The sequence below is a fragment of the Cyanistes caeruleus genome, chromosome 6, assembly GCF_971803275.1.
Source record: "Cyanistes caeruleus chromosome 6, bCyaCae1.hap1.1, whole genome shotgun sequence".
Lineage (NCBI taxonomy): Eukaryota > Metazoa > Chordata > Aves > Passeriformes > Paridae > Cyanistes > Cyanistes caeruleus.
Window position 1 is genome coordinate 68,465,840 of NC_141706.1, and position 71,401 is coordinate 68,537,240.

The 71,401-nt window shown below is 53.4% G+C and overlaps 1 protein-coding gene across 5 annotated transcripts; it reads right to left on the bottom strand.

Moving 5' to 3' along the window:
* Positions 1-10,743: 10,743 nt before the first annotated feature.
* LRFN5 (leucine rich repeat and fibronectin type III domain containing 5) lies at positions 10,744-52,883 on the bottom strand. 5 transcript variants are annotated; one of them, XM_086892396.1, is made up of 4 exons: positions 52,783-52,868; positions 18,904-20,311; positions 17,167-17,879; positions 10,744-11,160 (listed from the first exon to the last, which is right to left on the bottom strand). In XM_086892396.1, exons 2-4 carry the CDS (start codon positions 20,289-20,291, stop codon positions 11,051-11,053), a joined length of 2,211 nt encoding a protein of 736 aa, XP_086748522.1. In that variant the 5' UTR covers positions 20,292-20,311; positions 52,783-52,868; the 3' UTR covers positions 10,744-11,050. The 5 variants fall into 5 exon arrangements, with proteins under 5 accessions (XP_086748522.1, XP_086748523.1, XP_086748520.1 ...); XM_086892397.1 differs by lacking the exon at positions 52,783-52,868 and adding an exon at positions 52,461-52,597; XM_086892394.1 differs by lacking the exon at positions 10,744-11,160 and having other exon boundaries at positions 16,360-17,879; positions 52,795-52,883.
* Between the last annotated feature and the right edge of the window lie 18,518 nt (positions 52,884-71,401).

The window sequence follows — 71,401 nt, forward strand, 5'->3', positions numbered from 1 at the left end:
GAGGTGATTTGTTTTCTTAACACATTTAGATGGGAAAAATATATTTGAAATTACTTTGGTATTGGCAAGAGCAACAGAGGGAAATGTATGAGAATTTAAGAAGTTCCAGCCTGAAAGGGGACAGGAGAAAAAGCAAGTTCTTTAAAAAAACCTAAAGCAAAATAAACAAAAAGCCCACACAACAACAACAAAAACCCAAAGCAAAGTAAAATCAAAACTCCCCCCAAAAAACCAAACCAAAACCAAACCAACCAAAAGACACTTTAGCACTGCTAAAGTACACATTCTTTCACATGCAAATCTTCCTTTTTCACCTTCATTCATTCTGAATAGGGGTAAAGACAAATGACAGGAAGATTAAATTTAAAGCAAAGGCAGAGATACTAGATAGTGAAAAGTAAACAAACTTCTGTTTTTTTGAGGGAGGGAAAACCAACAACATAGAGATGAGATTAAACGGGTGAAAAGGAGCCCTTAAAGACAATTTCTGCGTTCATGTCAAATCCTTACGCTCCTGTACGCTATACTAAAGACAATTTGGGAAAGCAGAAGGAAACACCGGCTCTCACGGTATTATTGCTCCGGACACAGACTCCCGGCCGGGGGGAAGGGAAAGGGCTCCATGAGAAGGGCTGCAGCCGCTTCAGGGCAGCTGTTGGTGAGCAGGGGGCGGGGAGAGGCTGCTCGTGGCCCGGGTGCACAGCTGGGCACAGCTGGGCACAGCTGGGCACAGCTGGGCAGCTCGGCGCTCAGTCCCAGAGGGGTGGCTGCTGTCCCCACCGCGAGCCCGGAGATGCTCCAGGGCATGATCCAGCTCTGCGGGGCCTCGTCCTTCCCCGGCCACCCTGCACTGCTGGGGCTGCACCTCGGCAGGGACCGAGACCCCCCAACCCCTCCCACCCTCCGCCCGACACTGCCCGCCCAGCCCCGGGGCCCTGCTGTGCTCCAGAGCGTCCAGCTGTGCACAGCTGGCAAATGGAGTCATAGCACACACAGCCAGTGGCATAAAGATAATGAAGATTGAATGTAAAACCATGTTAAATGTGTTGTGGATTCCCTTCCCCTCCCCTTTCTTTCCTCCTTCAAAGCATGTTTAGGAACTGGAAGGGTTTGCCTGGATAAGGGCAGGGCTGGGTTTTATTATTTCACCATGGAAAGATGAAATCCAACAGAAAAAAAAATCCAAAAACAAACCACAAACAAAAATCCAAAACCATTTCTTACTGCATCCTTAGTTCTTCTAAATAAAAAAAAAAAAATACCAACATAGAAACCTCTGCTCAGCTCTGTTCCATTCCTTTCTTAAATTACATTGTGGTTTTCGATTTTGTTTAAGGAATTGTGGGGGGTGGGTTTTCCAAAGGCCCCCTCCATCCCAGCCAGGTGAGGAGGGGAAGGGCAGAAGAAGGCACAGTTCTGGTGCTGGGGACTGCACTTCCCACGGGCTGGAGATGAGACAAGCCTGAGACTCTTCTTAAGGCCAAGGGGACAGAAGGAGGGAGCTTGTAAAAGAGAAATCCTGGGCAGCTCCACTGTGAAGTCTGTTGAGTGAAAGCAAACCCTCGTGCTGGAGCATCCACTCAGCACCCACCACGGGGCTGGATCCATCCACCACAGCCAGTGCTGCAGTGAATGGCAGCCTTTCATGATAAAGTGGTTTAATGATAAAATGACCATTTTAATATTTTATATAAAATGACCATTTTATCCTAAGTCACTGGTCCTTGCTCCATGCTACAAATGCACTTTATGTGGAGCAGAGGGGAAGTGTCTGGAAAACCACAAATGCCTTTTGACAGATTCCCACACGACCCTGTTAAAGACAGTTGTTTGGCTCTGCAGTTGTTTTTGACACCAGAACCAAGTGGAAAGAGAGACTGAGGCAGGAAGGCCCTCCCCAGTGGATTGGGCCCATCCCAGCCTGGCAGCCACGAGGGACACACAGCACGGTCAGCAGAGGTGGCTTCCTGGACAAGGTTTGTGTGGAGCCACCACACCAGCACAGTCCAGTGCAGTTCAGCCAGTCTGGAAAACAAACCCATCTCCATTCAGAGGGCCAAACCCCAGAGCCCAGGAGCCATCAGTCTGGAGAAGTCCAGCAGCTGGGAGCCAGCAGTGCAGTGACAAGTCCAACAGCAGAATGTCACAGGCTCTTGCACAACTGTAACTGAGATTTTATTGTGTTGTAAAAGGGGCTCCAGGACCCACATCCAGCCCTTGAAGGGTTTCCTGGGATGATTTCCTTATGCTTGTAGCCACTGTCAGCATCTTCTAAACTAGCCCAAGGTGACATATTGCAACTGGAAGAATGAAAGGTGAAGGAAAGAGGGTAGTGTGAGGCAGGTACACAGGATGATGCAAGGGTTTGCATTGGAGACCTCTGAGAATGCCTGGGCAAGGGGGTCCTGTTGTACTGTTCCGTAAGCATCTGTCTGCACATCTGTCTTACACAGAGAAACTCCCATTCCCTGAGCAGCTGAACTTCCCTCTTCCACACAATTCCACAAAAAGACTTGCTAGGGTGATTTAGGACTCTTTTCCCCTAAATCCCCCTCAAGGAAGATTTGCAGGTGGTACACTGGGACAAGAGGCTTCATCCACCAACTTCCTCCTTCTTCTGTGTGCTGGGCAAAAGGGCTGCTTAGAAGGAGCAAAGGCAAGTGGAACGGACTATGAATATGAGCGAGGACCCCCCAGCTCACTTGGTTTCCTCCCGAAATTAGAAGACTTCTATTTAGAGGGAAGCACTCACTTTTATGACAGAATCACAGGAAATGTCCTTGGAGCCCCTCATGTAAAAAAGCTCTGTGCAATTCCCAGCAATCTGCCCTGAGAGAGTTTTCCTGAGTATACAGCAGAGCCCAGGAGTGAGCAGCCCCAGCTCCCCACCTCGGCAGTTCCCAGGCTCTCCTTCAGGCCACCTGCCCTGCAAACCCTCCGTGTTTCCCCATCCATCACAGACACCAGGAGGATGGATCCTTTCCTCTTCAGTCACACCCCACGTACACACCCTCTTCCTTCAGAACACATCTGAGGACTATCAGCATATTTGCTACCACTCCCTCCTGAAATCTTATTTATGGTTTCTATTTACTGCAAATATTAAATGGCTTGCTCCCTGCCGAGGGTCCGTCCTTCAGACCCCCCGGCTGGCAGACACAGAGCTCCAGCCATGCGCCCATCCTTCCCCACAGCGGAGCCAGGACAATGCCGGTGCAGCTCACAGCCAGGGGATTTGTGCCCGCTGGGGCCCACAGCAGCTCAGGACTGCTGGGGGTCACGTTTTGAGGCCAGGAGCAGAAATGTCGCTCTCCAGCGCTGCCGCAGCAGCGGGACCCAGAGCGCAGCAGCGGCCGAGCATCCCGCAGACAAACCGCGGCCGAAGGTCCCCCGAGCCGGGTGCGCTCTGCCAGCCGTGCTGCCGGCTCTCCGGGAGCCCCCGCGTTCCTGCGGCACACAAACACCCGTGCGGGGCCCGAGCCGCACCATCGCTCCTCCCGCGCAGCATCCGCCGCGGAGCCGGCCCGACCCCGCTGCCCCTGCCCGGCCGAGGCTCCCGTCTGAGCGGCATGGGCACGGCAGGGGCCAAGGGGCTGAGCCAGCTCTGCGAGCCAGGACTCCTGCACCCACCCTGCCCGGCATCCTGCACCCTACCCGGCATCCTGCACCCACCCTGCCCGGCATCCTGCACCCACCCTGCCCGGCATCCTGCACCCTGCCCGGCATCCTGCACCCTGCCTGGCATCCTGCACCCTGCCCGGCATCCTGCACCCTACCCGGCATCCTGCATCCTGCCCGGCATCCTGCATCCATCCTGCCCGGCATCCTGCACCCTGCCCGGCATCCTGCACCCACCCTGCCCGGCATCCTGCACCCACCCTGCCCGGCATCCTGCACCCACCCTGCCCGGCATCCTGCACCCACCCTGCCCGGCATCCTGCATCCATCCTGCCCGGCATCCTGCACCCTACCCGGCATCCTGCACCCTGCCCGGCATCCTGCACCCTGCCCGGCATCCTGCACCCTGCCTGGCATCCTGCACCCTGCCCGGCATCCTGCACCCTGCCTGGCATCCTGCATCCTGCCCGGCATCCTGCATCCATCCTGCCCGGCATCCTGCATCCATCCTGCCTGGCATCCTGCACCCTACCCGGCATCCTGCACCCTGCCCGGCATCCTGCATCCATCCTGCCCGGCATCCTGCACCCACCCTGCCCGGCATCCTGCATCCATCCTGCCCGGCATCCTGCACCCTGCCCGGCATCCTGCACCCACCCTGCCCGGCATCCTGCATCCATCCTGCCCGGCATCCTGCACCCTGCCCGGCATCCTGCACCCACCCTGCCCGGCATCCTGCATCCATCCTGCCCGGCATCCTGCACCCTGCCCGGCATCCTGCATCCATCCTGCCCGGCACATCTGCTTCCAGGGCAGCAAGCCACAACCGGCAGGAGCAGAGCCTCCTCTCTCCACTGGCATCATGTTCTAGATCTTATTTGAGCATCTACATTCAATTCTCTGATCAGCAAAGGCTGGAAAGAAACGTATGATCTACCATTAACTACAGCAAGAGGAATTAGAGATAAGGTTTTTATAATGAAGGTGGAGATGCTTTGGCACAGATTGCCCAGAGAAGCTGTGGGCTCCCCATCCCTGGCAGTGCCCAAGGCCAGGCTGGACACTGGGGCTTGGAGCAGCCTGGGACAGTGGAAGGTGTCCCTTCCCAGGGCAGGGGGTGCGATGAGATGAGCTTTAAGGTCTCTTCCAACCCAAACCATTCTGTGATTCTATGAACCTTTGCTATCAGCTGCAGTCCATGATGAATTTCTGAACACCAGCACCCTCCTCCCTGCACTATTCAGGACAGCCTTTGCCTTAGGGAGAGGAGAACAAGTCCCAGGCTGCTGGGAATTTGGATACAGGGCAGGTACTTCCATCACCACGAACCAGGCAAGCCATGTGCCTCTGGCAGTGTCAGTGCAGGATTAATAAGCTGTCTCTGTGTCCAAATGAGAAACAGAATCCCAGCTCTCCTATATTGCAGGGATTTTTTTAAGCTCAGTTTATTGCAACCTGTCAAGATGCTCTTTGCAATTTGTACCCCGCTGCATCACTCCAAAGCACAACTAGCAGCCTCTCAGCCAAGCTCAACCAGCTATTTGTTCAGTTAATGTGAGGGAGTAATGGGGACAGAAAGGACACTTGTGCACCACATTTATCTACTACATCAGCCAAAATACACAAACAGATCTCAACCCTTTTTAAGAAGCAGTACTGAGACTCCACAGAGCTCCAGACAAGTTTATCCAGCACAAGTAACCATGCAGCATGTTTTCAAATAGCAGTGCTCCCCACCGTGCTTCTGCAGCACCATTTTTCACCAGAGACATCTCTCACTGTAGTGTCAGATACAGTCACTGCACTCAAAATCCCCCAGCACGCTGCTGGCCAAGCACTGTGGAGCATCCAGCCAGGACTGGCATCACCCCAGGAGCCACACTGTTCCCCAGCTGCCCGCCCTCCTCCGCTGAGCCCCGACCTTCAGGTCAGCTGAGCCCAGGTTTGGATGGGTTACAGCGAGAAGCCTTCTGGGAAAGTTACAACTGACTCCTTTTTCTTTCAAGAATTACTTTTATTGTAACTACAAAATAAATGTTCTCTAAGAGTTTGCCTTCCACCTTCTCACCTCCTCTAAGGGGCTTCAACTCTACAAAAACACTAAGCAAATATATTTGCCTTTAAATTTTCTCTGGTTTCAGTGGACTGCACTGAAACAACACACTTGCAGGGAAGATGTTCCCTTGGAAGCTGTTCACACGTGCCCACCTCCCTGTGCAAGCCCCCCTGCACATGGCAGAGCCACCCTCCAACAAAACTGCTGCAAGACCCTCAACATCTACCCCAAAGGAGAGGCCATCCTAGCCAGGCTCTAGCATGGCAACTTTTCCTTCTTCCAACCTGTCCTTTCATCCCAGCAACGCAGGCAAATGCCTCTCACCAGTGTGGGTTCATCCTGCTGCCACTCCTGGACCAGCTTCACCCAGAAAACCGGGTGCAGCCCCTCCTCCCTTCCCAGCTCCCCATCCCCTGCCCAGCCCCAGCTGGGGCAGCTCCACACCAGCAGCTGCTGGGCTCTCCTGTGCTGCTTCCCAGCACCCTCATCTCCCCTGCTGCACTGGCACTGCTCCTTGACTGGCACCAGGCTCCACCGCCTGGGCATGGCACAGGCAGCGGCAAACACTTGGAGAGAAAAGAGAGACCTGTTTGTTGTCTGCACATAACTGCAGTGCCACTTCAGCTTGCCCTCCTGGCAGGGGCAGTGCCATCCCCTCCTCTGCAGGGGTTTGGGTGAACCCCCATTCCCTGCTCCGTGCTGAATCCCAGGAACATGGAACTGACAGGTGGGGCCCGCAGGGGGGTTCTGCCCTGCTCCCTGCTCAGAGCAGGGCCAGCCCTGGGCTCAGGCCAGGTCACTCAGGGCTTTACCCCCTTGGCTCTCACAAACCTCCATGGACAGAGGTGCCACACGCTGTCCTCCCTTCTCCACTGCCTGGGGGTGAGGCTTCTCCCAACATCCAGCCTGAACCACTTGGCCAGCAGTGGGACAAGCAGCAGAACCAGAGTCCTACTTCTCCCCTGCCTCTGCAGCAGCCCCAGCACAAAATGCTGCGGCACAAAAAGCCCCTAACGCTCAGGGAAGGTTCCAGGCCAACAGTGAATTACCCACATTGTCCTCCGAGACAGTGGCATCAGCCCAGGTACAGATTAGATTCCATCTATTTCAAATATCAGTAGGGTTTTAGGATTTAAAGGGTCAGAACATTTTTTGGGAATGAACACTCCTAAATAATGAAGATGAATATTAGGCCACTTCGAATGGATGAGTGTTTATGAGCAGTGTAATTACTGTCCTTCAGCAGCATGAGCACAGATGTGGTGGTGCATACCACAACCTCAAATAATTCTGGAGGACTACACTATTTCCAGTATAACTGGGAAATGGGATTTCCCTTTCATCAGGCAGACAGCAGTAGTGACATCCTCCTTATCTCACCCATCTTTTCCTGCCTGGTAACCAGGGAAAGTCTCTTTTAGGAAGGAGACTGAAAAAGTTATTATATGGCATGTGCCAACGTCGAACCAGTCCTGTTCTGATCCTGTGTACACAAGAGAATTTATGGAGAAAAATTATAGGAAACCCTGATCCCTTAAAGGGTGACCCACCATCAAATGTTTTTCCTCACTGGCCTCAAAACTCCTCACATGTCTCTGCCAGGGACAGCTGGGGGTTCCTCACTTGCCTCTGTGCCTGTCCTTGGCAGCCCCAGGGACTCCGAGGGCAGAGCTCCCACCCCAGCCCCAGCCCTGTGGTCTCACAGTGACTGCTCCAAGGAAGGCTCTTCCAGGCTGTCACCAGCTTCCCTGTGCCATTAGGAAGGTCGGTGCTGTTTCTCCCAGAGTGTGCTGCTGCCCACTGAGCAGGATGTGTCCAACTGAGGATCTTTCCCAGCCCCTGAGTCCCCCTTTAGTGCTCTGCAATGAGTTTTCCCTTGGCTGCCACCTCTGTTTGTCAGATTTCTATGGAAATGCCTCTGGAAGTCCTGGATTGCTGCAAACACAGCTCCCACATGACCACATCCCCTGCCCAGCTGGCAACACACCAGAGGAGCCCCCTCTGTGCTGCCCCAAGACACAGACACCCTGAACAACTGGGATGTGCTGCCCAGAACTGCTTCCATGGCTTCGTAACGTTTCCATGGGATTATAAGCAAACAATAAAACAAATTAAAAAGACCAAGCAGCATCTGCTAATTTTGAGTGTTGTTTGCATCAGATAAGGAAAAGGAGATTTACAGCCTCCACTGCAAATCCAGCCCCATCTGAAGCTTCTGCTTCCCAGAGTGATGCTCCTCAGTCTGCTCTGAGGTGTCATTTGTCTCTGAACAGAAAGGTTTTCTTCAATTCATTTTCCCCTACTTAATAAAGAAGAAAACAGAACCGGTAAAACCAGAACTAGACCATGATAAATCTATGTATTTCTGTGAAAACAAGGTTTAATCTGAAAATTCCCATTAGCTCTCTCTGGGCCTTGCAGGACTGCAAGAGCCAAGCACGTTCTGCAGTGAGAATGTTGGTGGGCTGGAACGTCCAGGCTTTTCCGACTGAGGGTGCCCTGGAACAGCACAAGACATAACTCATCACACCACCATCATCTAGTCACCCCACAGAGCCTGTGAGCAGAGTGACAGGCTGGCTGAGATCCCAGGAGCCTGCTGGGACAGGGTGTTCTGCCTCCCCTGGACCAGCCTCAGTGCCTATGGACACATTTCCTGGCCTGTGGTAACCTTCTAGGATAAGCAATTCCCATAATAATCCAGGGAGTCCTTGTGATGAGCACAGCAGTGAACCAGGGACTCGTGAGGAAGCCCCTGAAGCATCACAGCACCTGCCTGGCAAGGAGCCCACCGTGGCCACTGCTGGCATGGGACACTGCTGCAGACCCACTGGGAGACAAGGAAATGCTGTTCCTGGGCCACAGTTCCCTTCAGCAATAGAAACTGAGATGATTTGCATGATTCTTCAGTAAGTTTCCAAGTTCTGGATGTCAATAATAGGTCACTTTTGCTTGTTGAGGTTCCTCTAAACCCTTTATGGATGAAAAGCCATCTTGGGCAGAGCAGCCCTACTTCTTGCCCAACAAGAGGATCACTCACAGCACCATAGAAGCAAGAACACTCTACTCCACAGATTTCCAAGAGTTTTTTTCCCAATCTGACTCACAACTGCAGTGAATTTTGCCCCATGAAAGCTGTATTTCCAGTTAACATCAAATGGACATGTGGAACTTATCTTGACAATTAATTGAAAGGATACAGAAAGGAATCAGCAAGGGGAAAGTAGCTCTGTTCTGTGCATGGAAGCCTGAAATTTGAGCCACTGAATGAGGGGAATAACATGATAGCAACGTGGAATGGAATTCTAAGCATGGATGTGGTCTGTGCAGTTGGAACTTGGAGCACATTGGTGTAAGAAGGGTTCCGGCAGCTGCACTGAATGCAGGATGCTAGAAGGAAGCAGCAGCCTCTGCTATTCCTGTACCTCACACACCTGGGTCATGTATTTGCTCTGCCCAGCTGCTTTGCAGACCTCAGTGTCACCTGCTTGCTCCAAGGAAGGTCAGCTGTCCTGAACTTCACCAGGGGAGTCACCCCAGTCAGCAGAGAGAGAGGGGATGGGTCTGTGACTCAACATCCAGTGAACATTTTATTGAAGAGTACTTTATCTGGGGCTCAGTCTCTTGCAGAATTTAAACCCCATTTGCACTGCACAGCAAGGAAAGGGAAGAGCAATACCTGCTGTTACTACAACCCACATGAAATCCTGCTGTATGCAGTGCCAGAAGCATCACAGCTCAGGCTTCGTGAGGAAAAGAGTGATGATCCAATTCCTGATCAAAGCCTTGGCTTTTCCCCTTGCAGTCCCCACTCAGCATGGCATTCTGTGCACTGCATCAATCATGGAGCATCTTCCCCAGGGTCTGTGGGGCCAGCCAGACCAGTACTGAATTTTTCACACAGGCACAAGCCTGGGCTGCCAGGCTTGGGGTCTCCTTGCCAATGTCATGGGGTGAATCCTGTCTCTGCAGCATCAGAGGAGGAAGCATAGGAGGGGATCTGATGGGTGAGACTCCTGGATCAGCTTAGCCTCTCCTCCATGGGCTGCTGGGACTGTATCCTGGGAGATGCTGATGTCTCTGCCAGCACAGACAAGCCACAGGCAAGTCACTTAGCCAGCTGCCCCAGCTGAGGTCCATCATCAGCACAGCAGAACAGGGCCAGCAGTGGGACCAGCCTGCACAAGGAGTGACAGCCCCAGCAGAGCCCCACCTGGGCAGCCCCAGTCCTGCTGACAAGACACACCAGAGCTGTGATCTGTTCTCCTGAAGTTATGTTAAGGATTCACCGTGGTTCTGAGGAAGCTCTAATTGTATCTATGAGCAAGATGGAATGCTGATAAGGGAGAAAAGAAAAAAAAATCCATAAAACTCCTTTGGTCTTGTTAGAGGAGCAGGGCAAGGCTGTGTGGGCCAAGGGACTGGGGCAGCATGAGAGAGTCCCAGGCCAGTCCCCAGCAGTCCCCCCAGCCTAGGCTGTCCTGTTAGGACTGACTGTGCTCCAGAGCTCCTGGCACACTGTGGTCAGCTTTGCCTGTCCCATGGCACTCCTGGCACACGGTGCTGGAGCAGCCTGCAGTGCTGTCACCCACTGCAGCCCAGGCTGCCCTCCTGGCACAGGGAGGGGGGCTCTGTGAGGTTCTGTGGGCCCCAGTGCCCCAGGGCTTTCCCCCCAGGCAGATGTGGCTCCCTCTGCCCAAAGGCTGTGCTGCTGCCCAGCACCAAGGGACAAAGCTGAGCAGCTCCCTGGTGGCACAGCTTCCTGACCCAGCTGGTCACCCTGGGCCAGTGGCACCAGTGGCCACGAGCTGGGGCTGCAGCCAGGCACAGCTCACTGCTCCCACTCTGAGACACAGGAATCACCCACCATCGTTGGGCAGTGCCCAGCCTGACCTCACACAGCTTGGCTAAGCACATGGACCCCAGGCAGCACAGGGTCCCTCTGTGGGCACAGACCCCAGGCAGCACAGGGTCCCTCTGTGGGCACAGACCCCAGGCAGCACAGGGCCTCTCTGGATCAACCAACCTGCCAGGCACAAACCCCTGGATCAACCAACATGCCCATGCCATTGTAGTAAAACATTTATTTGTTCAGGTGATTGAAGCTACCATGTTTACAGCTCGTGACCTCACCACTGGCCACATGGAACATGACCTGGGACTGCAGCTGTTGCCACCAGATTTTTCATCATAATTTTTAGTTATAAAAACCTTGGACACCAGAAAAAACAGGTATTTGAGACTTTAAGTGGCAGATGGGAGATGGGAAAGCTGTGAGGGGGGAAGACAGTTTATCAAGGCAGCCGACCTTGACGGCCAGGTGGCCTCGGCTGCAGCTTCAAGTAAAGGTTTCGGTGGGGTGAGTGCGGTGACACGTCAGTCCTCGGAGAGTTGGAACCGTATTGTTTTCTGCCGAGTAAGAACATCGGTGGCAACGTTTTCGGGGAGTGCAGAAGGGCTGGTGTCCTGCAGAGAGGCCCCGGCTTCTGCACAAAGAGACAGAACAGAGACAGTGAGGGGACGAGGAGCAGCATCAGCCCTTCCCCTTGGCCAAAGCCACGCTGATGTGGGACCACACCAAGAGCCCCAGGAGCTGCCACGGGGCCAGCCTGGCCATGGCACCCACAGATGGTCCCAGAACTGCTGCACAGCCAGCTGGGCACAGCACCAAGGGTCCCAGGAGCTGCCACAGAGCCAGCCCAGGCAGGACACGGCAGCAGCCCCTGCCCTCAGCCCTGGCACCCTCTGTCTTGGTGCCATGTGCACTGCAGGGGCAGCAAAGCAGGGCAGCTGACAGGAGACTGGGCTAACGGGAGACTGGGCTAACAGTATCCAATGTCCCCACCCACACCGCTGCCACAAGTCTTGTCACCATCAGGGACTGCAGGCACAGCACTGCTGCTGCTGCTGCTTCAGGGAAAATCTAACTGACAAACCCCAAAACCCCCAACACAACCAGAAAAGCTCATTGTTCCAGAACCAGAAATTTCTCCATTTTCTAGATTTGCTTCAGCCCTTGCACAGGCCAAGCCTTTGCCCACGGCAGGGACTCCAACGCCGCACACTGCCGGGGTTCACGCAGAGCTGGGGACACAGAGCAGAGCAACGGGCGGGCACAGACACAGCACTCACCTTCCTGAGGTTTGCAGACACGAGGAAAGCTCATTGCAATGAGGATGTGCCATGTGTCACTGGCCTGCCCCACAACAACCCCACGGCACAGGGACAGCCATGGGGCAGATGTTCCACCATCTCGCCTGGTCCCTGAGCAGCAGCCTCACCTGCCACCCAGGTGCCACCCTGAGCACAGCCCCAGTCACCCCGGGGAGTGCAGATGTGCCACTGCCATACTCAAATACCAATCAGGCACCACTTTAAACTCATCTTTGCCGTGGGTTACAGCCCCCAGACTGCAGACTGGCCACGGGGACCCCAGGCTTAGGCCAGGTGGGGGTCCCTGTGTGTCCCCCAAGGGGGCTGGGCTCCAACCCTGCCTGGTTTTCCTCATTCCCTCTCCAAGTGGGAATTTCCCCTGCAGAGGAGATGGCACAGCTTGCACACAGCACTGTGGGTGCTTCCAGAGCAGCATCCTGGCCGTGTAGGAGGTAAACCAGCTCACACCAAGCCAGGCACACCAGCCTGGGCTCACTTTGCAGATTCCTGACCCAGATGCTTCTAAAGTGCAGCTCTTGTAACGACCTGAGGTGACACAGCACCACAAAACCTGGAGCTTATTCTGTTCATTTTAATACAAACACAGTCCCTCATGTGGGGTCTGCAGCCAGCCATGTGCCACATTTGCTCTTCCCCTTTCAAGTTTCCTTCCTTCCAAGCCAAGCTTCCCTTTCTCTCCAGCAGGAGCCCTCACACTGGCTCTTGTGAATGAATCACTGCATTAGAAGTCCACAGTCAACAAATGCAGTAGGATTCACCTTTTACTGGGCTGGCAGGGTGTGGGTGCTGTCCCGGGCACCACACCCGACACAGGCCTGTTCCCTGGGGTCTGTGCCACTGTGCCAGACCTCAGCCCCTCTCCAGGCCTTGGCACACGTGTCACAGACAGGGCACAGGGGTTCCTGTTCACAGCTGGTTTTCCTGGCACTCCACGTGCGCCTGCCCGCAGCCGGCAGGGAAGGATGGAGAAGCTGCTGCTAAGCAGGTGGGCTGGCACCAGCCAGACCCCTCTGCCGTGCCTGATGTCCCCAGGGACAATTCCACAGGCACAGGGGGTGCAGCACCACAGAACCAGTGGCCGAGGATTTGGTGCTTGGCCTGCGGGGAGCCCCAGCTGGGCTGAGGCTGGTGACGACCCCAGCACAGCGTGGTCTGGCAGCACAGGCTCTGCCCCAGGCCCAACACACAGCCAGGCACACAGGGACATGATTGCAAAAGGGAAATGGGAGAACCATGTTATTTGCAAGCAGGACCCTATGGACCGGCCACAGTTTGCTGTTTTTAAGAACTCTGACCAACATTAAAACTATTGCCAGGAGAAGGCACCGGGCAGCTGGGTGGCTGCTGTTAGTGCAGCTTTTGGGCAGCGATGGTGCACCCTGAGTGGGCAGCAGCAGCATGGAATAGGGAGGTGAATGTTCCTGAGCAATCACAGCACTGCCAGCTGTGAACATTCTGCCAGTGGCAGCACTCAGGTCCCAGCACCACCAAAGCTCCGGCGTCGCTGGGGCTCTGCTTCCCCTTGGTCGATGGGAAGAGAAGTGATCCTGGTAGCAGCTGTAGCCATTACTCCTGGTTTGAAGCCGTTCCCAAGGAAGCAGCATGCCCCCTCTCTGTGCTGGGTGCCCACCATGGCTTCAGGCAGTCTTGCCATGGCACACAAGGGGCCCTACTGCACCTTCTCGAGCACACACAGCTGCACAGGACTGTCCACCCACCACAGCTCCGTGTCACTCCACTGGTCTGGGATGCTCCCAGGGCAATGCCCAGCAGGGCTGCCATGGTCCCCAGGAGGCAGGAGCATCCCCAGGCTGCTGGCACCAAGCCCCCAGCAGCTCCTCTGCCAGCAGGGCTGAGCGCAGCTCCTGCCAGTGCCCCTGCAGGAGCTCCTGGGCAGGCAGCGTGCCCCAGCCAGGGCAGAGGGTGCCCAGGAGCTGTGTCCCCTCTCCCATGCACAGGACACCTGGCCGTGCCATGGCTGCAGACGTGGCACGTGGGCACAAGGGGAGGGCTGGTGAACGCTCGGGGATGTGCTGCAGAAATGAAGCCACGCCGGCAGCAGAGCGAAGCAGCACCGTGCATTCACAGTAAGGACGAGCCTGGACACAGCGGGAAGGCAGCAGACACGAGAGACAAAACACAACACCCTGGACAGGCCATTCCATGGGGTCTGTGCCCCTGTGACAGCCAGACCCTCCTCTGTCCAGGCACAGCCACACCAGCCCCGCACAGAGCCCCACCTCCAGAGAAGGCCTGGGCACAGCCGTGTGTTCCAGGCATTGCAGCAAGAGCTGAGAACTTTCTGAAGCAGTTTCTCATCCAGCAGTGCCTGTGAGCAGAGACCCTCTCAGGGCTCATATCTCAGACAATCTGTGGCAGAGCAGGAGCACACTGAGCCCAGCTGCAGGCAGGAGATGCCTGAGGGGCAGGGAGGCACCTTGGGCTCATGTCCCTGCAGAGCCCTCTGCAGCTGGGGGTGACGCTGGGGCCACAGCACATCACACCCCCCATCCCATCACCTCCTACGGGGAGGAGCTATCCAGTCTGGGGGAAATAACCTTGAACCTATTCTGACCCAGGAGCATCTTAGCACTTTTTCTGTCTCACACAGTTGGCAACCTATGGTTTTTGCAGAACAGAAAGGACAGAGAATTTCCTCCTCCATGAGGCTTCCCAACCTTTGAATCAAGCTTGAATAAAACTAAATGTCCCACTGCACAGTTATGCCAGTGGGAACAGATGATTCCATGTCCAGCGCATTCCCAAGGGATGATCCTCTCAGCCAGGGAGAGAAGCAGGCACAAGAGGAACCCCCAGATCCCCTTTCTTGCACTGTCAACAGAGAATCAAACCAAACACAGGGCCATATGGTCCCTGTACACTGCTTAACACAGAGGCACCATGGACAGAACATCAGCTGCAGTGCTTAGAAAATTATTCCTTTGAGTGAAAAATTAAAAATATAAAAATAAATTTCCTTAAACCACAAGACACCGTTAGTATTTTAGCACTTTCACAAAACATCACACAGATTTAGGTCCAGTTTTAGACAACATGTAAAAGCATTTTCATTTGACGTTTTCAAAATGCATGATTAAACCCAACCACTCCACAGCAAACCTCTGACAATCTCCCTCTACCCCAGTGTGGTGGGGAAGGTGACTCTGCCATCACAGTCCCTCACTGGGGCTCAGACCTTCACATCTGACCCACACTGGGCACAGCCCTTGCCATCAGACTGCTAGAGCCTGGGCAGACCTCCCCTGTCCTTGACAGCACGTTATTTAATACCTCCCCTCTGTTCGTGCAGTGCTCATAGGTTACCAGAGCAATCCAAGGAGGGATTTATTGTACTTTTTTTTTTAATTTTTCCAGCAGGTTTTCTCATTTTGAGGCTTTCCTATTTGGTCTCTGCATTTCCTGTGGGAAGCAAGAAGTGTTTCTAAAAAAGAAGCAGCCTCTTCCTTTTAGGACCTTTACACCACTGTCATTGACTTTGTTCCTCCATGGCAGGCAATAAAATCACCCAGAGCAACCCACAATGGCCAAGAGCACCAGCCCTGTGCTGCAGAGTCCCAGCGGTAGGGACGGGGTGCCAGGGGCAGTTCCCACTCTGAGAAGTTCCCCCACAGCTGCCCTGGGGCCTCCTGCTGCCCTGGCTGGAGCCAGGCTGGCCTCAGGCACCTGCCTTAGTTATGGTGCCCCCAGGAACAAACATACAGGGTATAAAATTTAACTATTCTCTCACTTTAATGGCCACAAAGCCCATCTTGAACCTATTATTTGGCATCTGAGAATGCACAATGCTCAAATATTCAGAGTTAAGCGGTCTCTAATTTGAATATGATGACCATATGAGTTTAATTAATATTAACTCACTTTACAGTGAGCAGAGCAGCTGCCATCCCCACAACAAAATTTGCACCCGCTGTCCCCTACTGCTGTGGGGTTCTGTCCCTACAGAGTGGCCCTAAATCACTCTATCCCACAGGCACCGCAATTAAGAGCAGCTTAAAGGAGAGACCATCATCTCCCAGGCCCTTCAACGCACCCAGGGACTGAAAAGAACTGGATCAAACCATAAAGTTCAGAGGAAATACATCCCCAAAGTCCAGGACAGCAGGAGATGGCCATCATCACCCGGCCAGCCACCGCCGAGGTGCTGAACGGCCGCGTCCCTGCCGGCTGCAGCCCTGCTGCCCACCTGGCCTGCCAGCCCCGCTCACCGCCCTGCCCTGCACCCCGAGCCCCCAGCCCCGCTCCCTCCCCAGGGGCTGCAGGACAGGTGCCTGCACCGCGGGCTGTGGCTGCTCTGGGACCGTGGGTCAGGCACCTTTCCAGGGAGAAGCGGTGTGCGATCCCACTGCTCCAGCAGCGCCCAGCCCCGGCCAGCCAGACCCGGCACAAGGGAACGGACCCCGCTCCTCATCCTCCTCCCGGCCCCACGGCGGGAGCTGTGGAGCACCGGGGCCCCGGCCCGGCTCCGGCAGGGCAGTCACCGCAAGGCTGGCTGGCGTACCGAGTGAATATTTTATTTTACACAACATAACAACACAGCGTTGTTGCTCCTGTACAGCATCTGCCTAAAAACAAAGGCAACACCATTGTCACGAAAAAGAAATATACAGTCTGACCGGTTTAAAAAATATCATTTTACTAATTGATCCAGAAGTGATTATTTGTTAGCTTGGAGGAAATTGCATTTCCTTTATAAAAGGCTTTTTCTGTGAAAACTCTCTCTTTTGTTTTCTGCTACCGCAGAACCAGGAAGCCAGTCCTAGAGCAGGGAAGGCACTGGTGCTGTTTCGTGCTTTTTTTCGCCCCTTAATCTTTTTTTCCTTTTTTTTTTTTTTTTTTAAATCTCTGAATGTTGCCTTCGGTTTTGATATTAAATAAAACCAAACGAAAACTAAATAACCCCCCCGTGTGCACTGGGTGGCTTATACAGAACCCCGCATGAACAAGCCATTAATCAGCGAGACAGCAGTGGACATCCAAATCCAATTCCCTGGGAAAGGGAGTTTCACACAATGTTTGGTGTTTTGTTTTTAGTTAAAATAAAAAATTAAAAAAAAAAAAAAAGAAAAAAGAAAAAAAAAAAGCAGGTCACACAGTGCTTTCCAATATCCACTCAGAACTGGAGAAAGTTGCTTTTCCGCTATCGGCACCGGCGCAGTCTGCCTGGACTAGCATCCCGTTCATGGACATGCTCCGCTTGGAGCGCAGTCCGCCGGAGCCGCGGGGCTCCAGCAGCTCACCGCCCAGCGAGCGCCGGCGCTTGGCTCGGGACGCGTCCGCCGGCAGAGTGAGGAACTTACTTGGCTTTGATTGTGCTCTTTTGTACGTGTGGGCCGCGGAGGCCGCGTCTGGGGGGCGGCTTGCTAACTGCAGGGCCGTGGAGTTATTTCTGTTCGAGTTCTGGGGCTCGGCGCTGCCGCCAGCCTCGCCCTGCAGATCGCTGCCGGGCTTTGGCCCCGACTTTCGCTTCTGCTTCTGCGAGAGGGAAGTGCTGGAAGTCCAGGCGGGAGGCAAAGCGGAGGTAGTGGTGGCTGAGTCCTGGCTGGAGCCGGTGTCCGGTGACTGCGTCACACCATCGCCGGCAGCCTTGCAGCACTGGATGCCCTCCTCGTGCCCGAGAGCCTGCTTGGACATGGACTGGGACAGCACCCCACTGCAGCCCTGCATCTGAGCCCCGTTCGTCTGCGAGTACACGTTGCTGACCTTGGTGGCCTTTTGCTGCCCGTTGTTGTTACACACCTTGTAGCGGATCATGAGGATGATGATGAACACGAGAACAGATGCCACAATGATCCCACCAATGATGATAATCATGGTCCCACCCAGGAACTGGGACTGCATGAAGTGGCAGCGCACGTAATCCTGCTCGGTGGTGAACTGTGTGCAGCCCACGACTCTGGTGGCCGTCAGCGAGGTGATGCCATCATCGTAGATGGCCAGCACGCACAGGTCGTACATCGTCCCCGCAGCCAGGTTGTTGACCAGGAAGGTTTTGCTCGTGGGAGGTATCATTCTGGGGGAGAAGGAAACCAGTGTGAATGAAGCTGGCAGACACACCGGCACCTTCCCACCCTGTGGGGCAGCCCAGGCCATGCTGGGCACCACCATGGCTTGTCCGTCCTGCTTCTGCCGCAGACCCCAGTGGGCTGATCTCCAATCCCCCCAGCAGCTCCTGCCTGGCCTTTGATGTAGCAGCAGCCACTGCCAAGCCCCCTGGCATGGCTCAGCATGGCAGGACCCCCCATTAGAACAGCCACATCAAAAATATGGAATCACAGGATCACAGAATGCCTTGGGTTGGAAGCAACATTTAAAAACCATTGAGTCCACCCTCCTGCCATAGACAGGAACACCTGTCATTAGACAAGGTTGCTCCAAGCCCTGTCCAGCCTGGCCTTGGACACTTCATGGATAGGGTACCCACAACTTCTCTGAGGAACCTGTGCCAGGGTCTCACTGTCCTCATAGGGAAGAATTTTTTTCAGTTATCTGATCGACATCTGCCCTTTTTCAGTTTAAAGCCAGCACCCCTTGTCCTAGTAATGGACGAAGGAATTCACAGAAGAGATGACAAAGCAAAGCTGGTGCTGAAGGGTGCAACAGCTACACCAGGCAGCACAGAGCCCCCCTGCACTTCACAGCACAGGCACCACCTGACCGTGCTGTGAGGAAACATGGTCCCAGACACTGTCTTCCCTGTGCTTCCATAAAGCTGAGCACATTAGGATCCATTTAATCCATACACTTTCACAACCTTTCTCAGATCAGTTCAGAGGATTAAAGGTCCAGTTGGATTATCTAAAAATAATACTGTTCTAAGTAATAATTAGTTAATTAAATTATAATTTTCCCATTTGTGAGCAGAAATGGCACAAGTCCTTCCTGAGGCTCGCACCATGAGCTGCTGGGGCTGGGCTCCGCTCGTCTGGCACAGCATGGCACAGGAACTCCGGCAGAGGGGCTGCCCAGGCCAGGGGCCACACGCCTGCACCAAGCACCCAGCACGGTCCCACATGCGCAGGCTGGGGCTGCCTTACCTGTAAACAAGCGAGTCATCGTAAGTACCATTGTACTGGATCTGAAACATACGTATCCCAGGTATATTCCTCTGAAAATTGAATTTCAGCAGAGCCGTGGAAGATGTCGCTTCCGCAACAACCACCTTCTTATCCTGGCTGACTTTAGTATCCCCGTTGCTACTGCTCGCATTGGAGCCCGACTTGGTGGATGTGGAGATATCCGAGGAGCCTGGGTCAGGCTCGTGGATGTGGTTTGTGCTGTTCAGCAAGTGGGGGAGTTTGATGATGTGCAGGTCCACTGTCTGTGTGGCCTCCCCTGCTGGGTTGGAAGCAATGCAGGTGAAGGAGCCCGTGTCCTTCACCGTCGTGATAAGGATGTCGAGCGTCCCGTTGTCGTACACCGTGGACCTGGTCGCGTTGGAAATCAGTTTGCCCTCAGGTGAAATCCAATGGATTGCTGGCTCAGGGTCACCCCGGGCCTTGCAGCGCAGGGCTGCCCGCTGCCCCTCCAGCACCCGCAGCTCGTGGGTGTGCCGGGTGATGAGCGGGGGCTCGCAGAGGAACTCCTCCTCAGGGATCGACCAGAAGTACCGGCCAGACAGGAGTGTAGGTGAGGCACAGGTCTCCAGGTCATCCTCCCTGGAAAGGCGCCTCAGCCACAAAAGCTCACAGTTGCAATGCAAGGGGTTCCCACCAAAGCTCAGCGCAAATGTTGAGGGGCTGATAATTCCTGAGGTTGCCAGCACCTGAGCACGCTGGAAGAGCGGATCAGGTGGTAGCTTCTGCAGTTTGTTGGATGTGACGTCCAGCCTGGTCATCTTGTGGAGGTGGGAGAAGGTCCCCTTAGGAATATGGTCAATCATGTTGTGGTCAAGACTGAGAGTGTGCAAACTGACCATTTTCTCCACGGCATCCCAAGGGATGGTTTCCAGATTGTTGTAAGACAAATCCAATTCCTCCAGAGCTAAAACATCATCAAAAGCTGTGGAAGAAATTAAGGTCAGCTGATTATTGTTCAGTATCAAGTGGTGGAGATTGGAGAGCCCACTGAACATGTCATTAGTGATCTTAGTCAATCGGTTGCTGTTCAAATGCAGAGCCCGCAAATTGCGCAGGTCGGCAAATGCATGAGGTGTGATAAAACTGATTGTATTCCGGGACAGCGTCAGGTCCACCAGGCTGGTCATGTTGGCAAAGTCTTTCCTTTTAATGTTTGTAACAAAGTTGTCTGCCAGCCGCAGCTCCACGGTCCTCCTGTCAATATTGGGAGGAACAAACAAGAGCCCTTTCTTGGCACAGAGGGTGGCGAGGTTCGGAGACAAGATCTGACAGACGCAGCGCTTGGGGCAGATCTGAGCTCGCACCGCTACGCCAATCAACAGCAGAAACAAAAGCAGTTTTTCCATTGTAGAACAGATTCAAGAGCCTGCAAGACAGAGCAAACAGCGGTTAGTATCTGTGAGATAAGACAGACATAATGAAAAAGCCAACACAGGTAGTCTGTGGTTAAACCATGGAACTGAAGCTCAGGTAGCAGTGGGTCACCCTCACCATGTTACCTGGTTCTTCTTCATTCCCCATCCTGACACAAAAGTGCCTGTACTGCCTGCCAGGAGTACAGCTGAGAATCTGGATGTTTGCAGGTGCACATATGCCCACCCTGACACTCACATACAAATGACAAAGGGATTGAGAAGCCACTTGCCGCCCTTCGGGCCCGTCCTCCTGCCCAGCACACCTCCACATCCCAGCAGAGCCCCGACCTCCCAGGCTGTTGGCCGCAGTGACAAATATCCAGGTATAGAAAATGGGGAGTGGTACATGTGTGATTCACTTGCTGAGCTGAAACTCTCAGCAGCGTTGAAGTCACAGCAGGTCAATGGGTTTACAGCCATCTCCACTGAACATTTAAGCTCTTAATGCTATTTTCAGAATAAACTCAAAAGGAGCTAATTTTATGTCATTCAAACCCCAAAAATGCAAACAAAACAAAACAAAACAAAACAAACAAACAAACAAAAAAAAACCCCAACCAACCAGACAAACAAACAAAAAAAAAAACAAACAAAAAAAAAAAACCCAAAAAAACCCCCACAAAGTCCAAGAAAAGCCCCCACAACAAAGATCTAAATAAAAATGGATCTTGGGCTAATTTTAGCAGATCTCAGTTTTCCGGCTCCCCCAGAAAGCCCAGCAGTTCAATCAGCTTTAGCACTTCCACTGCCAGGCCCAGCTCCTCGTGACAAGTGGGAACAGGGCCGACAGCAGCAGTGCCCACTCCAGCTCAGTGAGATCATCCATCAGTGGCTGTGCCAAGGCTTCGTGGCACGGGCGGGTGGGAGGGCTGGGGGATGCTCCTCTGTGGAGCAGGTGGGAGCACGGTCGCGTGCAGAAGCACCCACGTGTCTGGGAGGGAACCTGTGCCACTGTGAGCAGTGGTGCTCAGAGGGGCTCCGTGCTGCAGCTGAGGCACTCAGCTCCCTTTGGGACCAGAACAATTTTACATGGTCAGATCTGATTACTCAGACCCATTACCATCCCAGAGATCCATTAATGAAGCTCAGCTAAAATACAGTTTCACAGCTAGACAGAACCAGTGGTCTTGAATCGTCACTGATACTTAAAGACATTTAATGTTAGAACAACAATTATTGCTCCTGTTGTCTGGTCCATCCGAAACACAAACCAAATCTGTGGTGCTGTTCAAGCAGAGGCAACAAAAAGATTAGTGAAAATACCAGCCTAAAACCCTGCTTTTCAGCACAATCAGTGTGCTTTTTCCTGATACTTCTGCGGACTGCAAGTATTCAGGACTACTCCAACTCCCGAGTTCCCACTGGAAAAATAAAAGACTGCTACTGTGGTCCAAAGCAGAGTCTGCTACTGTGGGCAGTGCTGGGAGCTGCTCCCATAAGCAGTATAACCATCACCATTCTTGCTGTCGTGACTTGTGGCAGAAAGCAAAGTGCCATGGCAGTATTCAGGTATGTTCTATGGACTCACTTTCATGACAGCACTGCAAATCAGGGTGGCCCTGCAGGTGATAAGGACCTGGAGGGGAATGGCAATGTCAAGCAGCAGAGGAAACTGCCTCCTGCAGCCTCCAAACACTACTGGTGTCATCCACCAGCCACCTCCCAACCCAGCAAGTGCACTTCATGGCCAGGGACTAGCACTTGTCCTTTCCAGGTGGGACTTTGCTCCTTCAATGTACACCTGGTAAGCACTAGACTGGAATCAGGGTATCTGCAACACAGCCACTGCAGGGGTCCCTGGCCAGACTTGGCTGGGGACACCACACTCATTTAAATTTGCAAACTTAAATTCAGATTCATTTTAGATTCATTGCTATGATTGAAGTCATGTGCCTGGATTCAGCCGAGTCCATTGCTAGAGCTACCCAAGACTAACACAAGCTTGAATCCAAATCAGCAAGCTCACGAGTTTGGAAATGCCATTACAAGATGAATCGACTTAACAGCTGGAATGACAAGGTTACCATAAAGTTACCTACCAGCAGAGGTGGGTTTTTTGGATGTTAAGAGAGTTTTGGATATTATCTCTGCCAATATCTCCAGTCAAATGCCCAGCATATGGCCAGAGCTGGACGCAATGCCTTCAGTGAACACCAGGCTCAAAGGCCTGCAGTAAATGGGGCAAGACCAGCCAGTGGCCAGTCGCCAGCACTGTCCCCATGACTTGGGTTTAGGGACAGTCCCCTCCCGTGTCTCTTTCAGTGACCTGAGCAGGGAGAAGAGTGCACCCCACATACATCTGCCAGTGACACTGAATTAGGAGGAGGGACTGAGGCCTTGAGAGCATGGGGTCTTTATGGAGAGGTTCTGGTGCTGAGCACCCACCAGCCCTGAGCGCAACAAAGACCAGTGAGGATTTGGCATCTGGACGCCTCAACTGATGGAAACAGCAAAGCCACACCTGGATCTACATGAGGAAGCTGGTACCCCAGGCTGTGCAGGGATGGGGATAGCCCATCCTCCCCAGCCTGGGCACCATCCCTTGCTGCAGGGGTAGCATAAACACTTCATCTCCTTGCTGAAAAAATGCAGAGTGTTTCTTCCCAGAGTGCTCAGTGCAGCAGTCTTGTGGCAGAGCTCCACCACTGAGACATCCTAGATGACAACACAAACTGCAGGACCTGCTGGCTCAGGAGGAGAGCCATCAAAAATCACATCTGCTGAAAGTCAGCCTGGACATGTGTGCCCTCCTCCCCCAGCACACCTCATCCTCCACACAGGTAATCTGCAGAGATAGCAGTTCTGGCATGGCTTAGAGCTCACACCTTTTTGACTAACGAAAGCAGTATGTGATTCTTATTACTTGCTTAAAAGATAGAAAAACAGAAAGGAAGCTGCATTCACACATAAAACAAATGCCAGCTTCCTGGGAAGGTAAGCACTGCCCATTTACTGCTCAGTGCCTGCAATAGGACAAGGGTAGTCAAGCTCTTCACGTGACATCTGTGATACACAAAAAAAGCCTCTCACACATACTCTTTACATCCATTCTGTTGCTACATTTGATCATTTTGAGTCATTCACCTGTCTATAAAGCCTAAGTTCGAGTTGCTCTGGGCTGCATGGCTTATGGTCACACAGAGTGGGAACTGTGTCTCCAAAGAGCTGGGAACCTGCAAGCCCCAGCACACTGCCAGGGGCTGGGAGCCCCTCCACTGCTCCCCCATCGGCTGGAGGTGACTGACTGGAGGCCCTAGACTGCTGCTCCTGTCCCTGAGCAGAAGAAGTCTTTTCCTACCCCCATTTCTCAGGTATAGAGCAGGTCTGACAGTGGTTGGGCAGGACTGGGGCTCAAGGGGACAGGGACCCCTCCAGCACTGTCACCCCCTGCCCACCTTCCCCTGGCCACTCTCAGGTGGGATGTGCCCACACAGTGGGTGACACTCCCACAGTCCCTCCCCTGCCAAGTGTCTTCTGGCCTTCATGCCACCTCCAGCCCAGCTCTGGAACACGGACCTTCACTCCACCCCAGCACTGGCTGTCCTCCAGCGTGGACAGCAGGCACCCGCCAGCCCCAGCCCTGGCAGCTGCAGTACAGCCATCCCTGCACAGAGGAGGAACCTTGAGCTCACAGGGGACCACATGCAGGCAGGATGTAGGGGCAGCTGGGGCACACTCCAGCTCCAGCACCACACTTGGCTCTGTGAGACCCACTGGAGGATTTCCACTGCTCCCAGAGGAGCCACCTGCTCCTGTCAGGGGGTGACAGCCCCAACAGCCCCTGGTGCATCCTGGGGCACACACAGGCCCTCTGGCCATCACTTCCAGAGGGCAGACTCCCACCACAAACCTCTGCAGGGTCTGAGAGGTGCTGGGGAATGGCCAGAGTAACTCCAACCCGTTCTGAGCCCCTCACCTGGGTGAGCGGCAGGCACAGCGCGGTACCCAGCCAGCAGCAGGCCGTGGGAATAACTACCCACCTGTTCTAGCAACAGAGAGAGGTCAGGTGAAGTGCTAATGAATTTGAAATTCCTGCCTGGAATGGATCCAAGGAACCCATGACTGAAATGTTATGTACTGTGATGGATCCTTGTGCCCAGCATACTGCATGCTGGGGGTTTTGACTCTTCCTTTTTGGGATATGAAGTGCAGCATCTGCCAGTGAGCCCAGTGCTCCAAAGGGCCATTTACATGTTGTGGATCACACAAAACATGGGAGCAGCAGAATCCATAAGACAGCCATTAATTAGCAAACAAGTTCCACTACATCCAATTGCTGTTTGGATGGTCAGTGTTGCACATGGTCAGCATGCCAGGGATGCCCAGTGTGCACACCGGAGCTGCTGGAGCCAGCTGCCAACTCAGGGCCTGGCTCAGACATCATCTGTCATTGCTGAGGTCATAACTACTGACTGCCCTCCCCACCCATCCAAAAGTTAGGATTTTCAGGATGTTTGCAAATGCAGTTTCATGATGGGGAAAAACAGTCTGGAAGCTGATGATGTTCATCTGCTGGGGATGGAGGAAGGGAAATCATGGCATCAGCCATCACAGGCATCCCAGAGCCAGGACAGAATGAGGTATGTAAAAGGAGATTCTGGGATCTGTGGCATTCCAGCTGCTGGGACCAGTGAAGTGGAGAACAAGTAGATTCAGTACCATGAAGATCAGTGGTCTGTAATCTGTTGGAGGATTTTTCTGAATTGTAAACAAAGTACCTGAAAAAAAAAAACCATTTTAATCAAAGAAACTCATCCAGAGGTTTGCTTTGGGGGCTGTGATAGCCACCCAGTGCTAATCTGGCCAGGATCACCATCCAGGAACACCAGCCAGGACCACAAGGCCACCATGTTTGACACTTGCTATAGGACTGGACAGGTGCATCCCCATGGGGAGCCATGAGACTGGGACACCCTGTATCCTGGTCCTAGTTAAAGGGCTTCAAACAGCCATGAATCCCTCACACCTCTGGGAATCTTAGAAGCAGAAGCAAGGGGAGACCCAGGCCCAAAGTGAAGGCCAAGGGCAATGCTGCCAACTCATACAGGGATGTTGCCTTTCCTGACACAATGTATGTTCCTTCCTCAAAAGCTCAATTTCTGGATTTTTGCTGGGTTTCCCCCGTCTTCTACACAACAAACAGCTTCAGCACTTGTCCTTGCAATACACAGCTTAAAAACATGCCCATAAAGTTCAGAAATTGAAGAGAAAAATAGAACATCCTTTTTTGAAAGCACTTTATTTTATAATTACTTCACATTGTCTGGAGCAGACAACACTCAACAATGCCAAGTGCTCAGAAAGGTAAAAGACCCATGGGGTTCCTGCAGCAGTCCACAGCTGGAGCGTTTCCAGCAGAAGCAGGGACATGGGCACATTCTAGGCATCGTCCCTTCGCTCCTGCTGACACAGCATCCTGAGTCCTGCATTTTCACAAGAATGCTGGAGCCTTCCCAGGAGACATGGGCAGGCTCAGGGTGACTGCACTCAGGGGAATGCCCAACATTCACCAACCTGGCCCTGCTCCTCACCTCCAGCACCACTGGCTGCTGGCTGCTGGCAGCTCCGCCGGGACAGTGACCCTGGGGTCAGCACAGCCAGGGCAGCAGACACACGGCACTGCCAGGGATTTCATTTCTTTCCCTCCTGGCCCTGCTCCCTGCCATGCCCCACGCTGTCTCCACGGCACAAGTGTCCCCGTGAGGCGCTGAGCACACGGGACAGCGCTCCCAGCACTGCGGCCTGCCACGCACAGACAGCGGCAGACAAGGTGGGATGTCTCCCCATGTGCCTCCTGCACGCTTCCAGCACTCCTCCTGCACACCTGCTGCTGGCACAGCCCCAGCCCCACGGGCACACGTGAGAGCCCCGCACAGGGCTGGGCTGCTCTGCCAGGGCCGGCTGAACTCGCCGCACCGTGCCAGCCCAGGATTACAGGCTGAGCGAGGCCTAGCACGAGGGGGGCTCCCACACGACGCGGGGCTGCGGTGGAGGCAGCCCATGGAGGCTGTGGTACCACAGAGAGCCCGGAGTGATCCACGGCATGAGTCAACGCGGCAGTGCAGAGCACGACTGCAGCTCGGGAAGGTATTAATAGCTGTGCCGTGAGGAAACGCGCCCGATGATGCCTCGGCCCCGGGCTGGGGGCACCTCCTGCCGCCCCACCGTGGAGCGGGGAGAGGGGCAAGCACAAAACAGAGCGGTGCCTGAGAAATATCCTGTGATATAAACACACCTGGAGACAGCATCTCCCGTTTCTGAGGGACAAATCCGCACTCCCGTCTCGCCCACCGTCAAACCCGGCAAGCTGTTTAAGCTGTGTGACTACCTGGGGCTTTGCAGGCACAGCCGAGAGCCTATCTGTACCCTTTCTGTTGTATCCTCCCCCTCCCTGGGGCAGAAGGTCTCAGCAATGCATCTCTCAGCCCAAGAGCAGCGAGTACCAGCTTCCCAAGGCACCCCTAACCCCTGTGTAAGCAGCACATACTGCTGGCACCATCTGTCACTATGCACAAGGCTGTCCCTGTGCCCTGATGACCACCAAACCAAACCAAAATGCATGGAGCCTCTGGGTCAGTCACAAGAGGGGCTTTCTCCCACTCATTTCCAGTCAGGCTCACATCAGCTGACCAGGGCTGCTGGTCCATGTGCTGGCCAGCCAGGCTCTGTGGACACCACAGGAACAGACAGAAGGACAGGCTGCTCTGCTTCTCTGGCCCCCTCTACAAAAATCTGCATTAGGAATTCCAGCTGGGAAATCCTTTTCCTTTCCTCCAGCCCTCAGGAATCATCCCTGCAGTGGTATGTAACACAGGGAAAGCAGCACAGCCCCACTGCCTGCACTCAAGAGCTCCCAGCCTGGCTGCAGCCCCCTCCCAATCCCCAGCCCAGGGCTGCCAGTGCTGCCTGAAACAGCTTCCAACCTCATCCCCCTGAACTCATCTACCCTGCAGCCCACAGCCCCCGGGCACTGCAGGAGTCAGGGCCACAGCTCCTGGGGGGAGATGTCACCGAAAAGCATCTCAGGTATAGTGGTACACACACATTGTGTTTTAAGGTCAGAACACCAAGACATTTAAGGTCCCTCCAACCCAAACCATTCTTTGATTCTATACAAAGCTTTCCAGTTCCTGAGGAGCTCCTGTACCAAATATTACGCAGATATGCCAAACACTGACATCAACATCAGCATCAGCCATGCGGCTTCCAAACAGGAGCAGGCCACAGCCTGTAACTTGCCAAAACATTTTTATTGAATTGGGGTATTGTGGCATCTTAAAAACTGTTTCTGCAATATCAAAACACAACACAAGCGAAGGAATGTGAAGGGATTTTCTCTGCTGCTCCTCTATCCCTCTGTTCCTCAGCCATCCATTCCCAGGTGGTACGGGAAGGTGAGGCAGTCATGGTGGCCCTGCACGACCCGCCCCACAGCCTCCAGCCATAGGTCTCGCTCAGAGGGACATGTGGCAAGCACTTGTGTGGGGGAAGAGGCTCCTCAGGGTCACCACCACCCCAGCCCAGCCCCTGGCGTGCAGCCTGGCCAGGCAGAGGCACCCAGGGCACGGGGGTGGCAGGGCGCCAGCCGTGTCCTCACACGAGCAGAGGGTGCACACGAGTTCAGGGGGCACACCCGGACTGCTGGCTGCCTGCTGCAGGACACCAGCAGTGCCAGCTGTGCCAGCTGTGCCAGCTGTGCCCGTCATGCCAGCCCACTCCTGTCCTGGCTCGGGCTCGTTCTCAGCTGCACGCTCTCCCTGCAGTTCCTCCTGCCCCAGCACTCCACAGCAGCGCTCCACGTGCTGGCAAGTCACACAGTGAGGAAATCTGGGATTTTCATCTTATTTTCAAATGCACCCAGGGAGTGCCAGCTGCCAGGGCTGCCCACACCAGGCACCACTGTGGGGGAAGGGCAGCAGGTGCTCCAGGGCCCAGCAAAGCCAAACCATTCCCTGGCCACATCCTAGTTGTGACTTTACACCCTCACGTAGCACTGACCTGTGCTCGAGGCCTCACCACCGTGAGGCTGCGTGGTGCTGAGCTTCACCCACGCCCACCTCTCCAGCCTGTTCAAGTGCATTGGGATGCACCTTCCCTCCAGGTGCCGACCACACCACGTGGCTGTGCCAAAGGTGCCGGGGGCAGCAAGGAGGGCACAGGAGAGCCACTCCAGAAATGGTAAGCAGGACAGACCCCAGGACACACAGGTGGATATAAAACCTCCCACACACCCCAAACTCCCTGGAACTCTCCATCCCTGACACCACCCTACAGCAGTACAGGATACCCAGCTTTGGCCATTTCTAACTTATTGCTGTAACAAATATGTAATAATGGGAAAATGAGGTAATCGATGCCCCATCCCCAGAAATGCTCACGGCGAGGCTGGGCAGGACTTGGATCAACCCGATCTAGTGGAAAGTGTCCCTGACCCTGATTAACTTTAAGGGCTCCTTCCCAACCAAACCACTCTGGGATTCTATGAGTCTGTGAATAAAGTTATTCTTAAGGTTTCCTTTGCCAACAAATGCCGTTTTTAATGAACCAACACTCTCGTTCCCCAACGGGCACTGGAAGAGGGATGAGGGTGAAGGCAGTCCTAGGTTCTGGCCAGGGCTGTGGCCAAACCCAATGTGCCCGCCAAGCACACACAGTTTAATTGGGGAAAACCAGAGGAAACAGCAGTGTGAAGGGTGACACTGTCAGTACGACACACCAGAGCAAAATAGGGGATTAACCATAAACAGATTTCCAAGCCTGAACAGTTTGCAGGTTTTATCAAGCACTGTAAAAATAACTTACTTCTTCCATGGCCTTGCCTCTGCAGAGTCCACCAAATTAAATGAAAAGTAAATTAACCATGATTTACTCCAGATGGACATTTATTATCTGCAAAATAATATCTTGCAATTGTCGCAGCATTAACTGAGGCCAATTCTTTTCTTAGTCACTGTACTCTTACATAAACATATAGTAAATTAAACAATCTAAAACCAGGCATTTATTAGGGTTGTCTCTACACTTGCCTGAACATCACTTGAGGATGTGAGTCATAAAACAAGCTGGATTTTGAGTTCTAAAGTTTAATTTAATGTCAAGGAGTACTGGGTACAAACCGTAGATCACTCTCATGGAAGAACACCTATTTAGTGTTTAGGTCTGGCTTGTTAAGTGGTAAATCAAACAGATGTGGCCAAATTAGCTACTGAGATGATCTAAGATGTGGCATGTCTACAGCAGCCCTGACACTTCAAAGGCAAACCCAGGGAATCTCAAGGAGATAAAACATTTCCATCACAATAACGGGTGACACGCGCCGGCAGGATACATGTAATAAAGGAAGGACAACAAGAGATGAAATGGAAATTTGTTTTGCAGAAGCCAAGAATAGAATGTGATTTATATGCACTTATTTTAATTTATTTCAGGCTGAATGCAATTTATCTAAAGTCATCAAAAATTAATAGGCCATACAGAAAGTAGTAGTAATAAATCCAAACTTGGGGCACACAGCAAGCACATCTCTTTTCAATTGCTATTAGCACTTCACTATCTAATTAATCCACTGTGTTATCTCGTCTGGAAAGCCAGGCAAGCCCGCCTGGCAGGACAGGCACTGACTGCATGGCCCCTGGCACAGCCCCTGGCATACTGTCAAACATTAGGAAGACCAAGGCCAAAGCTGAGACCACCCCAGAGAGGGAGCCCAGCAGAACGCACTGCCCTGGGACAGGGCTCCCCAAAGCTGCTGCTCCAGCCCCCAGTGTCCCACGCTGCGGTGCCACAGCCGGAGCACCCGTGTCCCCAGGAGGGAGCTGCCCAAGGCGAGGCCTGAGGTGACACTGCCCTCACAGTTGAGGCCCTGGCAGAAGCTCTCACCCAACCGGGAGGAAATTCCAAGCACTTCCATCACCACACACAGCTTGAGACCGGCACCAACAGCACCGAGAGGAGAGGAAACGCAGGGCCAGGGCAGTGCCAGGCCAGCCCCTGGCCCCAGCCCGGTTCCCATGTGCTGGCAATGCAGCTGAGGCAGGAGGAGCAGCACATGTCCTGTCCCTGCACCCTGCTCCCTGGGGCTCTGCAGACACAGGTGAGGCAGGAGGAGCAGCACATGTCCTGTCCCTGCTCCCTGGGGCTCTGCAGACACAGGTGAGGCAGGAGGAGCAGCACATGTCCTGTCCCTGCTCCCTGGGGCTCTGCAGACACAGGTGAGGCAGGAGGAGCAGCACATGTCCTGTCCCTGCTCCCTGGGGCTCTGCAGACACAGGGTGAGGCAGGGAGCAGCAGTTGCCTCCTCTCAGCTCCAGGTTGTGAAGTGGGGGTCATGCAGTCCCCAAGAAAGGGTGAGCAGGGAGCAGAACCCCTGTCCCTCTCCCTGCACGTTCTGTGTGTCCATGCTGAGGGGCTCAGGCCCCAGCACAGGCAGCTGCTGTCCAGGACCTGCCAGGGGACTGGGCTCTAGGCAGCCCCTCCAGCTGCCACAGGAACCCAGGGCAGTCTGACCACAGAGCCAGCCTGGAACAGCTGCTCAACACACAGGCAGAGCTCACTGACCACACAGCTGCAGCAGGAACCCGACACACCTCAGTCTGCATTTAGATCCAAAGGAAATCAATGGGCATACCAAAAGGAATATTTTCCTTTACCAAGAATGACAGTTTAAGTGAAATACAGGGACTCATATTTTTTAAAACTTCAGATACATCTGTCAGGGTTGGGCAATTTCGCCTAAAAGGGAAACTTTCAATGTGCCATAAGGGAGAAACTATTTTTGCAATCTTCCCTTTGGCTCAAAATCTGCTGCTGGGATTTTTCAGGAGGCAGCACTCCACACGCTCAACAAAACTGACGGCTCTAAAATACATATTTATGGTTTCCTGATATAGGGAATAAGAACAGAAGAAAGTAATGATAAGCTGCAGGAAATGTTACAGAGCTCTGGCAACAGGACAGACAGCAAACTGGGATCAGTGGCAGAGTCGGGGGAGGACAGCAGTAAAAGAAGGTGGCAGCGAACCCCAGGCACTGCCCCAGGGATTCTGGCCCAGGACAGGATGGGCTCAGACACAGGGATGTGCTCAGACACAGGGATGATCCAGCACAGGGGTGCCTGGATGCAGGGATGTTTGGGCACAAAGATGCTCAGTTGCAGGGGTGCTCAGGTGGGTCTGTCAGGATCCTCAGCACTGCACTGTGCACCAGCTCTGGCTCACGGGCTGCCATGACCCACAGCCCCACCAGGCGGGACCCTCGGGGGAGGCACAACGTAACTCACTGCATCTCCGCTGGGTCCCACACACGGGGACTTGACCCTCCCAGAAAGAGGGAAAAGCACATGTGCAGAGTGCACGGTAACACACAGCAGAAAGTCATCTGGCCAATCCCTGTCGCAGTCAGGAAATCACACGTGAGCCTGTGCTCACCTTGGCTCTGTCCGTAACTGCCGCCTGACTGCTCAAACACAGTACATGCCAAAGGGCTTAAAGACCTGCTCTGGAGATGTTTGAGGCCCCTGTGTACAAGGAAACATGTAAGGAAAGCTGTGTTGGGCAGGGTGGAGACAGGAGAAGCTCAGAAGCCTGTGAAATGCACAGCCTGGCTCTGGAATGACGGTTGGTCGAGTCAGGATCAGGAACTGATGAGGAATTGATCAGGAACTGATGAGGAACTGATGAGCCTGGCCTCCGGTGCACCCACGCTCAGGGACTGAGACTGGTCATTTGCTGGGTCAGCACCTGTCACTGCATCATCACATGGTCACATCCCACAGGTGGCACCTCCCAGGCTGGGGACACCAGAGGTTGGCGCAGGTGGCAGACACCATGGGACACTGACCCTGGGGTCAGCACAGCCAGGGCAGCAGAGACACGGCATTGCCAGGGATTTCATTTCTTTCCCTTCTCATCCTGCTCCCTGCCATGCCCCACGCTGTCTCCATCACACACGTGTCCCTGTGAGCTGCTCTGAGCACTCCCAGCACTGGAGTCCCAGTTGTGGGACTGCCATGGAACCAGTGTCCAGGATCAACATCTGTCACACAGCCTCTGATGGCATCAGCCAAACCACTGTCCAGCCATCAAATGTGCCAGGACAGGGTGGGAGAGAGGCCAAGCATGGCCAGGCCAGCAGCAGCAGGAAGGACAGATCTCACTGCTTTCTATGTCCAGGTCTGCAGGAAGAGGCTGTGGTGGAAACAATGAGGGATGTGAGTGGGAGGAGAGCAGAGCCAGTGGGAGAGGGATCCAGCCTGGACGAGCGGATGGCACAATTCCCCCTAGACCAAATCATATTTAATTTTTCTATCAATTTTCATTAGCCTTTTCCCATGCCTCTGGTTCATCTTCAGCATTTCAGGATTTGTTAAAAATAAAGCATTACTGTCTCGGGGAGCTCCTTGGCCAATTATTTTAATACTCCTGGGTACCAGTTATCCAGCTATGCCACTATTAAACTGCCTTACTTAAACCGTCACTTTTTAACCTTTTTCTTAGCTCCTGTAGCAATAGAAAACAGCTGCCATGAGGTTGCATTTTGCTTCTTCTTTGCAAATGGCAAAAATAAATAATCACAGAAAACCTCTATATCACCCCTATGTATTTCCTGCTTTGCCTTGTGAGGTCCAGCCCTGTAACAGGCTTATGTTTGTATCTCAAATGTAGTCCTCCTCCTGCACCTGGTACCTGACCCAAGGATATTGAACATTTTAATCAGAAAACTTCCACCAATCTCAGAAGACAGATATTTAGGCACAAAAAAGACCCTCAGGTCCAAAATATGTGCAGACATATTTTTGGAGCAAAGAATTAAACTCCTTGGACACTGGAAGAATTCCTTCATGGAGAGGGCTGCCAGTCACTGAAATGGGTGGCCCAGAGAGGTTTGGAGTCCCCAAGCCTGGAGGTGTCCACAGAATGAGTGGATCTGGCACTCTGCTCTGGGCTGGGGACAAGGTAGGGAATGGGCTTGGACTTGAGGCTCTTGGAAAGCTCTTCCAGCCCTGATGGTCCTGTAATTCAGTGGTCTGGCAGAAATGTGGGTCATGAGAGGGTGGTGAGATGGGCAGCTGCAGCAGAAACTCCAGCCCTTACAGCACCAGTGCTGCTGGCTCACCTGCAGCTGCTTCAGACCCACAGCTTTAAACAAGTTGCCACCAAGTAAGTGCATCATTATTTTATCTGTTAATTAGAAACCTCTCCATCCCCTATCACCTCACGTTAACAAGCCCTGCTGTCAGGGCCACTAAGGTGGCAGCAACACTGGTGTTTGCTGGTTGTAAGGATGGAAGCTTTGGCTAGAAAGCAGAGTGGAGCAGAGTGGAGCTACTCCCATGAATGAGCCCAGCTCCCAAACTCGCAGGCCATGGATCAGCAGAGGACAGCATCACTGACACCAGGAGAAGCTGAACCATGACTGTGACCTCACCTACATCAGAATGACAATACTGGGAAGTTTGTGAACATGATGACCTGAGATGGTGTGAACTGCTCAGGCAAGGGCTGACAGAGTGGCACTGTGTCCTTTCCTCTACTTCCAAAACAGATCAAACATTCTGTAGGACAAAATAGTAATATAAGCAAATAAAACGGATTTCTCTTCAGCTGGACAAGATCAAAACTACTTTACACAGATTTCTGGAAAAAGAAAAGACAGACACTTCCAAAAGTTCTAGCCCAGAGAAATTATTCTGAAAGGTCATTTTCCTCCTTTACATCTCAGTGCATGAAGCAGATACCATCAGATCTCCCATCAGTTTGCAGGACTTATCTCCTTCGTCTGTGCCAGAAAATTTAATGGGTCTCTTGGTCCTAACATTCTTCACTCAGCAGAGTCTGAGAGTTTCAGATAAGAGACATACTTAAGGCTCTGGCAAAGAAATTTAGATTTTAATTGCTGCTTCAAAATTTGATCAACCGTGCTGCTATGGCAAGGTTTTCACAGAACTCAAGAAACAGATGCCAAAAGACGCCACACACACCCCAAATGCAGCTGTAGAGCTGAGACTGATCCTGCCCCGAGGCCGCAGCAATGCCTCACAAGGACTGCACACCTGCAGCCGCTCTGCCCACACCACAATCCAGCTGTGTGCCAGCTGTGCAGGAGCTGTACATCAGTGGCTCAGGACCACACCAGGCTCTGCCCATCACATTACATGACTGCAACTGTGCTGTAGAAGTCCTCATCTTTCATTCCAGCCATGGCCTGGAGAAGGCAGGGATCATGACATGTCCTGATGACCTTTTCCCACATCAACACACCCAAACCACCTCAATGTGGCTCGCAGGTGGTTTGGCTGTGCTCTGAACCAATTTAAGAGACAGCTCTTGAGTCCCAACAGGAGTAAGCAGCACTGGCTGGGACTGTACAGCAACCTGCAGGGTGCCAGCTCAGAATAACACAATCCTTCACTCTTTAGCAAAAGGGAATTCATGTTCATTGGCAATGTGGAGCTCATGCTTGGGCACTGCCAGCTCCAACACACCACAGCTCTGGCACACAGCTCTGTGCACAGCTCCTGCACACAGCTCTGGGCACAGCTCTGGGCACACAGCTCCTGCACACAGCTCTGGGCACACAGCTCTGGGCACACAGCTCTGGCACACAGCTCTGGCACACAGCTCCTGCACACAGCTCTGGGCACACAGCTCTGGCACACAGCTCCTGCACACAGCTCTGGCACACAGCTCTGGGCACACAGCTCCTGCACACAGCTCTGGGCACACAGCTCTGGCACACAGCTCCTGCACACAGCTCTGGCACACAGCTCTGGGCACACAGCTCTGGGCACACAGCTCTGGGCACACAGCTCCTGCACACAGCTCCTGCACACAGCTCTGGCACACAGCTCTGGCACACAGCTCCTGCACACAGCTCTGGGCACACAGCTCCTGCACACAGCTCCTGCACACAGCTCTGGCACACAGCTCTGGGCACACAGCTCCTGCACACAGCTCTGGCACACAGCTCTGGCACACAGCTCCTGCACACAGCTCTGGGCACACAGCTCCTGCACACAGCTCTGGCACACAGCTCCTGCACACAGCTCCTGCACACAGCTCTGGGCACACAGCTCTGGGCACACAGCTCTGGGCACACAGCTCCTGCACACAGCTCTGGGCACACAGCTCTGGGCACACAGCTCTGGGCACACAGCTCTGGCACACAGCTCCTGCACACAGCTCCTGCACACAGCTCTGGCACACAGCTCTGGGCACACAGCTCCTGCACACAGCTCTGGCACACAGCTCTGGGCACACAGCTCCTGCACACAGCTCCTGCACACAGCTCTGGGCACACAGCTCTGGGCACACAGCTCTGGGCACACAGCTCTGGGCACACAGCTCCTGCACACAGCTCTGGCACACAGCTCTGGGCACACAGCTCCTGCACACAGCTCCTGCACACAGCTCTGGGCACACAGCTCTGGGCACACAGCTCCTGCACACAGCTCCTGCACACAGCTCCTGCACACAGCTCTGGGCACACAGCTCTGGGCACACAGCTCTGGGCACACAGCTCTGGCACACTGCTCTGGGCACACAGCTCCTGCACACAGCTCTGGGCACACAGCTCTGGGCACACAGCTCTGGGCACACAGCTCCTGCACACAGCTCTGGCACACAGCTCTGGCACACAGCTCCTGCACACAGCTCTGGCACACAGCTCTGGGCACACAGCTCCTGCACACAGCTCCTGCACACAGCTCTGGTCACACAGCTCTGGCACACAGCTCCTGCACACAGCTCTGGGCACACAGCTCTGGCACACAGCTCTGGGCACACAGCTCCTGCACACAGCTCTGGCACACAGCTCTGGCACACAGCTCTGGGCACACAGCTCCTGCACACAGCTCTGGCACACAGCTCTGGCACACAGCTCTGGCACACAGCTCTGGGCACACAGCTCTGGGCACACAGCTCTGGCACACAGCTCTGGCACACAGCTATGGGCACACAGCTCCTGCACACAGCTCCTGCACACAGCTCCTGCACACAGCTCTGGGCACACAGCTCTGGGCACACAGCTCTGGCACACAGCTCTGGCACACAGCTCTGCGCACACAGCTCTGGCACACAGCTCCTGCACACAGCTCTGGGCACACTGCTCTGGGCACACAGCTCCTGCACACAGCTCTGGGCACACAGCTCTGGCACACAGCTCTGGGCACACAGCTCCTGCACACAGCTCCTGCACACAGCTCTGGCACACAGCTCCTGCACACAGCTCTGGCACACAGCTCTGGGCACACAGCTCCTGCACACAGCTCTGGCACACAGCTCTGGGCACACAGCTCTGGCACACAGCTCTGGGCACACAGCTCTGGCACACAGCTCTGGGCACACAGCTCTGGGCACACAGCTCCTGCACACAGCTCCTGCACACAGCTCCTGCACACAGCTCCTGCACACAGCTCTGCGCACACAGCTCTGGGCACACAGCTCTGGGCACACAGCTCTGGGCACACAGCTCCTGCACACAGCTCCTGCACACAGCTCTGGCACACAGCTCTGGCACACAGCTCCTGCACACAGCTCCTGCACACAGCTCTGGCACACAGCTCTGGCACACAGCTCTGGGCACACAGCTCTGGGCACACAGCTCCTGCACACAGCTCCTGCACACAGCTCTGGGCACACAGCATCTCCTCGCACCCAGGGCTCCCAGGCACGAGGAGATGGAGCCCACGTGGTGCCAATCTTGGACAGGCACAGGGCTTTGTCACCCGTGGCCATGTGCACCTGCCGCAGGAGAGCCAGGCACTCGCACAGGGAGCAGGGACAGAGAGGGGCTGTGCTCAGCTCCCTGGGCCAGCACAGTGGGACACCAGGAGCTGTAGCACAGACATATTTCAGCTCATGGTGGCCACAGCACTGCCACTCTCTTGCATCCCCTCCGTGTGTGAGCCCTCCCTGCTCACACTGATTCTCAAAGGCAGATGGAATCCATGGGGATCCCTCCTGGCAGCGCAGCCTGACGCCCCCACTCAGCCCCCACACCCGCTCCCCACACAGCTCCCTGCTTGGGGTGCCAGCAGCCAGGCCAGCAACTCTGATCTGGAGTTTGGACATGTTTTAAACTTACTTATTTCCCATTTAATACATTTTGTTATAATCCTCTCTTATCTTAATTAATATCAGGAAAATTACACAGTTTCCCTCTCACAAAAGGAGCCAGAGCAGCATTGTGCTCTAAAACGCTTGTAGAAACAAAACAAGGAACCTCAAACTCTTACCTCAACTAAATCAGCATGACTTTACTGTAGCTAATTGAGTTATCTTCACACTATGCCCAAAAATTAAAGCAGAGGGAGAAACTTTGCCCTCCACACAATGTCCTCTTCAAAAAGGCATCGCTGCTCCTCATCTCTCAGCTCCATGGCACAGGAACGATGTGTGTCTGTCACATCCCACCCACTGACCCCAGCAGGCCTGGCAGGAAGGAACTGAACAGGAGGAAGAGGGGACAGGGGAGAGCTCCAGGCTTCAAGAGGCAGAACAGGGTCCCAGGTGCCAGAAGCACAGGGAGCAAGGCCCAAACACCATTCCCAGTCACTCCCACAGCCACTGCTGCTGCTCAGACACTCCTTGCATTTCCACAAAGAGATGAGAGAAAGTGAGAGACAAACACAGAGATGATGGCAGGGGACCTCACTGGGGGGTTTTCACTTTTGTTTCACTCCAAATGGATCAAGAATCCATCTTTTTCTTCACAATTATTTCTGGAGAGCCCAAACACCCCAAGCTGATGGGGGTCAGCAGCACCAGCAGTGTCTGCAGTGCTGGTGGCACAAGGGAGCCAGGGGGGATGCCTGGCTCAGCCCCCCACCCTGGGCAGGCCACGCCAAAACTTAACCTAAATGTACGGAAAATTCATCAAATAGGAAACACTTTGAGAAGAGCACTTTGTAGTCCAAAAAAAAGGCATTTTTTAGCAGAGAAGCTTACCTTGACAATTTTCTGCTTATTTCCTGACACAGAAGCACCTGCTCCTTGGTTACTGCTCAGGAAGCAGCCAGAGGTTTGAGCCCAGCTAAAATGTGGATCCAGTGGCCCCAGGGATGAGGACAGGTGACAGGATGCAGCACAGCAGAGGGGACAGGGGCAGGTCCTGCTACAGTGTGAGGGGACACTGCAGCAGATCCCAGTGCCAGACAAGTACCAGAGCCATTTGCCAACATATCAATAGTTATGTTGCTGCTGATTTATTTTAAGTTTTTCACTATTTTTTAAATTCAAGTTTTCTTATATTCCTTATTAAATATTAATAAGTATTTCTTATATTAAATAAAGCAACAGAAAAGCAAAGGCATCATGTGGAGATTCTTGAGATACACAAATTCTTTTGCGTGCACTTAATTTCTGCTGCAAAGATCTGATGCCAATTGGATCTCTTTTACTAAGAATGCCTTTCACAGGAAAAAAATCTTACTTTAAGGAATCCATAACTTTTTTTTTTAATTCTCAGCTTTGCTATCTGAGCTCTCTCTTGCTTGTCTCTTTTGCTGTCTGGTCCTCTTGTTCACTTTTGTAATTAAGAATGAGGTGGGGGAGCTGAAGAAAATTAAATTACATCAGTGTCCCAGCAAAGAGCCAGAGCAGAGCAGAATGATGCCCTGGGCAGCACTGCCAATCCTGCTCACAGGACTGACTTGTTTTGAAGTCCTTTCATCAGTCAGCAGCTCCAGCACCACTGATTCTGTGGGCACAGTGACTTTACACAGCTCCAATGACCAGGACTTGTGGATCTTTTGAAAGACCATAGAATCCCAGAATGGTTTGATTTGGGAGGGACCTCGAAGACCATCCAGTTCCATCCCCTGACATGGGCAGAGACACCTTCCACTGGACCAGGCTGCTTGTAAAGAGTAAATGTGGAAAAAGTAAAACATCCTGGCATGATGCTGCCACTCTCAGAATGACTCTCAGAGTGACCAGAGAAGCACCTGGAAGCATCACCTTCAGGACCATGGCTGCCAAAAGCCCACCAAGACCACCCAGGAGCTGCTGGGAGGAACACAGCCACGGACAGGCTGTGTCAGAGACAGCACAAGAGAGCTGCCAGGAGCAATGCTCCAGGAAATGCAGACCCTTGTCTCAGGAGGGAGGTCTCTAAGACATGACATCCCACTCTGAACTGAGGGAGAGGAAGGAAGCCAACACCTTCGACTCCCTGATCCAGGGGCTTTGGATAGTACCAGGCACAAGAACAGCTCCTCTGCTGGCACTGAGGGATGGCATGGGGACAGTGGGTTGCTATCCAGCAGTTCCCAGACTGTCCACAGCACAGCACAGCTCACACCACTGGAGAGGGATTCAGCAATGCCTCGCTCTGCTTCACCCATGTGAATTAGGGAATGTGCTACTTTGCTATCTGCTGTCAGTTAAACTTGCACAGAAGAAAAGAAACAAACCCCCAGATCTCCCAGAGCAGGGTCTCTTGAGAAGGATCTCATGCAGCAGGATCTCCTCACTCTTCCTTCACATCATCTGAATGAGATCCAGCTATCCTCACTTCATCCTCCCAGGGTAAGGACCACTTTTACATGCAATTTCCTTACCACACATGGGCACTCCACACACTCACCTACCAGGACAAACCTGGAATTATACTGAAACAGACCTTTTGCAAAGAAAAGTGATCCTGTTTGGAAGCCTAGTGCCCCTGTAACCAAGGCTGACAAACAGCAACCCAGCCCACACCCACAGCAGACGGCTCCAGCCCTCAGCTCTGTGATAACACTTGGGAATACACAGATATAATGTGACAAATGGGCCCTGTGTGACAGAGGCATTGACACTTCTGCAGCAGCAATGAGACACCATGGTCCTGATGCCTTTCCCTGGTCTTAAAAGAGAGCCAGATACAGTTAAGGAATAAGAGGTTTTTACCTCAGTATTTTAATAAGGAGCCTTATGGTGCACGGCTTCACCAGGGTGGAAAGCACCTCCATGCACACACATGACAGATAGCCTATACCATTTACAGACTTTGCAAATTAGCATATTTAACAAGGATGCCCCAATGGGAGGCCTGGATGAATGGCATGACATTCCCCCATCCGTGGAATTTCCCCCTGGATGGGCCAAACTTCCAGTTTATAGGGAATGTTCTGGAGAGGCCCTTGGTTTCCCAAGATAATGTAGTGTTTTCTGGCCTCCTGCTACGGGCCTTTAGGGTGTTTGGTCTCCTGGCCTAAGAGAATCCTAGGACTATGCTAAATGATCAGACTTAAGCAATGGCGAGTATGCATGTTAACAGTACTGAGGATACATACAAGTTATAGAAAAGGTATAGAAAAGAAAAGGCAAAAAGTCCTGGCAGCAGTCTGACAAATGGGAGTTTCCTGCAGGATTCATTCCATGGCTGGTAGGTGCAGGACAGGGACACAGAAGCACATCGTCTGACAGCCCTGCGCCCACCCGGGCTCTCTCAGCACACCCCTCCTTCTCCTGCCCACAGCCTCGCTGCTCTGCAGGCAGCCCACCAGCACTGCACTGATGCTGCAGGCCATGAATGCCTCCTCCCCGTTTGCTGGGAGCCTGCACCATCCATCAGCACATGTCTGGATCATCCTGAAGCTGCCACTCAGCTGTGTCCTGCCCCAGCTCCAGGAACACAGGGATTCTGCCCTCCAGGAGCACAGGTCACCACAAACAAGCAGAGAGGAAGCCAGTATTTGCAAGGATTTGCATCAGCTTTAAGTCACCAGAGATGTGGGCAGGTTGCTGTTTCCATTACTGTCTTCATGTGCTGGGAGTGGACATCCCTCTGTTGTTCACTAACCAGAGATGGGTGCCCTCCCAGCTCCACCCCTCCAGCTACCGTGAGCTCCTCATACTCTGTTATCTCCATCTCAGGAACAGGGGGCACGGCAGTGGCTGCTGTTTCTGCGTGCCCAGAAGTGCCGTGCCTGCAATTAAATTAATGGGGAAACGGCGTTTGCGCATCAGCACGAACCGACGTTCCCAAGGACCACAACTGCATCCCACAGCCGCACGACTCAACTGTGCCAGTGCACAAACCCCGCTGAGGGCCCGAATGCCATTACCTGCGAGCAGGGCACAGGTGAGCAGCCAGGAACAGGAAACCTGTCAGGAGAGCGGATCACCGTCAGCATGAGCGTGACAGGAGAGCTGCCAGGCTGTGACTGAGCATGGAGATCCTGAGCTTTCACTTTTGTCCTCCGAGAAAAGCAATTCAAATCTTGTAGTTTTGGAAGGATTCAAAGTAGCTGCTCAAGCTTCACTGACAGCAGCAGCACCTGAGAGGTTTCACAGTAGCTCAGATGGGCAGCAGCAGGCGGCAGCCCCAGGAGCACAAGGCTGCAGGCACCACGCTTCAGGCAGCCCGTGGCGCCTGTGCCGCTGCCCAGGAGGGCAGGAAAGGTCTGCTGAGCGCTGGGGCTCCCAGTACCCTGCAGTGGGAGAGGGCACAGGATAGCTCCCCCTCTGCAGCATCCTCAGCCTCTCTGCCCCGCTGCCAAGATCACCCTCCCGGCCCCTCTACCTGCTACTGTTTTGTCAGGGAAAGAGTTCATTGCCAGGGCTGTACCCTCTGCCCAGCTCAGAGCTCACTAGCTGCCAGCCCCCAGCAGCCCAGGGTTTCCACCTGACAAACAGGAATTACCAGACAAGCAAAACCCTGTGAAGTGCAGCTGAGCAAGTAAATGCTACAAAATAAGAGCAATTTATTCCACAGTTTACAAGTCAGTCTGTGGTCCTCAGAGATAATTCTGCTGTCAGATGCTCATGTTCCTCCAGCAGCGCCAGGCTACATGAGCTGGTTTTGTGCCTCTATTAGCCCACACATGCGCAGATCCTCCTTTTCCACATTATATTTGCATTCAAAACATAAAGTTTTGCTTGATCCGTGCTGCAAACTAAGTACAATTTCGTCATGAGATTGCATGGAAAACCAGAGCGGGCTTCTGACCAGCATTTATTATCCAGGACACTGAAATATACTGGTCTTTCTGGAAAGGTCTGGCAGTCTGGAAACATCTTTTCCAGCCACTTGTTCCCAGCCACACACTGGTGGTGTGCTGTCCAAGCTGCATTGTCTCTCACCTAGGAGAAAACCACCCCTTACTGAGATTTGAACTTTATTCTCCGAATCTGCTGAATCAGTCCTGTTCTACCCCAGAGTCACTCCTGCTCAGCCTTACTGATGTACAGGGTATTTTGTTTCTCCCCATCCTTCTGCTTCCCCCATCTTTCCTGGCAGACAGGTGCCCATCCAGTGCTTTGCTCTGATGCCAAGGCACCATGAGTCACCCACAAGCCCCTGAACTCCCCTTCCCAGAGGGAAAAAGGCCTGCAGCCTTCTGCCTCCCCTGGGCTGTCACAAGGCCCAGAGCAGAGGAATTTCCCGGTGGACAGACTCCCAGCACTGAGGACCCCCCTCCACACCATGGCACTCCTGCAGCAGCACCCAGGCCATGGTGCTACAGGAACATGGAGCAGCACATGGCAGAGCCTGAGCTGGGGACGGGGACTGCAGCTACCCACAGTCACCCACACAGGGGGCACAGGCTGTGCTTTGGACACCGCTCGGTGATGCAGGGCTTTCTGAGCCGTGCCAAACAGTAAACACTCAGCCCAGCCTGAAACCATCTCATAACAACAAACCTTCTCATTTCTACAGAATGACTTCTTCCCTATGAGAGTTGTGAGGCACCGGCACAGGGTGCCCAGAGCAGCTGTGGCTGCCCCATCCCTGGCCGTGTCCAAGGCCAGGCTGGACAGGGCTTGGAGCAGCCTGGGATAGCAGAAGGTGTCCCTACCCATGGCAGGAGGTGTAATGAGCTGTAAGATCCTTTCCAACCCAAACAATTCTGGGATTCTGTGACTCTGTAAAGAAAAATGTTAGTAAAAGCCATAAAAAAATCTCACAGTTCCATGTCAGGCACAGGGAGCTATAGGAGGGGCAGCTGCTCCCCTCAGCTCCTGCTGCTCTGATCTGGGAGGGGGGCAGAGCTTGAGACCAACCTGACTGGCATCCACATTTGACATCAGCAGGTCAGCCTGTCACTAATTGAATTATACCTGCATTACTTAATAAACAAAGAATACTCTCCACATTACAAGGATGTAATCCTTTAATTGGTTTATGAGCACAGAGTCCCATGGGAAGTGTCACAAATCCATCAGGATGCCCTGAGCACTGCATTTCTGAGCTGGAGAGATAACGAGTGTCATATGCCAGCAGTCAGCTCTGGGCTGAGCTAGAAAGGGAGCTGAGCCACACTCTACTCTGCTCCACACCACCAGCACACCCAGCACGGGTACTCCCAGCCCTGCTCCTGAGGGCTGTGGAGCTGCCACCACCAGCAGGAGCTGGCAGTCAGACCCCATCCTTCCAGCCCTCCCCAGCCCTGCAGCCCCCTCCCTCGCAGGCTGCTGCCCACCCCGGTGTGCCTCTTCCAGGCACAACATCATGGGCAGGTGAGCACTGCAGCCCCTGATCCACACAAGATTCATCGGGCCTTGCCAACACCCTGACTCCAGACACACATGGAGGGGACACAGGTCCTCCCCACCCATCATCTCACCCTAGAAATCCCCTTCTGCTGCCTCACACGACTTGCTACAGTAGACACAAACCAAAACCATACCAGTGAAACTCAGCACATTTCAAAAGCCTTGGCAGAGGGAAACCTCGCTCTGCAAGAGGCAGGTATCCTGCTCCATGATGCCTCATGCACACACACCTCAGCTCAGGATCAAGCCTCTGCCATACAAAATCCACTTCAGCATCTGAACCACCAGCACTGCAGCCCCAGCTTGCACTGCTGGCCACGCTGAGGGCAAGGACGGACTGGGGCACAGACACAGGTTGGCCACGCTGGAGAGCACAGAGCACATGGCACTGCTGGCCACGCTGACAGCGTGGAGGGAACAGAGCATGGGGCACAGGAGTGCAGCTGGGACCCACACACTCTGTGCTGTCCCTGCCTCATAGGGACACCCAGATCTCCAGAGATACATGTGCTGCTCCCCAGATGCTTGGGTTAGATTTTCTGTGCCTGGCATCACAGGAGCACCATGCTGTGCCCCTGGAGTACAAGCGATTCCTCTGATCCATGTGTGGTAGCTGTAACACTATTGTCCTTCACTCTCCTCCTTTAGCCTTCATCTCTCCTCACCTCTCCAGTACAAACCAGGGAAGAATTACTGACTATCAGGGAACCATTTGGATATCTTATTAACACCTACACCCAAACTCCAGATGGCAAGGAGCAAGTCCAGCCTCACCCCAGCATTCCAAGTCTCACATCCTACTGGCCACACAATTTCACTCCTCATTACTGCTCTTTATTTACTGTTATTATAACTTTCCAGATGGAATTTAAGTGCAGTCACAGGCTCTGTACATTGATTAGCTACTTTAATGCTTCTTAGAAGAAATGAAGCTTATTCAGCTCAGCGCTTTGTGCCTGTTGGCAGCACCACAGGAGGCCCTGGCAGAGGCAGCGTGAGCACGGAGGGGCTGCGGGCACGCGGCCGAGCGGCGCCACAAACACACAGCACTCACCTGAGCAGTTCAGCTGGGACCCATCTGGATACACAGCACAATGCTCATTTAAAAACTACTGTCCCTTCCCTTGGAAACCAGCACAATCCTCATCTGGCACTAACAGCAGCTGCAACCATCCATCCTGACCTATCCTGTCTTTTTCCATGGTGTTTATCGTGTTTTCCTTCTAGATCAGGGAAGGACAGGGGACTGCTTCAACCTACAGAAGTTGCATGTTTGCAGAATGCTTCTTAAATAACACAGGTTAAGCATGTCCAGCTCAGGGCAGGAGTGGGCAATAATGAACACAACAGGAATGCCAGCCCTTGGGGAGGCAACCTCTCATTTCAACCCCATCAGAACACTGGACTCCAATGGAGGGATCCTCGCTGCTCACCAAAGTGGGGATGCAGAGAGGGGAGGTGAACGTGGGACACCTGTGGGATGCAGCTGCACGTGAGCAGGGGGCTCTGTGCAAGGAACATGGAGCACTAGAGAGGAGGCTGCACCCTCCAGTCACTAAATGCAATCTTTGCCATGTACTTGTGCCAAGGACACAACTGTTTGCAGCAGCCCAACACACCAGGGCAGCAAGTGACAACTAGCCCACAAAGGAGTCCCCGTGCCGGCTCTGCTGGCTGAGCCTCTGAGGCCACGTGTCACCAGGGTGGCTGATTGTCTCCATGTTCATCCCATCCCTGGTCCTCAGCACAGCATATGGGGCCTGAATGTTACCAAACCCACATTATGAGGACAGGCTGTCACCTGGAGGCACCCGCAGCACATTTCTATCCCACCACAGGCCATGCCAAGGACTCCTGCACAGTGCCTGCTGGGAACACCCCGCTGCTGGACACCAGCAAACACCACTGGAGCCTAGGCTGGGGCTTGTGCTGTTATCCTGGTTCTTTACACCGTAGCTGAGAGATGCTCAGTTGTCTATGTCAGCCTGCCCAGGCTCAGTTGTGGCATTCAGGGCCATGGTGCTCCCCTGAGCAGGGTACTGTTGGTGTGCAGAGCCCTCCCTGCACACCTGTGACACTGCAGACTGTCCCCAAAGGCAGCCATGGCCACAGCTGAGGCTCCGAAGCAGGAAAGCAGCAGTCACTTCTTGGGAAGTGCAGTCTGGAGCCCGGTCCCCGAGAGCAGTGTCACTGCAGCTGGGCGCCGGCGGAGATGAGACACAAGGCTGACGTGTCAGGAGGAGCCACGAGCACAGCAAACCTGCCCACGGCACAGCGACACCAAACCTGCCCACGGCAACACCAAACCTGCCCACAGCACGCAGAGCGCAGCAACACCGGCTCCGCATGCAATCACAGCCGGCAGCAGAAGGCTCCCTGTGAAACACCACGTACCCAGCAGCACCACTGACTCACAGCTGACAAGGCGACAAATCCCGCTCGCCTTACTCAGACCCGCTCCCACGAGCCCTATCAGGGAGCTTTACATCAAGGCTCTCAAAAGTGCGTTGGAGAAAACGAGAACGACGCAGCTCCCAGAGCCCCAGCAGTGCTGCTGATGGCACCTGCCTTCCTGTGCCACTGGCACCTGCCTTCCCGTGCCACTGGCACCTGCCTTCCTGTGCCACTGGCACCTGCCTTCCTGTGCCACTGGCACCTGCCTACCTCTGCCACTGGCACCTGCCTTCCTGTGCCAACAGCACCTGCCTTCCTGTGCCAACAGCACCTGCCTACCTCTGCCACTGGCACCTGCCTCCCTGTGCCACTGGCACCTGCCTCCCTCTGCCACTGGCACCTGCCTTCCTGTGCCACTGGCACCTGCCTTCCTGTGCCACTGGCACCTGCCTTCCTGTGCCACTGGCACCAGCCTCCCTGTGCCAACAGCACCTGCCTTCCTGTGCCACTGGCACCTGCCTTCCTGTGCCACTGGCACCAGCCTCCCTGTGCCAACAGCACCTGCCTTCCTGTGCCACTGGCACCTGCCTCCCTGTGCCAATGGCACCAGCCTCCCTGTGCCACTGGCACCTGCCTCCCTGTGCCAACAGCACCTGCCTTCCTGTGCCACTGGCACCAGCCTTCCTGTGCCACTGGCACCTGCCTTCCTGTGCCAACAGCACCTGCCTCCCTGTGCCACTGGCACCTGCCTTCCTGTGCCAACAGCACCTGCCTTCCTGTGCCACTGGCACCTGCCTTCCTGTGCCACTGGCACCTGCCTTCCTGTGCCAACAGCACCTGCCTCCCTGTGCCACTGGCACCTGCCTTCCTGTGCCAACAGCACCTGCCTCCCTGTGCCACTGGCACCTGCCTTCCTGTGCCACTGGCACCTGCCTTCCTGTGCCACTGGCACCTGCCTTCCTGTGCCAACAGCACCTGCCTTCCTGTGCCACTGGCACCTGCCTCCCTGTGCCACTGGCACCTGCCTTCCTGTGCCAACAGCACCTGCCTTCCTGTGCCACTGGCACCTGCCTCCCTGTGCCACTGGCACCTGCCTCCCTCTGCCACTGGCACCTGCCTTCCTGTCCCAACAGCACCTGCCTCCCTCTGCCACTGGCACCTGCCTTCCTGTCCCAACAGCACCTGCCTCCCTCTGCCACTGGCACCTGCCTTCCTGTGCCAACAGCACCTGCCTCCCTGTGCCAGGGCAGACATTTCACATCCCAGGCAAACCCTTAACTCTGGCTTAAGCACAGAGAGCTAGCACCTCAGCCATGCGCTGCAGAATATCTGACTGACTCCTCAGTGCTGCTAAAGCAAGCCCATCCCAGGACCAGCAGCACCAGGGGACTAAGAACACATCCTGGGGATTCCTGTCACTTTCTCCACCGCACCTTTTCCTCTTCCTTTGTGTTTTCCTTGTGCACCTGCTGTCCCTACAGCCGGTGAGTCCTGCTGCAGGAGTCACAGAGCTGTCACAGCTCACTGTGGTGGGCTCCTGCTTTTCCACCCCCACGGCCAACTAGAGAGACCAGGAAGTTTAAATAATTGGAAATAAATACACAGGGAATATCAGCTGTTTGGCAATGAAACAATGCTGAGGCAGGGAAAACTGAAGAGTTTTATCTGTCTTCAATCCAAAAGAATTCCAACGTGATCTCTACAGAGAAGCCTAAATAAAAACTTCAAGGGAAAAAAAGATATTCCACTTTGAAGCAAAGCTACCTAATCATATGTTTTCATGGAAATGTTTTGCCATGAGACAGTTCTTGGGGAGAAGCTTCATCTACAAGAGCAGACTCAAAACCACAGCATTGGACACGAGCTCTGTAGCATTGGGAACTCAAATACCCCGAGGTCCCACTGGCCTTGCACTACACAATTAGAGGCACCCACCAAGGCTCCCATTACCACCTCAGTTAGCCATTTGACAAACCACCTTCTATATTATCCAGCTTGCTCGAAATAAATACGATTTGTAGAGCCATTTATTCCATGGAAACACAAAAGCTGCTGCCCAGCTCAGGCAGAAGGCAAGGCATGCCCAGCCTACACCTCAGTGGCCAGCGAGCCAGGCAGGACGGGGCACACGGGCAGAAAGACCCTTGGACACCACAGCCACCCTCACACCACCTAAACAGTTCATCAATTAGGCACAATGCCAGGTAAACCTGTGCCCATCATCATGGGCAGGACATGGCTCCTTGGCACCACACCATGTCACCACGCTATGGACCTCTGGCTGGTGGAGCCCAGAGCCCCAGCCAAGGGACCTGGGGAAGTCTGTGGGATCAGCACCTGTCTTTGGCTCAAGGGGCTCTGGGCCATGGCCTTCTCCAAGAGCCCTGTCTTCTCCTCTCCTCAGCTCACCTTTTCCCCTGTGAATACCATCCCCTTTCCCCTCCTCTGCAGCCCCTTAGTTCCCCAAGAACCGAGAACAAGAGCTGCCACAGAAAACAAAATGATGGCCATGACTACTCCATATCATGCTGCAGGCTCTCAGCCATCACCGTCACCACCACCCAGCCAGCCAGCCCATGGGTCACCTGGGGATGTGGCTGATGTCTCCACCCCCCTCAAGCCCCACTGAGACCGACAGCAGCTCCAGAGAGCTGCACACAGGGACCCACCCCTGCAGGGGCTCTGTCAGAACACCCTTCACAGCCTGCATCTGGGCGCTGCAGAAGAATTCCACAACCTACATTACCTCAAGATTTGTCATTTTGTTTTCAGAATGACATCTCAAACTCCAGAGTACCAGAAGGTATTTCTGACTAATTTGAAGCAAATGTTTCTATTTTGCTGCAAAGTGCATGATTATTTGATAAAAAATTTCTAGAAAGAATGGTTCACTCTTCAGCAACAAAACCTTAAACTTTGGATGAGGTTTGGATTTGGTTTTCCAGGCTTGAGCATGTCTCCAGTGCTGCTTCTGTTTGACCACATTTCTCCCTGCCACCTAGCCACACAGAAAACAAGCTTTTGTTTCCAAAGCGTTTGAGGTAACTACTTCAAGAATAGTTTTTATTTAAAACAAACACACACACAATAAGCTTCTCCTAGCACAAACTTCACCAGATAGCGTCAGCAAGCATGTTTCAATTGCACGATATTGAAAAGTGATTTTACTACTAGCTAGAAAAGTCTGAAGACTGCAGTGGATATATTTAGATGTGTATAAATAGACAACACTCAGTGATGTCTGGTCCAAGGAGTACAAATCTTCCCTAATGCATGGAATATGCCTGGCCCAAAACGCTTGAGCAGCACTTACACAGCCTTTTCAGTCTGGCTTAGGTTCTGAGCCCACTAATAGCGAGGCCATTAGAGCGGTGCTCGGGCCCAGCTGCTTGTGCAGGGAATATGCAAAGATTGCACTATAAAACCCAGCCTGATACCACATCTGAAAGCACAGGCAGTATCGATCAGCAATGGAAAGCCATTAGCTCTCCAGCCTCTGAACTATCTCCACGTGCCCCAGCGGAGGGACAAGCCCTCCAAGCACCTCAGGATGCTCCACCTGCCCCAGACAGGCACCCTGTGTGCCAAGGCTAGCCTTCCTGATGCACCTGTCTTCGTGTCCCCTCTAATCTTCCTCCAAAAACTGGGGAAGATCTGTTTTTTCTTGCCATGCTGCTCAGCCTCCTCTCTTTTTGGGTTCCCCACATTCCCAGCCAGCCCAGCCTGTGCGCTGGGCAGCCACCTCTCATCCTCCTCCCCCTGGCCTCATTCACACCTTTGATAGCCAATGGGAGTCTCTCCAGACAACAGACCTGCATGAAAAATTCAAACCAAGCCCCTGAGACACCATCCTGAGCAGTGCTGCAGTCAAGCACAGCTTCTCTTGGTTGTGAGGACAATGCTCAGCCCACCTGCTCTCACTGGGATAGGACAATCTGGAGCCCATTTCTGCAGCCACATATGCTTGGTGGAACAAGACAATCCAAAACCCGCTCCCACATCTGCATGTGTTTGGTGGAATGGGTCAATCTCAAGTCCCCTCCTGCAGCTGGAAGTGTTTGTTGAACAGGCGAACTAGTTCAGCTTTAACTTGCACTGGATACCTGAGATATCCAGGATTTGCTTTCACTGACTGCCCTGCCACGATAAAAACAGGAACTGCTCTTTGTGAAAGCAGAAAGATGAAGTAATATGCCAGGAGATGTATCTTAGAGAGGCTTGTAACTGGAGGCCAAACCGGCAAGCTCTGGTGCGCATTATGATCCAGTCTTACGCATTTAAACACATTTATTATGCATTTAAACAAATGCATAATCCCTTGAGTACGGTATATATTTAGCAACATGGATTGGGAAGGTGTTGGGCACTGAGAACACTCAGTGTCTGGTATGGCTGCTTGTGCAAAATCAAACCTGACTCCCAGAGCAGCAGTGGAATTGCCAGGCCTGGCACACCTCTACCTGCCAGGACCGACTCCAGCAATACCACAGAGCCCACAGCTCTGAGGTGTGGCCTGTACCAGGACCAGGGTGCCCACTCAGAGTCCTTGTGGCAGCACACACAGCCCCAGGCACCGAGGTCCTGGCAGCTGGGATGCAGTCCTGCCACACCAGGACAGACGGGTTCCAGCACACACAGTCCATTTGGGCAGCACTGCCCCGTGCTCCTGGACACAGCCATGGCCAGGATTGCTGCTGCCAGACCCCTCCATCTGCAGATGTACAGCTGGAACCAAACAGGCTTCAGTTCCAGGATGGATTCATTTTGCCTTGCCAGTGTCTGGCTGTGCTGGCCTGAGCGGCCCTGGACGCACAGCGCTCGCTGGAGGATGCTGAGAAGGAGCAAGCTGACACCACGTGTCACACAGGAACATGCGAAATGGAAGTGTGGGTGGGGAGCATCACCAGCACGACAGCACGATGGCCAAGGGCAGGGACTCCCAGCCTGTCCACTTCCACAGCAGTCAGGCAAAGGCCACACAAGGCTGGGCTTGGCTAGGGTCACCTGCTGTCCCACCCCTGGTCTCCAGCACTAGTGAAGCCGGGTTCATGACCACACTTGGGACCAACTCATCCCTCTGCTCCACACACACAACATAATGAGTGCCCCGGAGATGCAACAGACTGGGAGGGAGGAGGCGAAAGTACAGGAAGGAAAGAGCTGCTGTCCCAGGATGCAGAGAAACCGCGGAGCCAGCGTTCCCCAGTGTGCGCTGGGAAGGAGCTTCCCCGGTACAGCTGGCCCACACCAGCCCGTTCCCGCAGCCGCTGCCGGCCGCAGCCGGGCTCCCGGAGCCGCCGGGGCTGATGCTCCGACACCAACATGGCTGCGAGGCTCCGCCGGCTTCTCCGCCGCTGCTCTGCCATCTCCCCAGCGGGAACCCAGCGGGGAAGGTCCATTCTGTCCTACATTCCTTCTTCCGCACACAGCGGTGTTCGCCACGGAGGCGGCGGGGGGAGGTTGGAGAGCGGGGCGCAGCCGCATCCCGGGACACAGGGAACCACGGCGGCCCTAGGGAGAGAGCCGCGGGGAGAGCGGGGTGTGTGTGTGAGTGTGTGTGTGTGCACTGTGTGTGTGTGTGCACTGTGTGTGTGTGTGCACTGTGTGTGTGTGTGTGTGCGTGTGTGTGTGTGGGTGACGGCCAGGGCCGGTGGGACGGGGCGGGGGGAGCCGCGGGGCTCCTGCGCCCGCTGGCAGAGGCGAGCACCCCCTGAGCACCCCCGGAGCACCCGCGAGAGCGCCCCGGGATGGCTCCGCGCACGGCGGCGCCTCCGCCCGCCCGGGCAGCGCCGCAGCGCCAGCGGTGCCGGGTAACCGGGCGGCGGCAGCGCGGCGCGGAGGGGGCGGCGGCGGCGGCACGGGCGGCCCCGCAGCATCGCAGCCTGGCAGCATCTCCGGCCCCGCAGCATCCCCAGCCCAGCCCAGCCCAGCCCAGCGCGGGCGGCCGCCGGCGCCGTCCCGCGGGCAGAGAAGGCAGCGCGGCCGGGCCCGGCCCGGCCCGGTCCGGCCCGTCCGCGGAACACCCGCCCCGCCGCTCCGCGCTCCCCGCGGCCGCCGCCCCCCGGGAAGGGCGTCGTGCCGGCGCCCCCGCCGTGCCGTGGGGTCATCCTGACCGGGACGTTCGGGAGCGGCCGGACCGCCCCTCACCCCCCCCCCGCCGCCCCGTCCCCTGGGCCGGTACCGCGGTGCAATGCAGATGTGCCGGGCGCGACTCCCCTCGCGTTACCTGGTGCCTCCGGGGACGGGCGGCGGCCGGAGCGCGTTCCCTGCGGGTGCGGCCGCGGCCGGGCCCCGGCGGGCTGCGGGCGCTGGCGGCAGGCGGGCTGCCCGCCGCTCCGCCCCAAGCCGGCGCTCACCACCCGCATCCTACCGCGGGTCCGCGGCGGAGCTGCCCGCGGCCGGGGCGGGCAGGGCGGCCCGGGGACGGCCCCACGCGGCGGCTCGGGCGGGCGGCGGCACACGCACACACGCGCGGCGGGGGCGGGAGGCGCGGGACAACCCGCCCGCATCGCCCCGCACCGCCCCGTTTTGCTCCCGCCGGCGCTGACCTTGTCGTGTACCTGCGCCAGGTTAATCCTCGCCAAGCGCTGCCTCTCCGCACCCCACTGCGGGATCCTGCGTGCCGGGCGCTACACTGGACGGACGGACGGACGGACGTGGCCGAGGTGCGGGCAGCCCCGCCGCCGGGCCGGCGCCTCCCGGGTGCGGGTGCCGCTAGCACGGGGCGGCCGGCGGCAGGGCCATGCGGCTCCGCGCCGCTCCGCGCCGGGTGCGCTCAGGCGGAGCAGCCGCGGCGGCGGGCGCTGCGGCGGGGCAGAGCGGGGAGCGCGGCGCCCGCGGCTCGGCCCTCCGCGGCGGCGGCAGCTGCGCCCATCCTCCGCGCCGCCGGCCTCCGCCCGGCCCCGGCCCCGGCCGCGGGCAGCCGCGCCGCTCGCTGCCGCATGGAGCAGCCGCCGCCTCCCCCGCGCCGCGCCGCGCCGGGGCGGGCTGGAGCAGCCGGGCCCTCCCCGCCCCGCCGCACGCACGGCTGAGCCGCAGCCGCCCGACCGCCGCCGCGCAGACGTGCGGCCGGGCCGCCCCCCGCCGCGCCGGGCTCGGGGCTGCGCGCCGCCGGGTGGGACCGGGCACCGGCACAGATACGGACACGCCTTCGCCTGCCCCGCCACGCCGAGGCCGGGCGGCGGCGGCGGGCACCGAGAGCGGGCGCGGCCCTCGGGGCGCCCCACAGCCCTCCCCCAGCTGCCGCCCGGGACCGCAGGTCCGGAGCGCACGGCGGGCGGGGGTGGCCAGGCTGCGGGCCGTGCGCGGGAGTTTGAGCTGGCCGTCGATCCGGCAGATGCAGCGGCGGAACCGTCCCGCGGCGCGGAGCGGCCACGAGGGCTGGGAGCGCGGCGGCGGCTCCGCTCCGCGCCGCCCGGCACGGCGAGGGCTCCTGTCCGCCCTCGGGACGCGCAGCTGCCCGCATCCCGCCCGCGCCCTGCCGGCCCGAGGATCGGGACTGCAACACCAGGCTTCTAGGAGGGGATGATCCTGGCAGGAGAAAGAAAGGCTGGGTCATCTGTGGGGGCAGTAAATTGGAGCGCTTTTGGGGATTGCGACATCGTTACCTGTCTCCTGGATCTCTAACAGGGAGGAGAGTGCATTTCGTGCTATGGAACACTGACACGCTTTTCTAGCGCTCTTTTGTGGGAAATCACCGGGGTTGTTGCAGGACCCGAAGAAGAGGAGCTAATTAACGAACCTCGTCAGCGGCCAGTGACCCCGCACCTGGAGGGATGTGCAGGCACGTTCCCTGCCACCAGTGGGCAATGGCCCCGTCTCCCCCGACACCCGCCCCCTGGGATGGAGGCAGCTGCCGGCTCCTCCGGGGCTGCCCCGCAGCTCTGCAACCGGACCAGCCCGTGTGGCCATTGCTGCTGAGGGTGCAGGAGAATACCCATCAACTGCTCGGCACGCTTGGAGGCAGCAGGAGCAATGTTTCTGGGATACACTGGCATCTTCTCCCTGGGGACGCACGTGGTAGGAGCCCCATTCCAGAAACGGGAAGATGCAGTGGCAGTCCTCACGCCTCTCTGCTGATACCATGCCAAAGTTTTTTGTGCCTTGGGATGCAGCGTCTGGTATCGATAAGGGTGAGAAGAGGGAACACATCAGTATTCCTGGGCTCAGGGCTGTCCATGTGACCTGAGAACTTTGAAGTGGTCTCCACAACAGCCTGTGACCCTGGTCTCACAAGGAACACAGCTGCCAGAGCCACATCATCCTCTCCCTTCTGACAGCCTCTGAAGCTGTCCAGGGCTGAGATGCCAGGCTGGGCCTGAGTTAGTGTTTACCTCCAAGTACCAGCTGCTGTTTCACAGAACTAGTTCAAGCTGTTACAGGGGGAGAGAGGCTGGCAGGAGGAAATGAGTCTAAATCTTCTCTCCCTCGAAGGAAAGCTCACATCAGCTGGTTTTTCTGGGGTGATCTCTGCCCCACACTCAGTCCTTGCACTGGTCTCCTTTGAAGCTGGAAGCAGTGTCATGCTCAGCCCTGATTTGGTGTTCACATTGTGCTCCCCTGTGGAGAGAGAAGAGAGAAAGATGCTCCCTGGTAAAACATCTGTGGTCTTGGCTGGTATTCACCAGTGTCCTGGGCTTCAGGTTCAAGTATTTGCTGCTCTGTCAGTTCTCTGCTGCCCCAGAAGCAGAGGGCTGGAATGACAGTGATGCCAGCAGTGTGGCTGGCATTGGAGGAGGAGACAAACATTGGGGTACAGCTTCTCTGGCCATAGGAACATGGAGAAGCTCGGTGGAAACTCAGTGGAAGCTGGTGCTCAGAGCCTGGTATGTACTGGGGGGTGCACTGGGTTGCACCATCCAGCACAAACACACTGTGAGGGCTGGTTCAGGACCACTCTGAACTGGTACCAGTACAGCACAGCCCAGGAGCTGCAAAACCTTGCAGCTAAAGCAATGTCCTGTGCTCTCTGGCTGCAGGTGTTTGAGTGAGGGCTGCTGCATCTTCTTTGTCAGCCTGAAATCCTTCCTGGACATGAAACTGAGATGACAACACCACCTAGTTAATGTACCCAGTGGGAAAACCGGGGTATCTAGGAGTGTGGGAACTGTGGGTATGCTGGGGAGCTTCGCTCACTGATGGCTGGGATGGAAAGCCCACTTGTCTGATCCTGGACCCAGACCTAAGTGACCGTGTGTGGCTGCTATGCCGTGCAGGTGTTACCCTGAAACTGTTCCCCTCCCTCTTGTTCACTCCTCCGCTGGGGCCTCTCCTGGGGTCTCTGCTGGGGTGTTCCTGGCTGCCCCCGGTGACTCTGGGGGCGGTCTCTGTGTCTGAACTCTCTCTTCCGTGCCCAGGAATAGGCTGTCTTGGGACAAACCTCAGTGCTCTGGGAAGGGGCAGGTCTGTGTCCCTGCGTCGTTATTCCCCGTGCCTGGCAGTGTACCTCATGGGCAGCACTCTCCTGTGTGGCCCTGGCACTGGGGATGCCTCAGGATTACTCAGGTGAGCTCTCACCTAGCTCTGACCAGGATTCACCCTGCCTTGGGAACCCTCACCCTGCTCAGGCTCAGTCACCTCCCCTATTACCCTTCTGAAAAAGCCCTTGATGGGGGGTTTGTCTTGCTCTCAACTAGTGTCAGAATGTTTTTTTCTACTGACAGAACTCCTTAACCTGAAATCTTTTTCCCCTCAGAAGTAAAATTTTAAAATTATTTCATTATTTTTTTTATTTTTTTTTCTTCTTTCTGACATGAAATCTTGAGGAAAGTGCTTTGTTTAAATAACACACAGAGCTCTTTTATGCACTTTCTAACCTTTGGTCACCTCCGGAAGGAGGCACCTGGGGCCTGAGCACGGCGTTTCGGGCTGTAGCTGCTGGCCACAGGGTGCCACGCTCAGCCAGCCCAGTGCCCTCACCACCCCCGGTGCCACAGGGGTGCCCGTCCCTCATCCCTTCCGACCTGCTGCCAGCCCCACACAGAGCCGAGCAATGGTTCCAGCTGTGGCTGGAGCCAGCAGCACCCTTGGCAGCTGGACTGCTGGGGCAGGGGAGGGGTGCTGCCAGCTGGGCCATGGGCCGGAGCTGTTCCGATAACGTCACCCTGCACTGAGCAGTTTCCACCAGCACCAGCACCAGCACCAGCACCAGCACCAGCATCAGCACCAGCACCAGCACCAGCACCAGTATCAGCACCAGCACCAGCACCAGCACCAGTATCAGTACCAGCACCAGCACCAGCACCAGCACCAGCACCAGCATCAGCACCAGTATCAGCACCAGCACCAGCACCAGCACCAGCAGCAGCACCAGCACCAGCACCAGCACCAGCACCAGTATCAGCACCAGCACCAGCACCAGCAGCAGCACCAGCACCAGCACCAGCACCAGTATCAGCACCAGCACCAGTATCAGCACCAGGACCAGCACCAGCACCAGCACCAGCACCAGCACCAGTATCAGCACCAGCACCAGCACCAGCACCAGCACCAGCAGCAGTATCAGCACCAGCACCAGTATCAGCACCAGGACCAGCACCAGCACCAGCACCAGCACCAGCACCAGTATCAGCACCAGCACCAGCACCAGCACCAGCAGCAGTATCAGTATCAGTACCAGCACCAGCACCAGCACCAGCACCAGCACCAGCACCAGCACCAGTACCAGTATCAGCACCAGTACCAGCACCAGCACCAGCACCAGCATCAGCAGCACCAGTACCAGTATCAGCACCAGCACCAGCATCAGTACCAGCACCAGTACCAGCACCAGTACCAGTATCAGCACCAGCACCAGCATCAGTACCAGCAGTACCAGCACCAGTATCAGCATCAGTACCAGTACCAGCACCACCAGCACCAGCAGCAGCACCAGCACCAGCACCAGCAGCACCACCAGCACCAGCACCAGTATCATCATCAGTACCAGCACCAGTATCAGCATCAGTACCAGTACCAGCACCAGCAGCACCAGCAGCAGTATCATCATCAGTACCAGTATCAGCACCACCAGTATCAGCAGCACCAGTACCAGCATCAGTACCAGTACCAGCAGCAGTATCAGCATCAGTACCAGTACCAGTACCAGCACCAGTACCAGCACCAGTATCATCATCAGTACCAGTATCAGCACCACCAGTATCAGCAGCACCAGCAGCACCAGCACCAGTATCATCATCAGTACCAGTACCAGCACCAGTATCAGCATCAGTACCAGTACCAGCACCAGTACCAGCAGCAGTATCAGCATCAGTACCAGTACCAGCAGCAGTATCAGCATCAGTACCAGCACCAGCACCAGCAGCAGTATCAGCATCAGTACCAGTACCAGCACCAGTACCAGCAGCAGTATCAGCATCAGTACCAGTACCAGTACCAGCACCAGTATCATCATCAGTGCCAGTACCAGCAGCAGTATCAGCATCAGTACCAGTACCAGTACCAGCACCAGTATCATCATCAGTACCAGTACCAGCACCAGTATCAGCACCAGTATCAGCATCAGTACCAGTACCAGCACCAGTATCAGCATCAGTACCAGTACCAGCACCAGTATCAGCACCAGTATCAGCATCAGTACCAGTACCAGCACCAGTATCATCATCAGTACCAGTACCAGCACCAGTATCAGCACCAGTATCAGCATCAGTACCAGTACCAGCACCAGTATCAGCATCAGTACCAGCACCAGTACCAGTACCAGCACCAGTACCAGTACCAGTACCAGTACCAGCAGCAGCCCCCGCGCCCTTCCCGGCCGCTCCGGGCGCTGCTCCCGCGTGCTGTGCGCGCCCCCTAAAGGGGAGCAGCGGTACTGCGGGGCACTGCCCGGGCACTGCGGCTGCCCACGGCCCCGCGGAAAACAAGGCAAGAGGCGGTACATGGTACTCCTTAAGAGACACTGTGGGACCTCATCAAAAAGTGTTTGAAAGCAGCAGTGCTTATCCATCCTTACAAGGAGAAAATTCACTGCCCTCATCACTGTAATGTCAAATGGCATTCATGTTGCGTGAAGTAGATTTCTCTTCCCCGGAGCACCTTGGGGACAAGAATGCCTCAGGTACCGGTGCACATCAGCTTCTCCTTCCAGAAGAACCGGGGAAGCATGTGGAGTTAACCCAGAGATAATTTCCTGGTCATGTTTTCCATTTTAAGTTCTTAAGTCTGTAAGGTGGGGGAGCTGTTGCATTGTACAAAGCACAGCGGGGACCGATCCTGCTCCTTCCAGAGCCGTCTGTCTCCTTGTTGCCAGGACAGAGGTGAGAACGCTGTCCTGGTGCCCCCTGCTCTCACCCTCACTGACCAGGGAGGTTCAGGACAAGCAGTACTAAACCTGGCCTGGGCACACAGATCCCTCAGCACTACTTCTGATTTTTTTTCAAGGTGAACTGCTGTGACATTTCTCCCTAGGGTGCTTCTGTGAGTGATGAAGCCCCAGCATGTATTGGTGTCCTGGCCTTCATGTGCCAGCCCCACACCGCCTGACCCTGGCACTGGCACTGCCAGTGAATCAGACCTCGCACCCAAAGCCACCACGGGGCTGGGGACCTGGTGACAGGCTTATCCTCAAACAGACTCTGTTCATCTGGTGGAACCAAAGCAAGATATTTAATAGCTGGAGTGCACTCTCTTTTGCATTTTTAATTAAAAAAACAGCTTAGATTTAAAGTCATGAGTAAAGTAATTCTACTGTCTGTTTGCTTAATCTTTTAACAGATTTATTCTCTGAGAAATAATGTGCTGATTATTTTTTTTTTTTTTTTTAATTTATTGCATGATTATATGAAGGCTTCTAGCTGTTGGTACCTGGCTTATTTAAAAAGTGCTTTAATTGTCAGACACAAGCTGGTGGATGAACATGGATGAGTACTGAGTGTCCTGCAGCAATCACACACCTGCCACAATTCTGCATTGCATGAGCACAGTTTTGTCTGGGAAAGTCCGAAGGCACAACCGGGAAAAGCTTGCTGGGCTGATGAGGAGCCTTGTCCTCCTCAGCCCAAACCTCATGGTCAGCCTCTGCCCACCCTGAAGACAGCACACGAGCTCAGGGCTCTCTCCAGCCAGCTTTGTGCCCCACACAATGCGTTTTCTCACCCCCATGGGACACAAGCTTGCCCAGACAATGGCTTATTTAATTTAAAAATAGGGGTAGAAAGAAATATTATGGGAAGAAACCAATATATTGCAGGGCTGTGAATAAAAAATAGAGACTAAGTCCACTTATAATTTAGTAAAACAGCCTGTCAAAAAAACCCCAAAAAACTGTTACCTGGAAAAGGTCATTTCTTTCTGACAGATGTTGTCAGCTCCAGGCACTGGGACTGGTGTTCCCAAGGCAGGCAGAGGCCAGAGGAGTAGGGGCTGGCCAGGGGCTGCTGGGTCTGACAGGCAGTGCTGATGTGTGGGATGGAGCTGGGGCAGAGCTTACATGAGGAGAGGCTGCTGACCCCGTGGGCAGCCCATCTTTCCATCTCTGTGAACAGACATACTTGGGTTTTTGAGGGGACCAGCGCAGCTGGACATGGGGGACAAAGCCAACCTGTACACCAGGGAAAGGCCCAGGGCTGCTGTCAGTGCTGTGGTGAGCTGCTTTAGGGGAAAACAGCTCCACATTTCTTTCTGAACGTGACATTAAACCTGCTGGATTGAAGAAAAGTAATTGCCCATCCATGAGTGCAGCTTCCAATCTTTGAACAGCTTGAAAGTACTGGGAGAATGGTTGGACTCAATGATCTCAGAGGGGTTTTCCAATCTAAATGTTGCTGTGATTCCATGATTTCAGCACACAGGACTGTTGGGTGTAGTGCAGATAGGATGGCCATCATCTGACAAGCAGCACAGGCACCTAATCCTGTGCCATGAGGGCTCAGCACCCCACCCCCTGCCTGCTTAAACCCAAAGAAATGCTTCATTACCTGTCTCCTCCTCCTTGCTCTTTAAAATCTCTAAAATTTTCCCTTAACACTTGCACTCTCTTCATGTTGGAGTTTTGGGTCTCGGTCTTTTAAAATTCTTTTTTATTCACATTTCTTTCTTACACAATTTATTCCTTCTTTGTTCAGATGACTTCTCAGTAGAAAACAGCAAAGTCTCCATCACCAGCCTGCCCCAATTCCCTCAGCACTGTCAAGCCATGTGCAGAGCTTCTTTCCATAATAAACGGGAATTTGTTGTTCTACCAGTTGCTGATTTAAGTCTTTTCCTTAAGCCAAATTTTGCATGGAAAAGACTGTCCAGGAATTCAAACTGTTATTATTCTGGATATTCCATCTTCTTTCTTATATCCAAGCAACATTAGCTGAGGTCTAATGTTCATCTCAGATGGGAGAGTGAAGAGCTGCTCTACACCTCATTTGTACACAGAAGAAAGAACAAACTTGTATTTACAGTCTTTGCAATCTTCAATTTATAATGTTTACAGTCTCTACAGTTGCAGTTTAGAGAATACAGGAGCTCACCACTGCCATAACCACAACGAAAAGGTTGCACCAAAAATGAGTTAATTTTCACTGCAAAAATTACTCTGGAATGCAGTCTGGAATGTTTCTCCAACAGAGCCAAGGAATACAATATACCATCGGAGCAGGAGGAGAAAGTGAATTTAGGGATTATTATGCATAAGCATCCCAAACAAGCAGAACCAGGAAAATAATAAGATAACTAATATTTTTGAGAAGTTGCTAATTGAAAATAAATAAATAAATAAATAAAAAATAGAGACACAGAAGTAAAAGAATTGTAGCAACAGCTCTTCAAAAAAGAGCGAAGTGGCATCTGGCATGGATCCCCACTGCTTCCGAGCTTATTCAATTAAAATCAACACTAAATGGGTTTTCTTTCACTACCATTACTCAAGCTGCATCCTTCAAAAGGATGGCAAATGATTGATATGCATATGAAAGAACCACAGAGTATGAAATTACAAAATTATACAGGGTTTGGATATTTGCACTTTGAGATATTAAACCTTCTGAAGGAAAATATTTGAGCAAATTCTAAATAAAGAGCCCTACAGAGGAGGAAGAAAGAGCTGCAAGATAATCTAATAAGGCAGACACTCGGCAATTTCCTGAGTGCTGAATTCCTCAGTTTAACCATGACACAGTGTTTCCAGCCCAGGACCTGCTCTTCTCTCTGGTCTGGGCATTCACTACCAGGGTCTCGTGTATGTTCATAAAACAAACCAGGTTCAAGGTCCTGAGTCAGCCTTGGATTTAACCCTTTCTAGAGAAACAGAGATGCTAAAAGTCTCTTCAGTGCTCCTTGTGCCCACCCTTCTTTCATTCTTTCAGGCTCAGCATTGCTGCTGCACCTCTCTGAGCAGGTGGAAACCTTCTTGACTGTCCCAAGAGGTTCTGCAGCACAGCCAGCCCCTGCTCCCCTGCAGCCTCTGCTCTCGGGAGGCACCTCTGCCCTGGCCTGCCCTGCTGTCCTGCCTGGCCACAGACACCCTTCCTCACTGCCAGCAGCTGGCAGGAAGAGCCACAGGAGAGGTGTCGTGGTCGTTTGGATCTTTCAAATGTACAGGACAAAGTGCTCTGCAGGTTTTTAATGAGCTCATTGGGAGATACAACAACCAAGCACAACAAACAAGGGCTCGATCCCCTTTGCCCAAGGGATTCACATGAATTCACTTATTCACCACTCAAGCCATATGAGATTCCATAATGTATAAGCCATAACTGAATCTCACACCTATGACCACTCACAAGGCTCCGGGTATCTCCTTTGATTGTGTTTTTGGAGAAGTGCAGGAGGGGGACTTGGGCTGTCTGCTGTGTCTCAGTCTGCCAGCCTGCATTATTTTAATAATATTATGTGCAGATTAAACATCATTGAAAGCCACCTGTTTGGCATGAACCATCTTGTCAGGAACATGCTGCATGGAAACCCCTTAGACAGTTGCCTGATGGTCTCTAATCACACAAGACTTCCACACCGTGTTTAAAATCTCAGGATGCCGTGACTCGACGGTGATTAGTGGTAATTGTTCCCCAGGAAGCCGCAGTATTTGACTAATAACTTTTTTTACAGGAGTCAGGGAGATCTGGGATGCCTGGGTCAGGAACTGTCACTGCTAATTACCCTCTGACTCCTGCTGCTAACAGGAGCTCTCTGCAGCTCCTGCCATTGTCACTTCTCAAGGACAGGCTCCTCGGTCCTGTGGGTTTCCATTCCTTAATGAGAAGTGGTAGGTGCATCATGCCAGTCTGGCCTGCCACAGGGCACAGACCAAGAGCCACAGGTTCGTGGGGTTTGCTGTTTGAAGTTCTTCTGGAAATGAATCCAGGCTGGGCTAAGGAAAAACAACTTCAACAGGCAGAACTCCACTGGCCTCTTGGGTAAGCCAAGTAGAACCAAAAATCTGCTTCAGGTATGACCTCTTGTCACATCTGAGACAGGTTATCGAGCCCCTGGCACAGTTCAGGGTAGGATTGTATTGCTGGTCACATCTGAGAGCAGCATTGCAAGGAGAGCTCTGGCTCTAAAACAACAACAGTGAATTAACTTTTTTTTTTCTCAAAAAAACAGATGTGAAAACCTAACCTTTTGCCTTTCCCATCTGACTGGAAAAGCATTTCTAGAGATTCTGTTCATTCCATCTGATTTTAGACTAGTTTTTTAAAGCAAATTTATCACGTCAAGTCAGAAAACCTCAATTCATTTCCAGTAGAAAGAAAGAAGAGAGCTTTTTCAATCCTTTTATATCCAGACATGAGAAAGCCAAAATGTATTAAAGAGCTCACACATTAAATACCAAGCCTCCTTTTTGCAGTTTTTTCCACGTTTAACATGGGTTTAATGAAATATGTGTAGAACGACCCTGCTGGCCGGGCAGAGCTCTGTGGAGCTGCTGCTCAGGGCAGTGAGGCTGAGTCCTGCTGGCCACCAGCACGGGGTGGTGGCACCTGGGCCAGTGGCCCCAGGGCTGTGCCCGCTGCTGCCAGCAACAGCTGGGGCGTGGGGCAGGAGCAGGTCGCTGAGGAGCCACCAGCAGCTTCCAGCAGCCCTGGTGCCTGGAGTGCCCTGGTGGTCACCCCGGCCGGCAGCTCGGCTCACCCGCCACTGGACCACTCTCCATGGCCCGGGCAGAGAACTGGGAGAGCAAAAGCATGAAAATTGGTGGGTTGAGGTAAAGCCAGTTTAGCAGGAGAAGGAGAAGCTGTGCACACAAACACAGCAAACCAAGGAACTCATTCCCTGCTTTCTACACCAGGCAGGTGCTCAGCCACCCCCAAGATAGCCAGCCTCCAGCACACATGACAGTGACTTGGGAAAGACAAACCCCATCACTTCAAATGTGCCCCATCCCTCTCTCCCAGCTCTCCATGTGCTGAGCACAGTGTCCCCTGGGCTGGAACATCCCTTGGAGCAGTCAGGGTCATATGTCCCAGTTCTGTCCCCCCAGCTCCTGGTGCCCCCAGCCCCTGGGGTGGGGTGGGTGAGGAGCAGAGCAGCCCCTGGCACCGTGCAAGTGTGCTCAGCAGGGACATCCCCATGGGACCCCCACTGCTTCCAGCACAGATCCCAAACACAGCTCCACACCAGCTACTGGAAGGAAATCGACTTCATCTCAGCAAGAAATCATCACAACAGCCACTCCAAAATGCTCAACACTTCTTCCATGGGATTAATAAAAGCCAAGGTCCATTCTTGGATTAATTTTGAAGTTACACCCTCGCTAAGGCCAGAAAACAGCACCAACAGATGCCTGCTGGCACTCCTTTCAGCCCTTTGCTGCAGAAGCTGGACAAAACACCCAGAAGGAGAAGCAGGATGCAGAAGAAGGGGGGTGAAGGAAGTTCCCCCTTTTGGTGGCCACTGGCTAGTGGATCCACTTGGCCTGTAACTCCATCTGCCAATGCTCCATGAGGGTGAGGAAGTTGAGCTGTTCACTTCAGCAGCTGTGGACTGATTTCCCGCCTGCTTTCTGTCAAAAGCCCATAATTAGATGCATTCTCTAAGGCCTTTACAGTGTTTGTATAGTGAGCAATTACCAAATGCTACATTACAATTGTACAATTAGCAGTGCTACACTGTTAATAGCGAACTTAAGACTTGTGTAACAAGACTGAAGGGCTTCCATTTGGGCTTATAAGGATCTCGTTTGCATTATAAAAACCAATCTATGCACTGGCCAGTTGCTGACTTCGGGTCTGAACAGGGGCAGCATTTCAGTCTCAAAGTCAGTGAGTGGCACCTTCTCACGAGTGGGGAAATTTCAATTCAGTCCTTTGCCTGAGATGATGAGGATGGAGACATGTCTAAGAGAACCTTGTGGAAGCAAATAAGGCAATATTTCTTAAGAAAATGGCACTCCAAATACCATTACAATCAGGCTTTTTATTTTTCTCAAGTGATGTCTTGGAACCCCTAGGTTCCTTATTAGTTCCTCAGAGCAGGTTTGTGGGCATTTTGTGGTTTGTTTAAACAGCCCACCAGTATTGTTACTGTTCTTTGATGGTGAGATGGTTGACATTGAATAAAATTTAAGTCAAGGGATATTTTTTTCCAATTCCACTTTTCCAAAATCACTAACAAAGAAAAGAAAAAGCCCTCAGGTTGTACTTCTCTCTTTTTTCTCTCCTGTTTGCTTCCTCCCCTCATTGTTTCACACACCAGATGGCAATTTCTTCCCTAAAAGTTGCTTGTTACCCTGTTCAGTGATGAGTTTGGGAATACATCCTTTAGCATAAACAGGAGGGGAGCAGCAGGATGGAATGAGGAAGCTGGGGGGATGTCAGCTGCAGGAGCCATCAGTGAATCCCCCTTGGAGCCACTGGCATTTGTTCCATCAGAAAAGGGAGACGCTTCTGGCAGCTTCTCATAGGAGCCACCCTTGTAATTCCCCCCATTACCAAAACCTGGCCACGAGAACCCCATACAATTTACACTTTATTTGTGTGTTTGGTTTGCAGAGTGATCCTTCAGAAAAATGGTGCATTTCTAAGCAGCTGTGCTGGCTAATGCCTTATGTTCAAGGCAAACACAAGACAAATGAGGCACCTCCAGAGAGCCAAACTCCAGGCAGAGCTCACTGCCAGGTGGTCCAGTGCTAAATAATTACTACTATTTAGTACTGGCTGAATACATGCATAAAACCCAGGAAAAAGAGAAATTAAACCTGAAGGGAACACCTGAACAAGCCAAATCCCACAGAACTGGGGCTTGTAAACTGGGCTGTGAGGTTCAAACATGCATCGGATGGATTTGCAATGAGGAGTGATTTCTCTGACAATGTATCAGATGTGTGTGATGTGTCATGCGATACACGGCTCTCTCTGTGTGCCATTAATTATGTCGCTCATTAGTCAGAAACTTAAATTGCATCTGTATGTGACAAATGGTGGTTTCTGGAAGGGGAGGAGCTCCATGAGGCCTGCAAGGGGTCCCCTTCTGCAGTACCTGGGACCTGGGCAGTCCCAGCAGAATGGTCTTTCCACAGCTCAGTGGCTCGGGTCCCACTGATACCACAGGCATTCACCTGTTCTGAGCTTTCGGTACATGAGTTCCTGGCCAAGTACCTCTGCAGAGCCACAGCAGCCCTGTCCCACGCCCCAGGAGGAGGCCAAGGACTGCCTGTGCTGGGCTGGTGCGACGTGCCACGGAGGAGTGCCACAGGGATGTGCCACAGGCGCTGCTCCAGCCGTTATCCGTGGCCAGCTCTCTCGGCCAGTGATGGCCACGGTGCTGACGGTGTGGCCTGGCCCAGGAACAGGCACCCACCCAGGTCCCCCAGGCTTTTCCCTGTCCTTGCAGACCCCCACAGGCTCCAGCTGCTGCTGCCAGTCCCCATGGCCAGCTTGGCTGTGCTGCCCTGCAGGCCAGGCTGCGTGAGCTGGAGCTGGGCTCTTGGAGCACCTCCTGCTCTCCCGGCGGGTTTTCAGGCAAGGCTGCACCCTGCTCTCCATTCCCGTGACTTCTGACATCTAGCAGGAGTGGAGACTTCCTCTGAGAGGTGGATGGAGGAGCAGATGTTTAAAAAATACTTTAAATATTTTATATTTTTATCTTATATTTATGGTATTTCATTGTTTTATCCTTGTTTGCAATTAAAGGCAGCTTGAAGCACATAGGTAGCCAGAGGAATCTTTCCATGTGCCTGGCTTACCTGCATTACCAACAGCTCAGTGCAGCACCAGGTGTGAAAGCAGCTCCTTCCTGATGCTTTGCTATGGAAATCCAAGGGATGTTTCCATTTTAAAGGATTTTTTATCAAATTGTCTTTTACATAAGCAGCTTAGTGAGACTATTTTTAAAATTACTGCCTGGGGGGCCTCCAAGCCTGCCATGTTTTCCCTCAAAGGACAGAAATGATGTGGCTCATCTCACATGGGGTGGGGTGGCTGCTGCAGCCACAAGGCCCTGAGGGTATGAGCAAGGGAGATTTATGGCAGAGAAGATAATCCTTCACCTCACCATCCATGGAGGAAAACAGACAATAATTCAAAAACAAGAGTGCTTCACATCTGAAACTTCATCTACCATACCAGTGCTTCTATTAAAAATATAACCTCTATCTACAGTTTTACCTTAGCTATACAGATTATCAGGACTATAAGTCTATTATTGCTACAAGATGAAAGATAATCTCATGGTTTCCCACCATGAGAGATACAGCAGAAGATACAAACAGCCACTAGGTCCAACCAAAAGTCCATTCAACCATTTCTCCAGCACGAGCTGTGCCAGAAAGGAGTGTGCTTCCAAATCCCAGATCCTAAAACTCTGTGCAGATCAGTTGCTATGCCAGGAACTGAAGTCTTGTGATGGGAATAAAAGACCAGGTCTGGAGAACATAGGCTGACGTTGCAGATAAAAAAATTTGCAGAGAAAATTTGGCAGTCTGGCAGAAAATGTGCCAAAAATAATGTAAAATACGTTATGCAGGAATGAGACAGACCTAAAAGCAAAGATGACAGACTTGCACACTGGCTGACAGCACTGAACTGGGAAAGAGATCAAAGCCTGCAATCCTACAATATTCTCCCAGTTTCTAGTGATTAGCGGCTGAAATGGCTTTGCTTAAAATAAAAAGCCAGGATTTTGATGTGTCATCCCAAACCTCTGGCAGCCACACAGAGCTCAGGTCGATGCCTCCAGGTTTTCCTGCCTCAAGGATTTTATTTTCTCACTTCAGCTTTGCAGGAAGTCTCTGGCCCAAGGGCCAGTGGTTTGCTCCAGGTAAAAGTATTTACCAGCCCCACTCTGAGCCCTGGCAGGACCTGACACCCCACGGGTGTCACAGTGAGTGTTGGCACCAGGGCCCATCACCAAGAGGAACACGAAGTCATAGATCACAGAATCAGGAGTGGTTTGTGTTGGAAAGGACCTTGGAACTCATCTTCTCCCACCCCTGCCATGGGCAGGGACACCTTTCACTAGACCAGGTTGCTCTGAGCTTTGTCCAGCCTGGCCATGACCTTGTATGTGGCAATTTGCCCCCAACAGACCCAGGATATTTCTGTAACACCATCAGGGCATCCTGCAACAACCTGCACTGAAGGGAAAGGACTCCCACTGTCCCAGTCTGGAAATCCAGTCCTCCCCTAAGGCCTTGGACTTCCCAGAGCAATTCTCTTCAGGCAGTACAAGCCTGACAAGTCCAGGAAAAATTGCTCACATGTTCTTTGCACAGCACCTCAGGGGTATTTTATTCCAAGGTGGAGATCCCACCTTCCCACCACTCACATGCTCAGATGGGGAATGCTGGGTGATGCCACAGAGCCATCAGAGCTTCTGACTGTTTTAATTCTCTGATTAGCTGATGCCTCTAAATATTTATACCTATAAAACTCATAGTTATAGAGCTCTGATGTCCTGACTGAATTTCTTTGCATTTGGGTGAATCCATAGAATTATTTCAGCTGGAGTTAATGGTTATAACTCAAATAAATTTTTTCTTAAGTGATAAACTTAATTTATCACAGCTTGCTATCAGCAGGGACTCCATGATCTCATGAGCAAATGGAAGACTGAGGAGGTAAAAATGAGGGCAGATTTGATGTTATAAAATTAAGTGGGAAATTAACAGTGATGTTTGGAAAAGCCCCGTATTTTACAAAATATTTGAGATTCCCACTGGTGTGATGACTAAGCTGTTCTGTGGAACCTGTGGGGTCAAGGCTGTCATTTGTTGCAAGCTCCACATGTTCAGCAAAGCTCAGAGAAACCTTGTATTTGTACAATGACTTAAGTTTTCAGCCCAGGTTTTATCATCTCAGGAGGTTTTCTATCAGATCAGGTTTGCAGTTCTCCACACCACCCCTGGAATTATTTAAGAACGAAGATGAGGTGGATTCATTACGGAAATTTAGTAAACTAGATCTGTAGGAAAAGGATGTGAAAAGCAATTTCTTCCTCCTATTTTGCACCAAAATGAGTTAGAATTACTGAACTTTTTTATAAGATTTTTTTTTTTACCTTTCTTGTCATTAATCCAAATTTTATCCTAATTCTTTAAAAATATCAATACAACTGTAAGCATGTTGGATTACATCATTATCCAAAGCATATGGGGCATTTTCCTCACAGGGAAATGCCAGCAAACTTTCTATCAGTGTCTTTCATTTATCACTACATTCAGTTATTTCTGGCTTCCAACTTTTGTGGTCACACTCAAACTCTCACATTATGAAATGGAGAAATCAGAGCCAGCTGTTCTCCTTCCTAGAGTTGTCCCTAATGGTGTTTCTCACATTCCCATTGCTGTTCCTGTGATGCCTGTGCTGCCCAGACCTGTCCCTTTGTGTTTGCTCCATCCATACCAGTGTCACGGGGAGAAGTGGCAGCACTGAGGCCATTCCTCTTGTCTTGCTCCCCGGAGCAGAGCCAGACCCTCCCCTGGCTGCAGCCTCCTGTCAGGCAGCTGTAGACAGCAACAAGGTCTCAGTGTTTGGAGAATGTTGGTATTCATTATTGCCCTACATTGCACTCATCCCCAAAATGAAATCTTGCTCTGGAACACAGTTGCACAGTGACCATTATCAAATGATAAGGAGAGAACAGCTTGTTCCTGGGTTTGATTCTGTCCCTGCAGGTTTGCTGGGTGCTGCCAGAAGGGTCCCCAGTGTGAGCAGGTGGCGCCGCTGGTACTGCCGTGACTGGACATGGTCAACCACTGCCACTTTTGAGAGAGCCCAGCACATTTCTGTGAGAACATTTTAGGCTTCTAAGTGCTGCCAGATGCCAGGAAGGCACACATGGCAAGGTGCTCACACACCCAATGAGCAGCTTCCCAAAACTGCTGCTACTGCAGCACTGCCCTGCTTCCCTGCACATTGGCATGTTTGAAGTCATGAGGTCACCTACACAGAGAGCAACTGGTTTTCATAAATCCTGCTCATTATGCAAATTCATTTTTTACAGACACTGTTAGGCTGAAGTGGATGTGAGAAGCAGAAATAGCATCCCTGCTTTTGGCAGGAGGAAAAAATATTTAACAAGATGAATTAGGGCTTGGCCAAATGAGCAAAAACTAATTTGAAGAACGTGAATGCAGAACCTTCATGGTGATGAAGCCACAGAGTCCTTGGTTGGAGGCAGAGCTGGGAGTGAGGAGGAGTGTGAGCTGTTGCTGTGGCAGCTGGTGCCATGCTGGCCCCTGCAGAGCCCCCTCCTGAAGCTGGGCAGCCTTGGCTCCCACACCATGGCTCACCTGGCTCTGCCCAGCAGGGTGGCTGTGCCAGCGGGGCAGAACTGCAGGCTGCAGATCCAGGGCACTGCCTGGAGCAGCCATCCCTCTCCCAGCTGTCCCTGATACACACACGACATCTGTACCATGCCAAGGGCTGACATGAGTGTCTGCCAGACCTCCCTACCTCGCCTGCAGATGCACATTTCAGTGCCCACGTCTCTACAGATGAAATGTATAAACCATTAAATTATTTTAATTTGAGGCAGCCTGTAGATTCATGGTCTAGAAACTTAGCTGTGGCTTCCCCTCCTTAAAGCAAATATGCTTGCTCTTCTGCTGAGTTTCTTGTTTGTCTTTTGGCTTCTTATCTGCCTTCTGTAGGAGAGCAGAGAAAAACTTATTTATTCATTCAGCACAAAGCCATCAGCTGGAGCCTTGCAAAAAGGCTGGCAAACACTCAGAGGTTTTTCCTTTGGCTGTGGTGCCTTCAGATACAACTGTGGGTCCCAGCCCTCGGGCTCTTTGAGGGAAGCCTTAATCTGACACATATTTCACATTGCAGGACACTGCATGGACATCATTTGGGGTGTTTTTTCCAGCAGCAGTTAATGCAGGCTTGCACACAATTTTAATATATTGTATGATTTCAATGGTAGTTTGTCCTGCTAGCTCCTTGATGGACCAGAAGAATGTAATTACTGATTTACTGGTCTGTCACTGGTGTAAGAGACAATGTTCCAGCTGAACATGGACTGGACAAGGACAGCATCACTACACAATGGATGCTTTTACGTCCTGATCTTGTCTCTGCCACCTTTATTGCAAAGGATCCCAACCCTCACCCCCATGGCTCTTCAGTTCCCTCCTCCATTCAAGGGGCTGTTGTCATGCCAACACTGCCACCACTGCTGCCACATGTATTTAGTTGGACCAGGGTGTGTCTGCCAAATTCTGGGCCCAACACACAGGAAATCAGCAACTGATCCTGCTGGGCAGTGCCAGCCAATGTGTCTTTTGGGCACACACAGAGGGTGGATCAGGAGGGCACCCAGGCTCTCCCTGGCTAGCCCTGTGAACCTGCAGCACTGCCCACCAGGAACCGGAGTGGAGTGATGAAATTATTGGTAATGGCTTATTAATAAATCCATTATTTACTTCATAATATTTTTACCTTGCTTGGTGCTGACACTTGGACTAGAAGTGATTCCTCTACCTGTGCTAGCAGTGCCCACATGATAACTCACTAATGGGGGACAGCAGGCTTTTAGCCTCCAGGGGAAAATAAAAAGCTCCTTTTTTGTATAAATGTTTAGTGTTATTTTTGAAAGCTTAGCAAACAAAGGAAAAAAACCTTTCCCCAGAATACCTTCAGCACCTGTTACAGAATCATTTTTCATCTTACCTCCTTTTGCTTTCCCTGTGTGCCTTAGAATTGTTGGTGTCAACATGCAGAACAACAGGCTATGCACAAAATTTTATTATAATATCTTCCTTAGGATCCACTGGAGAAAAATGTGTTTTTTCTATCT

Excerpts from the sequence above, each read along its gene's own strand:
- LRFN5 (XM_086892394.1), bottom strand. The coding sequence starts at position 20,291 with ATGGAAAAACTGCTTTTGTTTCTGCTGTTGATTGGCGTAGCGGTGCGA. Across the intron at positions 17,880-18,903 it reads GATGACTCGCTTGTTTACAG|AATGATACCTCCCACGAGCA; the intron begins GTAAGGCAGCCC and ends CTTCTCCCCCAG.